This window comes from Mercenaria mercenaria, unplaced genomic scaffold (genome assembly GCF_021730395.1).
Source record: "Mercenaria mercenaria strain notata unplaced genomic scaffold, MADL_Memer_1 contig_2019, whole genome shotgun sequence".
NCBI classification, from domain to species: domain Eukaryota; kingdom Metazoa; phylum Mollusca; class Bivalvia; order Venerida; family Veneridae; genus Mercenaria; species Mercenaria mercenaria.
The window spans coordinates 1-72,089 of record NW_026460048.1 but is presented as its reverse complement, the minus strand read 5'-3'; the positions used below and the strand labels follow the sequence as shown (position 1 = coordinate 72,089).

At 34.3% G+C, this 72,089-nt stretch overlaps 1 protein-coding gene across 4 annotated transcripts; it reads left to right on the top strand.

Moving 5' to 3' along the window:
- The first annotated feature begins 27,302 nt into the window (after window positions 1–27,302).
- Window positions 27,303–70,961, top strand: LOC123538593 (uncharacterized). 4 transcript variants are annotated; one of them, XM_053533088.1, is made up of 18 exons: window positions 27,303–27,581; window positions 34,572–35,195; window positions 35,433–35,521; window positions 35,899–36,024; window positions 36,862–36,984; window positions 37,172–37,249; window positions 45,342–45,466; window positions 46,763–46,852; window positions 47,241–47,330; window positions 49,295–49,360; window positions 49,547–49,657; window positions 53,026–53,091; window positions 56,352–56,523; window positions 57,302–57,484; window positions 58,514–58,584; window positions 65,273–65,351; window positions 67,622–67,708; window positions 68,124–70,961. In XM_053533088.1, exons 2-18 carry the CDS (start codon window positions 34,603–34,605, stop codon window positions 68,435–68,437), a joined length of 2,463 nt encoding a protein of 820 aa, XP_053389063.1. In that variant the 5' UTR covers window positions 27,303–27,581; window positions 34,572–34,602; the 3' UTR covers window positions 68,438–70,961. The 4 variants fall into 4 exon arrangements, with proteins under 4 accessions (XP_053389063.1, XP_053389064.1, XP_045178740.1 ...); XM_053533089.1 differs by having other exon boundaries at window positions 57,299–57,484; window positions 67,622–67,696; XM_045322805.2 differs by having other exon boundaries at window positions 27,304–27,581; window positions 34,575–35,195; window positions 57,299–57,484.
- The last annotated feature ends 1,128 nt before the right edge of the window (window positions 70,962–72,089 follow it).

Genomic DNA, 72,089 nt, shown 5'->3' with positions numbered 1-72,089 from the left:
TATTTCCAAGTTATGAACATCATGCCTTACTGCTGTAAAAGCCCATGTGAAAAGATATTGTAACAAAGTATACGGAAACTCTGGTAAAAACTTATTTTGGTCGGTAAAAAAATTCTGGCGAAATCCTGGATAAATTTAGAATTAATAATTACAAGGTGTCTTCAGTCAGTACATACAAGTTTTCTAGTTTCTATAATACCGCTTTACCACATAATTTGATAAATGAAACAATAACTGCCCTAATCCACAAGACTTTTGCCAGGGAAAACGCTAATTTTCTCGCTTGCAATTTTGATAAGGAATTTTTTACTAGTTGCATTGTAAATAAAATATACTACGAGAGCCTGTGACGAAGTTTGTAAAGCCTTTTCCTTTTTATTGAACAATGTTTACGTCAGGTTTGGGAATGCAGTTTTCAGGCAAGTAACTAGTATTCCCATGGAAACAACATGTGCATAAATTGATTTTCATTTCCGTACGCCGAATCTAGGCTTTATTCTACGTTTTCCGGATAAATGACGTTACGCCATCACCTCCAGTTTTTCAAACGTGCAGAACTATTTTCAGGCATCTTGGTCTATTATACAGAGTATTGTTTTACTGCTCCAATGTGCTTGTTGACAGACTGAAACCACTTCATTGCAGCTCATAAGGTATTTCTATCTTTCTATTTCTTTATAGTTGCAGCTGTGGGAAGCAGTTTCAATCATTCAAAAAGCATGGTATACTGTAAAATCATTAATATTTGTGTGGATAGATTTTTGTGGTTAAGTCAGTGCACAGAATCAAATATCAAGGAACATTAGGCGTAAAAAAATGTTTCTTTCCGGTATCCCGACCTACCCTAAATTTTTGGCCTGACCCTAAATGTTTTGTCTTTTTTTCGAGAACATTTTCTTCAACTTTTTTGACAAAAAGTTGCAAAACAGCACTTTTTATGCTTTAAACATGGTCAGTGATGTTATAAATCAACTTACTGATGCTCTAGAGGCATAATCCCCCTATTTGTATTCATTTTTTGACACAAAAATAATTTCTGAAAAGTCTCCCTAAAAATAATTCAAATCCAAAGAAAAAGTTTGTCCGACCTACCTACCCTAATATTTTTAGCATGTTACCGGAAACAAAGAATTTTTTTAGGCCTTAGTAAAGACTCCATTTCATTTTCTTGATAAAAAGCTTTTCTGGAAAAAACCATAAAATTTATTACATGTATGCAAATTTAAACAATTATTAGCTCACCTGTCACAGGGTGACAACATTAGTTGATGTCCGTCATGTGTCAACAATTTGTAATGATCACTGGGTGGTCCTCTTTCAAAATTACCCAAAGAATTTAATTCCATAGAACTCTTGTTGCCATGGCAACCGGAATGATAATCGAAAAGAAAAACTTTGAAAATGATTTCTTGTCAGAAATTGTTAGCCGGCAGGGCTTTTCATCCTTATATGACAGAGGTCTATATTCGGCCACTTCCCGATCCAAAAATATTGCATTTTTTCCCCAACTGTGGCAGAGAAACATCCCAAAATGCAAGGTAACATTTCCCAAAAATCAGATCAATAAATGGTTTAATTTTGTTTACATTTTAGTTTTACTGGAGGAAGCGGTTCTCTCAGGTATTGATTTTTTGTCTTACTATAGCGCACAGCACTGCGTTAAACGCATTTAAATACCAGTCTAATCCGTTATGTTCCGTGTCCCTGAATTTATATTTTGATATATCCGTGCTTCAGGGGAAATAAATTTAATTCGTCTTTCGGTGTTTACTTCCGGTTGATTATTTTCCTGACAAAATGTCATATAACGGGAAATATTACTGCAAATCTATCAAACACGTGGCAGTATCAAAAGAAATTGGAGGTAATCTTTCGACCGTGGGGTAAAAAGGCGTAACTTTGAGGGTACGGGTAATAATACCGAAGAAACGGCCTGTGATTAGATTTGTAAAACTTGAAGTCTGAAAATGCTGTAGTCTAGTCTTTTACAGAAAAAATTAAATCTGTGTTGAAAATATTTATTACTGTTCAAATTTATACACTAACACCATCTTTCCATGAATAGCATTTCTTCCCAAACTGGGCAGTTATCGCACATAAATTTCCAAATTTTAAAGGCCTTGTCCTCTATCCAATTTGCTGGTGAAAAGCCCTGGCTGGATTTCAAAAAGATTTTATGGAAATATTCTCTAGGTGACCCTCTACCAAAATTGACTTAGCCATTCAAGTTAGTTCAGATTATCCCCCTTGGGTCAAATATGGCCCTGCCATTTGGTCATATGGTTTACATAGACTTGTTTAGGAAAAACTTTGGCCAACTCTGTATTGAAACAGCTGAAAATATTTCAAATTGTTCAGAATAATGTCCAATTTGTAATAGAAATTTTATATTTATTTGTTTTAGTTTGCCTGCTTTCTGAAAGCTTTGAGTATGAAAACATGTCTTTTTTGTTGGGGTCTCTTTTTATCAATTTACAATGTTTGATTTGTGTTTTACAGGTTTACTTCTTGAGAGCAGCCAGCTAGAAAATGGATGGTCAACAAAATATAAAGACAAATATAAAACAGGGAATGCCACGCACCAAAAACGCAGCCTCCCCAAAACGAAAACCACAGCACGCAGACGCGTGCACCACACACACACACACACACACGCACACACACACACACGCACACACAGCCAACATATTAGGACAAAACGAACAAACAGAGGAACACACAACCACACAAAGCCTACACAAGAGGACAAAACGAACAAACAAAGTAACACAGTGGGGCACCGCCTTGGAACGGTCAGTGGCAAAAACACCACTGGGGAGTTTAAACCGGTTTATGGTGCGCACCCAACCTCACTCGTACCCCCACCATGTTCCAAAGACATGGGACAGTGTAAATAAAAGTAATCTTCTCCAGGTGAATCTCTTACACACGTAAAGGAAACAAAAAGGCATGGCATGTAAAACACAAAAATGCTCGTGTATAAATATATAAAAAGCAAACCTTAAGAACCAAAAAACGTATGTACTCAATGCCTTTTCAGAAGACAGAGCAACAAGAGAAACACCCTTAAGGGCCCGACGAAACAGGCCAGAAGACAAATATCAAAACAGTTCAGTCCTGGTAGGATTTCTAAACTGCTTTTCATAGAGTCCTCCCCCTCTTCCGTCAGACACAATCAAAGAGGGAAGCGTAGTGTCCAACTGTAAACGGGTTGAACACTAAACATGCGGTATGTCTCAAAACAGTTGGGTCGTAACCTCTTTTAATAAAACGTTTTATAATTTTACCAAATACATTTGGAAAATTACCATGACCCAATATCTTACGAAGTTTATAAACCACATCCCCATAAAAAACGGGTTTAGAAATACCTTCTCGCAGAAGTGTCTTTAAATTACTATTGAATTTTAAAACTAAATCAGAATTACGATAGTAAAATTTAGCAAAATATTTATTCAATTTGTAATAACGGTAGCCTTGCTGAAGAAGTTTACTTGTAATATATTGATTACGTTCATTGAATTGCTTGACATGACTACACGCTCTGGCAAACCGGATTAATTGAGAAATATATACCCCATAAGATGTAGCCTGAGGTACATCCCCATCCAAATGGGGAAAATTTACAATACTAAAATTAAAATCATCCCTCTTGTCATAAATTTTGGTATGTATAATATTGTCATAAATAGAGAGATGTAAATCTAAAAATGAAGCATCAGTATCCGAATTGTTAGTTTTAATTAACTGAAGCTCCCTAGGATAAATAGTACCCACCAAATGACCAAAAAACGGATTATCCATATTAAGAATATCATCCAGATAGCGTGATGTATTATTAAATGCAGTTATAATATCTGCCTGCGTATCTGGAGAAAGGCTCAACATAAAGTCTCTTTCATAACAAAACAAAAACAAATCTGTGACAAGGGGTGCACAATTTGTTCCCATGGGAATACCAACAACTTGTCTAAAAACTGCATTCCCAAACCTGATGTAAATGTTGTTCAATAAAAAGGAAAGGGCTTTACAAACTTCGTCACAGGTCCACATTGTATAATGTTTAATAATATTGCTAGTAAAAAAAGCTTTATCAAACTTGCAAGCGAGAAATGTAGCATTCTCTCTGGCAAAAGTCTTTTGAATTAGGGCAGTTAATTTGTCATTTATTAAGTTATGTGGTAAAGTGGTATACAAAGTAGAAAAATCGTATGTACTGACTGTAGAAACCTTGTAATTATAAAACCAGTATACTTGAAAAACAAGAAAGAAACACCAGAAAATATGAAAAGACAGAAGAACAAGGGAACTTGAATAAAAAAAAAACTTTTAAAGATAGAAATGCAGGATTTACTTGGAAACTAAATTTATTTTGAGAACAGCAGTGACTTACGAAGCTCTGTTACTGTAAGAGATAGAGTACTATTATCACATTGGTTTTGTTATGCTCATAAAACATTCTAAAGTTTCATTAATCTTATTTTAGATAATTGTTTTCTTGTTTATTTTGTAAAGGTTGTCTACTAATTAACATAGTAATATTTAAGTAATATTTTCCATGAAATTTTAAAGAGAATGTTTTGTTATACCCCTATGTAGTAAGCTTGTCTGTCTTTCAGTCAGTTGGTTTTCATGGTTTCCGAATGATAACTCATGAAAAGCTTGGCCGATTTAAATATTTTATGATACACAGGTGTAACATCAGAAAATACAGGTCAAATTCGACTTTGGGGTCAGTAGGTCAAAGGTCAAGTTCACAGTGACCCTGAACAGGTAAATGGTTTCTGGATGATAACTTGCGAACGCTTTGGCCTAGGATCATAGCTTTTGTAACACAGGTGTAACATGATAAAATACAAGTTGTTTGAATTTGAGGTCAGTAGATCAAAGGTCAAGGTCACAGTGACCCTGAACAGTTGAACCGTTTCCGAATGATAACTTGAGACCATGAGCCTAGGATGATAAAGTTTGGTACACAGGTGTCACATCATGAAATACAGGTCAAGTTTTACTTTGAGGTCAGTAGGTCAAGGTCACAATGAGGCAAAACAGTGAAATGTTTTTCAGATTATAACTTGGGAAAGCTTGAGCCTAGGATCATGAAAATTGTTAGGGAGGTTGATTATGACCAGCAGGTGACCCCTTATGATGTTGAGGTCAGTAGGTCACAGGTCAAGGTCACACTGACCTGGTTCTTTAAAATAATGCACGGAGGGGCACCTGGGGTCTTCCTCCACCATTAAAGCTGGAAAGTCGCCATATGACCTATCCTGTGTCGGTGTGACGTTAAATCCAACAAAATAAATAACGGTTCTTTAAAACGGTTTTTGGACAGTAACTTCAGAATGCTTGGGATGTGGATCATAAAATTCAGTACAAGGTTGGTCTTGACCAGCAGATGACCCGTATTGATTTTAAGTTCCAAAGGTCAGGATGACCCGGAACATTTAAACCTTTTCCATACAACAACTTGAGAACACTTGGGCGGAGGATCATGAAACTATGGCGATTGATCTGGACCAGCAGATGATCTGTATTGAATTTGAGGTCATAAGGTCATAGCTCAAGAAAGTGCAACTTTGACATTGGCTTAGTTCTGTGATAAGGCCATATTGCGGGGTATAATTCGTCACTCCTGTGACAACTCTAGTGTTAAGCTCACCTGAGCACAAAGTGCTCAAGGTGAGCTTTTGTGATCGCCCTGTGTCCGATGTCCGTTCGTTCGTCAGTCGTCAACAATTTGACAGTTAACACTCTAGAAGTCACAATTTTGACCTAATCTTAATGAAACTTGGTCAGAATGTTACACTCAGTAAAATCTTAGATGCCTTTGATATTGGGTTATCTGGGGTCAAAAACTAGGTCACCAGGTCAAATCAAAGAAAAAGCTTGTTAACACTCTAGACGTCACAACTTTGGCCCAATCTTAATGAAACTTGGTCAGAATGTTACCCTTAATAAAATCTTGGATAAGTTTAATATTGGATTATCTGGCGTCAAAAACTAGGTCACCAGGTCAAATCAAAGGGAAAGCTTGGTAACACTCTAGACGTCACAATTTTGGTTCAATCTTAATGAAAATTGGTCAGAATGTTATCCTCAATAAAATCTTTGACGAGTTTGATATTAGGTCATCTGGGATCGAAAACTAGGTCACCCGGTCAGGACAAAGGAAAAGCTTGTTAACACTCTGGAGTTCACAATGTTGGCCCAATCTTAATGAAACTTGGTCATAATGTTACCCTCAGTAAAGTCTTAGAAAAGTTCAATATTGGGTTATTTGGATTGAAAAACTAGGTCACCAGGTCAAATCAAAGGAAAAGCTTGTTAACACTGTAGAGGTCACATTTAAGACTATATCTTCATAAAACTTGGTCACATTGGTAATCTTGATGATCTCAAGGTCCAGTTTGAATCTTGATTATGTAGGATGAAAAACTAGGTCACAAAACTTAAACATGTGAACAATTTATTCAATAATTCAATAAATAAAGTGTGATGCAAGTCTTTGTAATGTGTATATAAAAGTAAAATTAGGATTTGTTTTACCAAGCATGGTACTAAGAGCGAGTAATTTCAGAATTACAATTAACACAAATAGAAAAAAGTCAAGCCTGCACAAGAAGGCTAATATGTCTCCCTAGTCTGAGCTCTTAACCAAATAGATTGTTACATGTGTGTCTGTCTGTTACAGTCTTGTTAACAGTGAGTTGCAATCTAGTAAGTTTTCAGTTTGTATGATTTTTAGCTCGACTATACGAAGTATAAGGAGAGCTATCGTACTCGCCCCGGCGTCAGCGTCTTTCCGCGTCCCCACCTTGGTTAAAGTTTTGGTGCACTTTCTCTTTTTTCAATTTTATCTGTAATTACTTGATGGATTTGATTCAAACTTGAAATACATATTCCTCATCATCCTCCACATCATCTAACATAAGGGCCATAACTCTGGCACCAATATTTCATGAATTATCCCCCTTTTCACTTAGATTTTCAGGTTTTTGGTGCACTTTCACTCTATCTCTGTTATTACTGAATGGATTTGATTCAAACTTGAAATATTTGTTCAGCATCATCACCCATATCATATGACACAAGATGCATAACTCTGGCACAATTTTTCATGAATTATTCCCCTTTTTACTTAGAATTTCAGGTTAGAGTTTTATGCACTTTCACTCTATCTCTGTTATTACTGAATTGATCTGATTCAATTTTAAATAATTGTTCAACATCATTACCCTTATCATATGACACAAAGTGCATAACTCTGGGACCAATTTTTCATGAATTATTTCCCCTTTTTACTTAGAAGTTTAGGTCAAAGTTTTGATGCACTTTCACTATGTCTCTGTTATTACTGAATGGATTTGATTCAAACTTAAAATAGTTGTTCAACATCATCACCCACATTATATGACACAAGGTGCATAACTCTGGCATCAATTTTTCATTAATTATTCCCCCTTTTTACTTAGAATTTTAGGTTAAAGTTTTGATGCACTTTCACTCTGTCTCTGTTATTACTGAATGGATTTGATTCAAACTTAAAATAGTTGTTCAACATCATCACCCACACTATATGACACAAGCTGCATAACTCTGGCACCAATATTTAATGAATTATGCCCCTTTTTGCTTAGGATATACTTATATAGTGTTTTGATACATTTTATCTTTACCTCTCTTATTACTTTAAGTTGATATTTTTGACATAGACACAGGCTATTGTGCAATATCTTCATCCACAACTGGAGTCATTAAACACTCCAGTGACAGCTCTAGTTGTGCCCAGTTTCACTATTCAACATCGAAATAGTCGAGCGCGCTGTCTCCTGTGACAGCTCTTGTTAGCTCACCCGAGCACAGTGTGAGCTGATGTGATCACCCTAAGTCTGTCATTGTGCTTCTCAACAATTTGCCTCTTGACACCCTAGTAGACAGTTTTTTTTAAATGTTAAAGGGACGAGTTGAAGTCTGATCGATTCCCGATTGAGGCAGTGCCTTATTTCATATTAGAAAATTCTGTCCGCTAAAAATAATTGTGAAAAACATCTTTAAGTACAAATTTATGTTTAAGTTTGATTATTTTTACTCCAGTTATGCCCTTTTCTAACAAAATATCACAACTACTTATGTGCTTAACGTTTCATACATGTGTTTAGCCTATTCAAATGAAACCGGGTGTGCCTCTGTATCATGAAATAGACATGCGCATATTGTAGTGAGTTTCATGTCCTTAAGTTAAGCCCTATTCTGTATTTTACAGTATTACAACTATATTTGTACAACTATATATTTACCTTGTGTATTCAATTTCCCATACAGTCACCATTCAATTAAAATTAAATTTGGTAAACTTTATTAACATAAGGTGGACATGCGCATATTGTCTGAATGTTATGTCCGAGTATATTTCCTGGAATTATGCCATTTTTATAACTTTGTATTATTACAATTACATTTGTATGTTTTGTACTCAACTCCTCCTATAGTTTCCATCCAGTTTAATAAATCTTGGTTTATACCAACAGCATGACATTGACATACCTATTATAACTTTCATGTCCGTTTATTATTTCTTTAGTTATGTCACTTTTCGGCCTTTTATTCTTCGTGTTTGCAATTCTTTTACAGTGACCAATCAATTCAGATGAAAGTTTGAATACATAGTCATTATAAGTTGATTTGTGCATATTGTTGGAATTTTTGTAGCTGAAAACAGTGTTTGAAGTGAGCCCCGTTTCTTAAAATTTAGATAATCATTCTATGAAATATTTTAGGGGTATCTATGTCTTGTTAACATCATTCTCGTTGCCTGAGTTACGGCCCTTTTAGACTTTAAAATATCACACCTACGTTTGTACCGTATGTACTCAAATCCTACGACAAGTTCTATCCAGTTAAACTAATCTTGGTGTAAATCATTAGCATAAAGGGGACATGGTAATGTTGTCAAAATTTTCTTGTTCATGTGCTTATCATTAAGGTATTCACATAATAGAAAACTTTGGTATCTAGCATCACAGGGCAGAAGAGGATATGTAACAAGTAGAAGTAGATATCTCTCATCAAAAATAAGTAATACAAGGGAGAAAAATGGAATAAGTAACAATTTAATTTTCATATGAAAATGACCAATGCACTAAACAGAAATTAAGCAAGTAAAAATGTATGCACATGACTAGGCTAGAATATATAAGGAAATCATGAGACGTGGAATATCCATGAAAACCATGTGTTTATAACCGCAAATCATTTTCTAAATAAATACTAGTAAGTGCGATAAGGGACGAAATATGGTCTTTTATACACATAAAAATCCTCCTAATGTAACGCTTACTTTTCTGGGGCAAATATTTAAATGTTACCTAACTTGATTTCGCATACGTTTAGACAAATATATTGTACGCCTCTTTCTTGTAATTTCGAGTCTACTCATTTATTCGAGCCTTTGGAAAAAGGGCACTTGCAGGAATAAAAAGAAAAGTAGCATTATTCATATCAAAATAGAAAAATAATCGACAGAAAATTTTGTCACAAATTTGCTTATTTAAAATCATTGGGGTAATATATAACCTTCATATAGCAAACAGTAACCATGTTTTTGTTGTCTGCAAACACAATAGCACCATTGTACCGCTCTGTATGTATTAAAAAAGTATCCATTTATAATATACAAAATCAGAACATATTTAATCAGATCGAACCGCCACATAGACCTATACAAAAGCTGAAGTGCAAACGTAGGACCCTGAACTCGAAAAAAAAACCCAGCTAAAACAATTTTCGAAGTAAGTGTTTTACAGTTTGTTTTTCTATTTTGAAATGAATTGAACTAAAATGGAATAGAGAGAAAAAGTTGAAAGACTGACTACATTTGGATTTAGAAATCTATAATCTAAACAATCCCGATTTCAGTACAGAGTAAAATTGATCTATTTAAAACAAACAGAAAAGCATGATCAGTGAACAGAAATACACTAGCATATTCAAGTTGAAATATACAAATATCATAGAACTACAAACGTAGAACATGATCCGCTGTTCATATTCAAATAGCTACATATATGTAACCTGATCTAATCATGACACAGAAAAAAACTATTGACAAAATTAAAGTAATGCAGTTTTATGAATGGAATTCCATAGTAACATAATTTACTACTATCATCTCACTGGTTTATACAAACACTACACACATATCATTGGATGAAAACTGAAAAAATATACTAATGTATGGAAGGTAACGAGAATGCACTTATATGTACAAAAGACAGTAAGTGAACTTTATGGGATATTTTACCAATGACATTCTTTATATACTTAATCAAAAGGTAAGATTTACGTTTTATTTACTTTTGCATGCTTTATTGATTTTGTGCTATATTATAACAGCTGTCCATTGCAAAAATTTGAACAATACCATCTTCTACACTGCTAGTCACCAGCATTATATCTATGATTAACACTGCATATATACTGTTATTTGATTGCTTGACATTTAGAAACACAAGTTATATGTGTGTCTAGCGTCCAGTAAGAATTATTTTCTAGGGCTTCATGCTGTAGCTTTATATTTCAAACATCACCATTTGTATTTGTTTGGGCAGAGAAATGCCCGGACCGCGCCCATCAGGATGAGCTTTCCGACCCAGCCTGGCTGCTGTAAAATGCACAAGTTCATATAAATTAGTTCCGGAAGTATCTTTCTCGAGTTTATACCGTGACCTAGAAAGAAAAAAATGTGTGAAACAATCTTTTTCATCTATTAGCTTGATCTATTCCTCAAAAGCCCGGCTAGCTTAGTTGAAAGCGTATCTACATTTTTAAGAATTTTAATGTGTGAGGGTCACGGGTTCAATTATCAAGTTGATTCATAACTTGTGACATATTTGACCTAGAACTATGAAACTGAAAATGAATTTAGATCAACGTAATGTGGTAGTATATACACTATTTCTTCTAGATCTATCCAGTTATTGCCCTTTAATTGTTTAAAAATCAACATATTTGTACACAAGAAACTAGCAAATTGGTGGAATTTCAGGAAACTCCTTTCTTTTATTTTCCATGGACATTTATTATCAACATGTGAAGTTGTGTACCCACACCCGGTCATACCACCGCCTTGGTCTGTCCCAACCCCAACCCTGCCCCTTCCCCAACCATTTTAAACCTTAAACCTTGTATGAATATTTATCAACATGTAAACATGCACCCTCCCCTACCTTGCTGCTACATCCAGTCCCCCCCCCCACCCCCAATCATGCACCTCGCCCCCCCCCCCATTGTTTCTTTCTTTTTTTTTTCTTTCAATATTTATTATCCCCCACAATTGTTTTTCATTCCTTACGTTTGAATTGTTCAAACTTTATTAGCATGTGAAGTTGTACCCCCTCTCCGCCACACCCTCACGTCACCACCCACATTCCGGATTTCTTACTTGATTATGCTCTCTAAAGGACATCTGCTCTTTCTCTTTTAAGTTCAAATCAATGAAATTATTTGTTTCTTAATCATATCCTTCGAGTTTTGCCGGATATATTTCTTTGTCATTTCTCATCACAAACTCATTCGGCAGGGGATACCGGTGTAACGGTCAGATTTTTCCCCAGTCAGTTTTTTCCCCGGGGAAAAAAAACTACCGGTTGATTTCTTCCCCGGGGAAAAAACAACTGGTTGATTCTTTCCCCAGGGAAAAAATCAACCGGTTGGTTTCCCCCCCCCCCCCTGGTTGGTTTTTATCCCCCCTCCTAGTTTTTGTGCATAAACAAGGGAGAAAAAAACAACCAGTTACTTTTTTTCTCCCCCTGATTGCCCCCCCCCCACCCACACACACCCCTAATAACTAAGTCTTTGTGCATAAACAAGGGAGAAAAAAACAACCGGTTGATTTTTTCTCCCCTTTGGTTGTTTTTTTTTTGTGTGTATTTTTCCCCCCAGGTATGTGTATATCTGCATGTCTGAATAATACATGGTGAAGGGGGAAGAAATTGACCAGTTGATTCTTTCTCCCCCCCCCCCATGGTATTTGTATATCTGCATGTCTGAATAATATACGGTGAAGGGGGAAGAAACTGACTAGTTGGTTGTTTTACATCTGCATGTCTGAATAATATACGGTGAAGGGGGAAGAAACTGACAAGTTGGTTGTTTTACATCTGCATGTCTGAATAATACACGGTGAAGGGGGAAGAAATTGACCAGTTGGTTTCCCCCCCCCCCCCCCCCCCTGGTATTTGTATATCTGCATGTCTGAATATTATACGGTGAAGGGGGGAAGAAACTGACTAGTTGGTTCTTTCCTCCCTAGTATGTGTATATCTGCCTGTTTGAATAATACATGGTGAATGGGGAAGAAATTGATCAGTTGTTTCTTTCTCCCCATGGTATTACTATATCTGCCTGTCTGAATAATATATAGTGAAGGAGTAAGAAACTGACTAGTTGGTTCTTTCCCCCCTGGTATTTGTATATCTGCATGTCTGAATAATACAAGGTGAAGAGGGAAGAAATTGACCAGTTGGTTCTTTCCCCCCTGGTATTTGTATATCTGCATGTTTGAATAATGTATGGTGAAGGGGGAAGAAACTGACTAGTTGGTTTTTTCCACCCTGATATTTGTATATCTGCCTGTCTGAATAATATACTGTGAAGGGGGAAGAAACTGACTAGTTGGTTCTTTCCCCCCTGGTATGTGTATATCTGCATGTCTGAATAATACACGGTGAAGGAGGAAGAAATTGACCAGTTGGTTTCCCCCCCCCCCCTGGTATTTGTATATCTGCATGTCTGAAAAATACATGGTGAAGGGGGAAGAAATTGACCAGTTTGATTCTTCCCCCCCCCCCCCATGGTATTTGTATATCTGCCTGTCTGAATAATATACGGTGAAGAAGGAAGAAACTGACTAGTTGGTTCTTTCCCCCCTGGTATGTGTATATCTGCATGTCTGAATAATATACGGTGAAGGGGGAAGAAACTGATCAGTTGATTCTTTTCCCTCATGGTATTTGTATATCTGCCTGTCTAAATAATATACGGTGAAGAGGGAAGAAACTGACTAGTTGGTTCTTTCCCCCCTGGTATGTGTATATCTGCATGTCTGAATAATACACGGTGAAGGGGGAAGAAACTGACCAGTTGATTCTTTTCCCCCATGGTATTTGTATATCTGCCTGTCTAAATAATATACGGTGAAGAGGGAAGAAACTGACTAGTTGGTTCTTCCCCCCTGGTATGTGTATATCTGCATGTCTGAATAATACACGGTGAAGGGGGAAGAAACTGACCAGTTGGTTTTTCCCCCCTGGTATTTGTATATCTGCATGTCTGAATAATACACGGTGAAGGGGGAAGAAACTGACTAGTAGGTTGTTTCCCTCCTGGTATGTGTATATCTGCATGTCTGAATAATACACGGTGAAGGGGGAAGAAATTGACCAGTTGGTTGTTTTCCCCCTGGTATGTGTATATCTGCATGTTTGAATAATACATGGTGAAGGGGGAAGAAATTGACCAGTTGGTTTTTTCCCCCCTGGTATTTGTATATCTGCATGTCTGAATAATACACGGTGAAGGGGGAAGAAATTGACCAGTTGGTTTTCCCCCCTGGTATTTGTATATCTGCATGTCTGAATAATATACGGCGAAGGGGGAAGTAAATGACTAGTTGGTTCCTTCACCCCAGGTAAGTGTATATCTGCATGTCTGAATAATACACAATGAAAGGGGATGAAACTGACTAGTTGGTTCTTTCCCAACTTGTATGTATGTATATGCATGTCTGCATAATACAATATGATGGGGGGAAGAAACTGAATAATTGATTATTTCTTCGTATTAATAATGTATACATCTACTTGCTTTAATGATAAATTAGGAAGTGTTAAAGAACTAATCGGCCCTTTCAGATTACTATGGAAACTTTGGTTTAAGTAGGGTATGGAGTAGTTTGGAAACCTGTGGCATACTTTGACAATATTCATATAAACTTAAGACATTTAAAGGAAAATTAAATATACTTTCTGCCTATTTTGACAAATAAAAATGCAACTAACTTCATTTTCAAATATCAAAACACTTTGTTTGTGAACCTGTAACTATACTTTCCTTATTTTGGCTATTTTCGGAAGTAACTGATAATTTTTTAAGACAATTGTTAAAGTTTCTGTTAGTCAGAAAAGGTTGTATCAATATGCATTTTCCTTATACAGTTGTTGTGCAAAACTGAGGCGGCTGAAATCTTTGACGTTATCAAGCTCAAGAATATAACATGGTTATATAGTATTATTCTATAGTAGTGAAGTAAAATTGTTAATATTTGATTTGGTATGTATTAAAATCTTTACTAAGGTTAAAGTCAGTTACACAGTAATTTATCATTCATGAATAAGCATTTTTGATAACAAAGGAGCTTGAATTTTTACACATTTCTACAAACAAAAATCATATTAACAGCCTGCTATATAATTTCACTGTTCTTGGTAATTATCATTTGAAAAGAAAAACTTGTTTATGAAGGTTTATTTGTATTAAAATGTCAGAAAAATATTTGGTAGTTATTTGTTTTTCTTTCTGTACTAGGAACAGTCACTGTTATGCTTGAAATACATTCCTATTGATGAAAATATTTAGCTGTAATGTCAAGGGGTTATACATGTATCTATCTGAAGAATATGATTTAACTTTACTAAGTAAGAAGTGCCTGCTAAAGTCTGATTGAAAACATGATGGAACAGAATATGCCCCCATTAATGTCAGTCAGAGGTAACTGGGCAATGAATTGTCTACAGTCTGCTGTGACCTTGACTATTAAACATTTGACCCTGAAAAGGATAGTGTTCATCTAATAAGCAAAGACAATCACACATGAAGGCACATACACTTGTACATACTAGGGCTGGTGGGGGGGGGGGGGGGGGGGGAAGAACCAACCCCCTTCACCGTCTATTATTCACACAATCATGTAGATACATGCATACTAGGGTAAAGAACCAGCTAGTCAGTTTCTTCCCAGTTTACTGTACATTAATCACACATGTACATACAGTCATACATACTAAGGTTGAGAGAACCAACCTATCATTTTCTTCCCTCGGTAGTGTCTAGTATTCACACATAAACATACATACAAACTAAGGGGGAAAGAACCAACCAGTCAGTGTTTTCCCCCTTCATTGCCTATTATGCACACATGCAGGCACATACATACTAGAGGCCCGCCCGCTTAGCTTAGTAGGTAAGAGCGTTGGTCTACGGATCTCGGGGTCGCGAGTTCGATCCTCTGGCGGGGCGTATGTTCTCCGTGACTATTTGTTAAACGACACTGTGTCTGAAATCATTAGTCCTCCACCTCTGATTCAATATGTGGGGAAGTTGGCAGTTACTTGCAGTTAGGTTAACTGCCCGCCGTTACATGACTGAAATACTGTTGAAAAATGGCGTTAAACCCAAAACAAACAAACATACATACTAGGGGGAAAGAACCAACAAGTCAGTTTCTTCCCCTTTTACCATCTAATATTCACACATACTTGCTAGGGGGGAAAGAACCAACCAGTCAGTTTCTTCCTCTATCACTGACTATTATTCACACATGTAGACACATACGTACTAGGGGGGAAAGAACCAACCAGTCAGTTTTTCCCCCTAATTTTTTTTTGCAGTTGTTTTTTTCTCCCTCGTTTATGCACAAAAACTTAGTTATTAGGGGAAAAAAATCAACCAGGGGTGAGAAAAACCAACTGGTTTTTTTTCTCCCTTGTTTATGTACAAAAACTGGGGGGAAAAAACAACCAGGGGGGAGAAAAAACCAACCGGTTGTTTTTTTCTCCCTCGTTTATGCACAAAAACTTAGTTATTAGGGGAAAAAAATCAACCAGGGGTGAGAAAAAAACAACTGGTTGTTTTGTTTACTTCCTTGTTTATGTACAAAAACTGGGGGGGGGAAACCAGGGGGGGGGGGAGAAAAAACCAACCGGTTGTTTTTTTCTCCCTTGTTTAAGTACAAAAAGTGGGGGGAAAACCAACCAGGGGGGAGAAAAAACCAACCGGTTGGTTTTTCTCCCTTGTTTATGCACAAAAACTAGGGGGGGGGGGGGGGGGGGGGGGGGGGGGGGGGAAACCAACCAGGGGGGAGAAAAAACCAACCGGTCAGTTTTTCCCCCTAATTTTTTTTTGCAGTTGTTTTTTTCTCCCTCGTTTATGCACAAAAACTTAGTTATTAGGGGGAAAAAATCAACCAGGGGTGAGAAAAAACCAACTGGTTGTTTTTTTTTCTCCCTTGTTTATGTACAAAAACTGGGGGAAAAAACAACCACGGGGGAGAAAAAACCAACCGGTTGTTTTTTTCTCCCTTGTTTAAGTACAAAAACTGGGGGGAAAAACAACCAGGGGGGAGAAAAAACCAACCGGTTGTTTTTTTCTCCCTTGTTTATGTACAAAAACTGGGGGGAAAAGCAACCAGGGGGGAGAAAAAACCAACCGGTTGTTTTTTTCTCCCTTGTTTATGCACAAAATCTAGGGGGAAAAAACCAACCAGGGGGGAGAAAAAACCAAACGGTCAGTTTTTCCCCCTAATTTTTTTTTGCAGTTGTTTTTTTCTCCCTCGTTTATGCATAAAAACTTAGTTATTAGGGGGAAAAAATAAACCAGGGGTGAGAAAAAACCACTGGTTGTTTTTTTTTTCTCCCTCGTTTATGTACAAAAACTGGGGGGAGGGGGGAACCAACCAGGGGGGAGAAAAAACCAACCGGTTGGTTTTTTCTCCCTTGTTTATGCACAAAATCTAGGGGGGGGGGGGGTGGGGAAACCAACCAGGGGGGAGAAAAAACCAACCGGTCAGTTTTTCCCCCTAACTTTTTTTTTTGCAGTTGTTTTTTTCTCCCTCGTTTATGCACAAAAACTTAGTTATTAGGGGAAAAAAATAAACCAGGGGTGAGAAAAAACCAACTGGTTGTTTTTTTTCTCCCTTGTTTATGTACAAAAACTGGGGGGGAAACCAACCAAGGGGGAGAAAAAACCAACCGGTTGGTTTTTTCTCCCTTGTTTATGCACAAAAACTTGGGGGGGGGGAACAACCAGGGGGGAGAAAAAACCAACCGGTTGATTTTTCTCCCTTGTTTATGTACAAAAACTGGGGGGAAAACCAACCAGGGGGTAGAAAAAACCAACCGGTTGGTTTTTTCTCCCTTGTTTATGCACAAAATCTACGGGGGGAGGGGGGGGGGAACAACCAGGGGGGAGAAAAACCAACCGGTTGATTTGTTCACCGGGGGAAAAATCAACTGGTTGGATTTTTCCCCGGGGAAAAAACTGACTGGAGGTAAAGCTGGGCTGTTACACCGGTACCAATTCATCGGATATGCTTGTTCAACCTTAATTTTATTTCTTTATGTGACACTGTCTGTTCCTTTGTTTCTTATGTAAAAAACGGAATGACGTGCATGCAGTGCGCCGTAAACGTGTAAGAAACAGAAGAAAATCGACACCTCTGACACGATTTTTCCTCGTCTGTGTTTGACTGTTTGACACTGGATTTTGTTTATTGTGTTTGCTTTGGTAAACATTCTGTCTTTTCTCAGTAATTTTCTCTTTGTGTTGTATATTATCCAAGGACCATAAATATATCCATGGCCATTTAGTTTATCTATCTAAATAAAGTTATAAATATGACCGATTTAAATTCAGACACCTCGAACGATCCTTCCTTTTCATAAAAATACACGCCCTTGAACGTACACTGATGGCAAGCCCATTTATGTTAAAATTCCTAGAAACATGATGTAATTAAACGTTTTTCACAGAAGTACTTGAAAATGATTTCCTCTTTTCATAACAAAGGGCGTCATTGAATGCATCTATTAAAAGTACATTTATGTTTTGACACATGGAAACATGACGAGACTAGCTTCCTAGAAGTAGTTAAAAGTTGCCCTTGAATATATCGCCTAACTTTTGTTGAAGCATAAGTAAACTGTTTACCTGTTTTGTGGTCTACCCTTGTATAGTTCGGTTTCGATGTCAGCGATGTTTTAGTACTTTTAATAATGTCATTGACCGTTGTTATTATTATGTAGCGTTATCAAATAACGATAGTGCACGCCTTGTAAACAACAGATCTACATCTTATAAGGTATGCGGTAGATCGCTCTGTCGCAACTTCCGAGCTAGTTCATGTGGCGATAAAAGAACATCAATAAAAATGTGTATCATCATAATTTTGTATTTTTACAAGCATCATATCGAATATCAAAAATCGAGGAATGGTAGGCGAAAAATCCCAAGTGCCTGAGGGTCGCACGGGCGGAAGGCCAATGGTCTAACCATTGAGTCAAAGAGTCCACTTTAAGGTAGGCAGTTGGTCTAGTGGTGACAAGCTTGACTCTCAATCCAGAGGTCCGGGATTCGAATCCCTGTCCAGGCACTGGAAATTTCTGAGATGCTCTCCCACCTATCTTAGAGGCCTGTACTGGTTCTTCCCAGGAAAGACGGCTTCGCGCCATTAGACATGGTATAATTTAGAAAACAATCGTTAATATGTCTCAGTAAAGTTTAAGGAAAATGGATAACGTATTGATAACATAAAAGCGTTATATATAAACACCTAAAAATCAAAGCAATGGCTCAGCCTCTGGCTCTTAGTGCCTCCTCTGTTGCGCTGGCTCCTCCTCTTGGTCATAAATGCACATATACGGATGAAACCTGTCAATAAATTATGTATTTTAGCAGTTATAAGACATTGTTTTCAAAAAGATAGACATGGCATTTTTAAAATTTTTAATTTGTGTAAATTAGGGCCAAGTATACAGACACATGTCCACTATCGGTTTGAACCAGTCCTATTTCCCAACTTGCAAAAGTTCTCACATCAAGAAATGGTTTTGATCTGCAAGTCGCCCAGCATACGGATAAAGTGCATGTCTAATGGTATGTTTCTAGCTTTAGCCAATGAATAAAGAATCCAAATATTCCTCCTGACATTACTTAAGACAAGCCTACCACCTGGGTAAATACAATCATCGACCTTCCGCAAGCCAACTGGAATGCATTCGCACATAACGGTTATTATGGCCCCACGTTTATGTGGGGACATATAGCGTTGCTGCTGTCCATGCGTCCATACCGTCTCCGTCCGTCCGTAGTCTCGAAGTTTTGTGTGTCCAACTTCTCCAACACTATTAGCATGATTTGTTTCAAACCTTCACAGATGAACAAGCTTGATGTGCAGATTACCATTAAGGAAGGGATATTTTCTGTGACCGTTTTTACTGCAGTTATGACCCTTTGTTAGTGTTGCTATATAGAATACAGAGAAAAATCTTGTGTGTCCAACTTCTCAAACGTCCCTTCCTTAATTTCACAGAAAAGGTCATAGTACAGTAATGTGGTGTGATTAACTCCTCGTACACATTTTGAATGAATGGATTCAAAATTGCTCATATGCGCAACCTTATCTGAATACAATTTGCTTCAACATTTAGTTGAACATCTTTCATGTGAACATGGTCTATACAAATACCTTTGGCACAGTATGTTGGGGCATGCATGTCCAATTGGAACAATTCCAATATAGTTTATATAATGTATTGAAATTCTATAATAAATCAAAGAAAGAAGTAACATTAAGAAACAGAAATGTAAGCTACAAAGCATGGGGTATACAACGCACCTAGCTCGGTCAGAGGGTTATCTGTTTTGACAGCAATATTTGTTACTAATTTGTAATAAAAAAACCTTTCAGGTATGTTTTACGGGAGAATGTTGTTTCATTCGAAACACTAATTACATTTAAAAACATGTTTTCCTCTTTTTCATTGAGAATACCTTAATGAGTGGTCGCAGCGCTGGTATGCTGATTACATATATGTATTTCATGATGAATTGGTGTGTTAAGTATGAATCACGAGCAACAATGTTTCGACTTAATATTTACCTCTGGAAGAATGCTGCACCTATAATATCACAACGTTCTTATATTTCACGTCTTATAGATGCCGTTATTTTTTCAATGTTTACATCTTTCTCTTGCATACTTTCATACAGTTTCTGCCATTTTTCTAAGTTCTGATAATATGGTGCATGGTATTTGTCAAATGTTTCCATCCACAGGGCTTTTATTTTGTCCTCAACCCTTTGGTAATTTCTACGCAGTCTTAGAAGAATATATGCAAATATAAAATGAAAACATTACATAGATTATGTAAAATGTTTGCAGTTCCATTAATTTATTGAGACCATCGAATGGCAGGATACGATGCAAGTCTATGACAAGCAATACACTAAACAAATCTCTTAACGAAACTCTTGATGTTTGGGTTATACTTTGTTATAAGAGTTTCAATATGATAAAATCATACAGTTATACAATTTATTTCATTTCACGACTTCATTCACGACCTTACTCCGTTTTTAAAAAGTGATACAAATACACATAACCTTTGTATTTAAAAATATTCAACACTGTTTGTTCAAAACCAAAAGTTTATAAATTAACTTTCTTTATCATGACATTTTTATTTAATTTAAGCCATCTGTTTGGTAACTTTACAAGACATAATAAATCAATCAAAATGTTCAAGCAAATAACAACCAAAATGTGTCAAATATTTACACGCATTAGTTTAAAAACATATTTTGATATCTCAATATAAACTGTCATTGTCAAAACAAATTTGACGTCCAATGACCTGATCCGGGATGCTTACTTTTAATTAAACAAATGATCAGAAAAAAAGATGACTGAACGATCCATATTTGGTATATATGCATATTTCTTTCTTTTTTCTAAATTATATGAATCAGATAATGTCCTCATTCTTTAATGTAAGACAGAAGTCTACGTCGTATTTGATCAATCGTCGTACGAAGCCTATTGAAAGTCAATTTTTTATTCTATTTAAATATAAAAATGTTTTTCTTTATTTTCAAATGTGCAAACATTGTCTTTGAATACGTTTTAGTTCTAAACTAAATCCTCAAGATGACAATAAGTATTCTAATTAATAAGAATGAAATCAAATCCAAACGATTGTATAAGCATAAACACTAAAAAGCTGACATTCTTTGTTCAAGACTAAAGATGTTCTCATGTTTTAATCTACATTTCTAGAAGAACTATTACAAATCCAAAATCAAAACGAGCGTGCTAGTCACGTTCAAATAAAGATTTTATTTTTGGAAAATTGGCTATTTAGTGATAGTAAACGTATGATATCTCGAAATTATTACAGAGTATATAATAGCTTATGCGCTAAATGAAACTTCCAGCTGCCCTTAAATATTTTGTGCAGTAACTTTCACATTACACACATGAGGAAGCCATCCAGCTGGCTTACGGAAGGTCGGTGGTTCTACCCAGGTGCCCGCTCGTGATGAAATTGTGCACGGAGGGGCACCTGGGGTCTTCCTCCACCATTAAAGCTGGAAAGTCGCCATATGACCTAAAATTGTGTCGGTGCCACGTTAAACCCAACAAAATAAATAAATAAATAAATTCACATTACAAATTGTCTCAATTTTCTCACAAGTTTAAGCAAATATGTTTCCGATAACTGCAATATCTTTGACATTATAAATTGTCTGAATTGTCTCACAAGTTTAGGCAAATACGTGTCGACAACATATTGCCATTTCAACAAAATCGAGTGATATTGTCTGCTTATTTCGAGGCGTAGGGGGCTTTTTAAATATCGATTAGTGTATATATAGCTTCAGATTTATTTTTATTCTAAAAGTTTCGTTCTCACATGTCCGCCATGGAAAAGTGTCAACTTAAAGAAACATTCTGGCTTTGATATCGTAGTTCGCCAACCTTTTAGCTTAAAGAAGATATTCGACATTATATTCTATTTCTACAGAGCCAACTTCAAATCAGCTTGTTGCTTTTATTGGCAAACAGACCTACAGTGGCTTATACTCATGTCAATGGTAAACTTATGGTTTACGTTTGCAATGTTTGCTTACTTACCGGTAGTGCACTTCATCGTTGAGCTATAGTTTAGAAAATTCCCTAAAATAATGGCAGAATCGTGAGCTAACACTTCTGGGTAAAGTAACAATTGTTAAAACATTCGCACTGCCAAAACATGTATACGCTTTTATTGTTGTACTTAAATCACCCATAACAACAATTGAAGTGTAAATACACATATATACAGGCTCATATGGGACGTGAAGCCAGAGTAAATGAAAGGGAGTATACTAGTAGATGATTATGAAAAAGGGGTCTAGAATTAACAGACATCCAGTGTTTCATAGATTCTGTTAAGGCATGCTGGGTCAAAAGACTTATTTCAGATGAAAACAAAGGTACATGTGTATATGGAAATGTTTTTTATAAACAAATATCAGATAAAATAAGAAATGACCTTATTTTTTAATGTAATATGACGTCGAAATTCATTGAGAATAAAACAAAAGGTAACATTTTCCTTAAAGATATTCTAACTTAATGGTTCAAAGTAAAAATGGAATATAGTGACTGGATTCAGAAAAACAAACAAGCCATATTATCTGGAATGACTCTGAAATAAAAGTAGAAGGAAAAACTATTTTCTGGAAATGCTGGTATGAAAAAGGCATAATATATATATGCGCATTCGTTCAATTTTAGAACAAATACATATTACTGATTCACAGAAATGAAGACCCAGTATCGATTACAAGAACAAGACCGTATTGATTACTGTTAACTGAAAACAAGGATTCTAAATGTTACAAAAAATGCAACCAAATATGTTTGACTCAAGAATCATTATTGCAAAGGATAAAGAGCTGTAAAGACTAAAGCAGTGTTTATATAATACACAGATAAAGAATAAAAGATAGAAACTAGTAAATCTGAGAAAAAATGGAACAAAACTTTTATAAATGACATTTTAAATTGGAAAATAAACTTTTCCCGTTTTCAATAGTGCTTGGTTATGTATGGTATACCATTGCTTTGCGTGCTCGTATATTTCAAATATAAGTGCATGTTTAAAAAATATGCGTACACGTCAACATGTATATTTTAAACATGCACGCGTAAATTGTAAATGATATCTTATATGCACCGCGCAGATATATACATGCACTTGTCATAATGCATGCACGTATAAATTTACACGTGCACATCTATATTTGCATGTACCTACATATTACACATTCACGTATAAAAATTAGGTATAAATCTACACATGCACGTTCAGTCTATCAACACTTAAATATACGGATGTACCTACAAGTGTGCGTGAAAATATATAGATAGACGTATACTAGCAATTTAGTAAATTACTCGTGCGGCTACGTATTCACCATTGTTCGTGTGTAATTTTACGTGTACACGCCTAATTCCGGACGCTCGAAAATGTATATGCAATAATACGTGAAACTGTCTACAAATGTAGAAATTTACCATATACACATATAAAAATTTATGACTTTTAGCTAAACATCAAGTTTTGTAACTAAGTATTGTATCATTTACCATCAGTTTTCTAACTTTTAGTGAGCCTCAATTTTGTATCATTTAGGGGTGGTAGTATCATTTAGCATCAACTTTATATTATTTAACGTCAATTGAATCATTTAACGAAGTTGTATCATTGAGCGTTCCCATATACGTCCTATGCTAAAGCGACAGAACAACTGTTTTGTGTTTGTCATAATTTCTTTAAGAATATTTGCCATGACAATTTTTGTCATGGACTTCCAATGGCAATATTTTGCCATGGCATTTTTTTTTTTTTTTAAATGAGATAAAGTTATGAAAAGAAATAATTCTAACTGCGCACATGTCCAGAAATAGAGAAAACATGTTTTTGTTGTTGTTGTTGTTTTCAGAAAATTAAAAAAAGATGAAACGGCAACATGATGAAATTTCTTATTTTGCAATGGCAAAAGACAGATTTGCCATACCAAAAACGTTTTTGCCAAGGCAAATGCAATCTTTCCCTACAGATTTAAAACTAGAGCAGATATGAAATAATTTCATACTAACTTAACAAGTTTAGTAAATACAACAATTTAAAGCAGCTTTCATTTTTGTGAAGCGCGTATAAATACAGGCTGAATTTGCCAAATACCGGCGTGGCAAAAAGAAACCGGCGGTCATTTGTACAGTATCCGGTGCGCGGTATTACCGGTATACCGGTAACCGTGGTACCATCTTCCCGTTGTACGATACCATGGTACCATCAGGGAATACCGGTATTTTATCATCATTATCCCTACTTCTGTTTATTTTTAATTTACATTGTCTATGTAGTCTACCGTAACAGCAAATGACACCATGCATGATTTTCCGATTTATATCTCTGGAATTCCCATGCTACTATTATTAGCTTCCAAAAATAACCACCCAGTGGTACAATTGAACATGCATGATCGACCGCATGATCCCCAATCAAAACCTTCGAAAACCTCCGGATTATTCCGTGTAAATGGATGACGTCATGGTCCCACCTGTTTTAACTTTGAGTCTGGTAAATTCGGCGAGTCCCAACTTCTTGTATAAATGATGATACTTTAAAATATCCCGGTATGTATTTGCATGTATTCAAAAAGAAATAAACAGTATGGAAAAAGTTGAGTCGAAATTTATTATTTTTTGTTTGAAAACGATTTGATGAAGCCTTCATACTATTTGTAAACTTTACTGGTTTATCAAACGGGTGCACGATCGAACTTCAAACAAGCGCGGCCTATATACATGTGACCCAGTGCTTTCCTAGAGACAATATGGCGTCTTTGACGAATACACGCTGGTAAAAATTACAAAGGGTCATTAATCTAATTAGTCATAAGTCAAGTTATTATTCCAGTGTATTTTTTCTTTAATTCTACTCAAGTAACCAGTCTTCGTTGTTGCTAATGATAAATTAGGTCTTTCTGCGAGTTTTTCAATATATTTATGACCACTACCATAGCTGTAACAGTGTAAGTCTTACGATAAAAATGGTGGTATACCGTGGAAATTAGAAAAAAAAAACGTGGTATACCGTGGTATTTTTTTAAGGCGGTACCCAGCCCTAAGTTAATGTATTCCATATTCAACAACAATCGATACACTGTTGAGAAATTTCCAATGCAGATTCTTAAGGGGTTTTATACCAACCAACAAATATCTTTTTGCATGTACATTAGTACCATAAACCTTCTGTGACTTCTGTAACATGAATATAAAAACTGTTGAACACTTATTTTGGGAATGGCCACATCTACAAAATGTATTGTCCCAGCTTATCAGTATTTTAAAGTCTAAAGGCTTAAACTACTGTTTAAGTTACAAAGATATTTTTAGCATATTTGACAATAAATGAAATAATGAAGTGTCAACTTGAAATCAATCCAATATTTGAACACTTCAAAAAATTTTCTCAATACAAAGATGTAATAGAATAACAGTAGAGAAGGAAATTCCAATAGTGAAAAACAAGTTAGAAAAACACAATCGGAAATGGTCTCGTCTGTTTACAGTTCCAAGCATATCGTAATTGGCCATAAGAAATCTTTTAATAAGTATTAATTTAGTTGGAAGCGATCATTTTCCCCCTTTTTTTCTTAAAAGAATACCATGTTCCAACCTTACGATAAGTTAAGAGATATCTTCTTCAGTCTGTTACTGTCTTCTCCTTTTTTGTGCTTCAGACGAAAAGTATTGTATTGTATTTGTTGGGTTTAACGTCGCATTGACAGAAGTATAGGTCATATGGCGACTTTCCAGCCTTGATGGTGGATGAAGAACCCGGGTGCCCCTCCGTGCATAATTTCATCACGAGCAGGTACCTGTGTAGGACCACAGACCTTCCGTACGCCAGCTAGATGGCTTCCTCACATGAAGAATTAAACACTCCGAGTGAGGCTCGAACCCACATCGTAGAGGGGGCAAGTGATTTGAATTCAGCAACCTTAACCACTCAGCCACCGAGGTCCCTCAGACGAAAAAGTAAGCAATGTCTCTGAAAGATGCGCGCTACATTTAGCTTTTGTCTACTTACCATACTTACAAGAATGCAATATATATTAGATGAAAATGTAGATAATGTAAATGCCACTGTTATGACACTATACATGTAAAATGTAATTGTGTACCTGTATGTACGTACAATGGATATAGTATATAAACGGGACCTTAAAAAGATATATCATTAATTCTAAGACTTTAGCTAATTAGAATCATGTGCAATTCGTCTATCTCAAATAGAATAATTATGTCTGTATTAAGATTCTGTAGTGCTGTAAACCTTTCAAGCAGTATTGGCAATTTATTTTATGGGATACACAGGTGGAAACATAGCGGATGAAAAAATAAAATCCTTTTAATATTGTGAAATCGATGTTTCTTATATCTTCCTGATGTGCTTAGCTGAAACAGATGGGCTATTTCTTAGTTAAATGACATAGGTGCGCAAGTTCCATTTAATTGCTTAGCTTGCCTACGTACACCAGGTTATGAAAATACCTGAAAACGGTGCTATATAGTGTCAAATTTCATTTTTCTTTTTAAATGTAATTGATATTTTACCCGGGATAGGGTAAGATATTTAGAGTACTTTGGACAGACGATTGTTCGGAGAATTTGTCACACGTTTTCGTGATTTCACATTTAGTAATAAAGGTCAGGCACTGCTTTTGTTTTTTCTATTGACTTCCATCAGAGGAAATGACCCTTTCACATACCCTAAAATTGAAAAATGACCATTAAAATGATTCTTTCAGAAAGACAGCATTTCAGAAACATGAAAGCAGCAATTTTATAGACTTATTCAATCCATTTTCTTACAACCCTACCCCCTTTGTTGAATAGCTTTTAGAGGCAACATGCCCACTGACATCAACTATTCTGAATAGAGAATTAAAAAGCCATGCATTCAGATAGACACTGTAAATTATTCCAAATTTCACAGGAAACATTGCATTGTTTGACTTTGACACACATTTAAGATTATAAACATGACCTTTTTATCCAATCAGCTTACGTCTCATTGACTCTTATGGATTTGCCTACACTTTTTTCAACCAGTGTAATGCCGCAGTTCAACTTTAGCAATTATCAAAGCAAGTTTTAATTCGACAAAACAGGCTCTATTTGCATCCTTAAATCGGTCAAGTAATTTAGCATAGATAAAGCATGGATCTATGTCTTAAAAAATATCTGAGTGTCCCTTTAAGTGTTGTATGCTTTAATGTAGTGTTTTGCATACGGTAACGCTAAAGTTAAATTAATGCATTGCAAATGCTTGTTTGATTTATGTCATTCGCCAGTTGCTACACTATTTAAGCTATGTAGAGAGTTAATCAGTTAGACAAACTACGTAAGATTTCACACAGAACTCTGCCTCGACAAGAAGTTAACTTCGTAATGCCGTGTCAGTGAGATAGCTCTAATATATATTTCTACAGAGTACATAAATAATTTTATAACTCAAACAAAACTTGCTTCATATATACAATGTGTAGGATCAGTTTTCCTTTAAGCCGAAAATAAAACTCTTTATTTCGTGGAATGTCATGCTTTAATGAACTTGTGAGAATATAAATTAAACCCGAGTTATTACATACCATACGAAGGAAGGAGGTTGAAGATTACGTAGCAGGTTTGTTTTAAATATATTTTATTGTTTGAATTTGTATTAATAATTCAATTATCAAATTTTATTAAATTAACAACCAACTATAAGTTCACAGAGTTGTCACACTTTTGGCATAAACTGTATTACATTTGGTTGAATATAGGATAACTTTATGTTACACTTTCTATCGATTTACGGTCATTTCCCTTAGCAAAGGAACACTACAGAACATACGAAAATCAGTTTTTAGCTTCTTTTTCAATGCTAACATCTGCTTAAAAATTGATAAGGTTGCAAAAAAAACATACTTACTATTACAATCTACGAATTGGTATTATATATTCACTGATTTACTAAACACCAAAACAGACGGAAAAACGATAAAACTATACAGTCGCCTGTAACATTAAAATCGACGATTTAAAGATATAATAATGAAGACAATGTTGGACGGGTTAAGTATGTGACCTGAAATAGATATTACATAAGGCCTCAGCATAACATAATATTGAACTTGTTTTTAAGAGTATGATACAAATAACGGAGAAGATTAATTTGCCTCAAATATGGATCTTAACAAAAAAAGGAATTTGTGAGCGCATTCTGTGATAGTAATTTATAATTTATAATTTCTTCAAAATAAGCATATATCACTATATTATTAATAAAACAAAAATAATTTTAAAATGGATAAATACTGATGTTAACAGCAAACATTTTAAATAGATACAACAATGACCAGAATCACGAAAATATCTGTTTTAAAGGGAATTCCTATAGTTTTTTATGCGCATCTTTCTGCGCAGCCGACACTTTCCATTGAAAACTTAGGTGAAGTCAACATTTATTGAACCATGGGATAGACAATCTTAATTATGAGGAATCGTGAATGAAAAAACATGTTTGATGAGTTTTATCAGTAATCAAATGTTGATATGGGTTTATTTTGTATTGACAAGTATCATGCCATTTTTGTGGTTGTGTTTCACATAGCATTTTAGTACAAAGACAGTGTTGTTCATATAATGTGAGACAATTGACTTAGTACTGATAAGACAATTATATCACTATTCAGATTATTTTTAGTATTCAATTATAGAAAGAATAAAGTATTTTTATTTTTTTAAACTTCTAGCAGATAAACATGTAATCAATTTGGTCAGGTTCGCTTATCTCAGTTGTTGTATATAATTCATGTAATGACTTATAAATAAATAAAATATGTTTTAACTAGTAAATAGATTCTTCATGAAATATTCGCCTTTAGTCATAGATAGATATAATGCACTACAAGATAAGAAAGAAGTAAAATATAGAGAAAATCATGAACAAGAAACATGTTTTGCAAAAATAATAAATATGAAAAAAAGAGATGCAGCATTTATGGATTTGAATCTACAGTCCAGTAGAAAACGATGCTCTGAGACAGCCTCACTGCCAATTACCTTTTCACAATTAATCTAACTTTTTCTTTTGTCCAAGTTCAATTTCATTAAGGTTCTGCCCGATCGTTCGGCTATAATAATTAGCTCCGAATGTGCCATCCATTGTGTTTTCAAACGTGTTTGGAAACCAAACATTTTACGATTAGAAGTAATGCCCTATACCCAAAATATTTACTGCATATTATACACTAATTTCTCTGCTTGAGGAAACCATGTCACAGATATTTAAAAGAACGTTTGAATGTCATGAATGATTTCGTATAACTAAGGGGATATACTACCCTTCAGATATACAGGCATAAAATTTAAATGAGGCCACATTTAGTGACACGCTTAAAATGGAAAGGGTGTACATATTGTGATAAATGTAGCGTCTGGTCCAATATCCCTGCATATACAACGAGTATTCGTACCATGTTGTTACTGCTTCTTGTGCTGTTGAATTACGGACTCCATTCAATTTATATGTATAGTAGAGTTTAGCTAAAGCTGGTGCTAGAAAACTTGGGGGAGGGGTGCGGTGTTACTTTCTATGCTTCCTAAGGATTTTTTGTAGTCTTTATTAGCTTCTTCAGACACATATTCTATATCTTAAACAAACACAGAAAAAGCACTACACAAAGTTATCTATTTTTTATCAGAAATATGTTTCTGCATCTGCTTTTGTTGTACATTAAACAGAATTAATTTATACCACTGACTAAGACACTATTTTAACAAGTTTGCATAACCGTAAAAGGGGTGAGGAAAATAGCGTAAAAATTCAAAATATTCTATGTACATTTAGGCAAGATATAAATTTAAAGTGAACAGTCAAAGTTCTTGATTTTCAAATATAGTCGCTTTTAATCATTCCTCAACAAGAAAATGAAATAAGGAGTGGGGGTTGGCGTTCCTGGCAGATTTTATTTTTTTAAATTTACATTTCATTTCTGTTGTTTAGCTAGATATCGCGACGTTGTTAAATCATTGATGGCGTTAACGTCACGCAAGCGTTTTTTTTTTTATTATGTCCTTTATAGATATAAACAGAACAATGAAAGTATAGAAATTTTTTTTTTGCTAAAAAAGATTCACATGATTTACAGTGTTGCGTATTTAGCAACCTTTACACTCAATAAAATACATTTCTTTTTCGCAATTTTTCCCCGCCCCTAAAACGGATATCTCTTTATTCAAACATTTTCCAAATGAAATAATGTACAAAACGCAACTTGTAAACAAGGACACTGCGTTTAAAAAATGTATTATCATTACTTTTAACTCGAACATGACAGAAAAACTGCGAGTTCCCTTGAGAAATATATGCGCCGGCGGGTGGGGCGGGAAGTGGGGGTGTATTCGGCTCGGCAAAGGAAATGTGGACTTGGAACGATTTTATTTTCCTCCAAATGAAAGACAAGATATGTAAGTACAGACAGACCTAATATCAGGTGGTAATATTATAACATATCAGCATATTGAATAGTAACAGCCAGTGTATTCGTAAGTTTTGAATTACGCTGGAGAGTGGCCAGCATATTTTGATAATTGCATTGTATAAATTAGTATGTTTCGACCCACGTTGAAGAGAAGCCACGCTATATATTTGTAAATTTCAAACTACGCTGGATTTTAATTATATTAGCATCCTATGAATTTATAAGTCTAGATTTACGCTTGAGAGTGGCCAGCATGTATTTTGATAAGCAAGTTTTGAATTACGCTGGAAAATGGCCAGCATATATTTTGATAAGTTATACTATTAATTTTGTAAGTTCTGAATTGCGCAGGAGTGAGGCCAGCATATTTGAATAAATGTACTTTATTAAACTCGTAAGTTTTGAAATATGCTGGAGAGTGGCCAATATAAGATTGGGATACCAGCAATTCTATGCACACCAAGACGTTCTGGTTTAGGAAACAATAAGTTGGCTTACAGTTTTCTGACTCCAATACTTATATAGGAGGGACACTGAAGGAGCTTGGAATAATATATTATTCCAAACTCCCTTCATAGGGCCCCAAAAAGAATAACCCGATTGACGCAGGGGAAACCTCAGTTGTTCGCTGCATGCAAGGAAAGCAACAGAGGTGAATTAGTGAAGAGAAAGATGCCCTTTGGTAATATTTGATAAGCATTGCATTAGTAGAAATAACATTTAAATAATAATGATGATGATAATAATAATAATAACAAAAATAATTATTATAACTAAAATAAGAAAAAATATTGAATGAAAATATTCGACTCGTAGCATGACTGGTATTTGTATTTGGTATGCTTAATATGGTGTGGATCTATTGACCGTATAGTTTATAGGTATGGCGGTATATTTTGAAACGTAAATATTTAAGATATAAATGAACATGGATAATTTTCGGAGATTTGTATATAATCTTCAACATACAGGATTACGCGAGGCACGACCTTGAAATTACATTTAAGCACACAGAGACAACATCCAATATCATATACAGAGTTTGTATTGTTAGGCTGGACAGACTTATCTCGCTTAAACAGAGCGCTTAACTCCTTTAGTGTTTTTCCTAAACATAAGGAAACTTTTTTGAATCCAATACTTATATAGGAGGAGCACTGAAGGAGCTTGGAATAATATACACTTAACAAAATTCGTAATTGATCAGTTTATATTGTATTACTATTTTGTTAATAATGGATGTATTTACAAAAACTTTCACATACCGACATTTGAATAGGTACTGCAGCTAATTATTGATTTATTTTTGGACGACTCATGGCCAGCGTAACGCATTAGGCGTTTTGACCAATATTGCATATTTTGCACGTGCAGGGCATGCACACCAATATGCACTTGTTAGTGAACATTTTTGGCATTACTGACGAAAGTCCTACTAGGAAAACACATATCATTGTGAAATTGACACAAGAGCAACGCGCCCGGGCTTTCGGAAATTTACAACAAAACTCATAAATCGGTCACTTCAATGAATTGTCCTTGGGTTAAATTTTGCCAAAAGAGCGCGGATGGTAGATAGCAAACGATTGAAGGTTGTTGTAAACGGAAATAAGGTTAAAAATGGAAATAGCCATCAAAGTAACAGCTACTAACAAATTACATTTGTATATCAAAATACCTTTGAAATTGCAAAAATAATTACACACGTGTCGTAAATGTGTCCCGGCTAGCAACATTCCGACAGCTTGATCGCGTTGCTTTTGTGTCAATTTCACCAAGATATGTGTTTTTCTAGTAGGACTTTTGTCAGTAATGCCAAACGTGTAAACGAACACATGCATGTTGGTACACATGCCCTGCACGTGCAAAATATGTAATGTAAGTCAAAACGCCTAATGCGGTTACTTTGGCTGTGAGTCTCCAAAAATAAATCATTAATTAGCTGCAGTACCTATTCAAATGTCGGTATGTGAAATCTCGTGTGAATACATACATTATTAACAAAATAGTAATACAATATAAACTGACCAATTAAGAATTTTGTTGAGTGTACTTTGTCTTTGTGTTGTGAATAAATTAAGGAAACTGATTCGGTAGATTTATTTTCTCTCGCAGGGACGTACCTTACCTGAAGTGGATGCGTAGACAAGATAATAAAGTTTGGTCTGAAGGAATGTTCCCCCGGAAATTGTTTTGGTATTCATACGCTCTGTGCTACATTCTTGGCTCATCTGAGCTCCTCTTCAGTGACATATTATTGTCAATCGCAAATATGTTTTGATACAATTGTTAAAAAAGCACTTTTGGCGAGCATTTTAAAATGTGCTCATTCACCGCTCTAATGATATATTTCATTCACAGTTTACCGTACGTAGAACGACTTAGAGGCACTAAGAAATAACAATGCAAAATAGGCAGAACCTATCTAGTTTTAGCTCAATGACCATTTCCACAACTATATTTGGAAACATTTTTGAAAACTTAAGATTTCCCGCATTCTTTAAAATACCAGTTCATGCATAAAATCGATCCAATTAATCCTCTTGAATTTTAGCTATTCAAATTTTACCATGGGGATAGCATCACCCGACCTGAATATCTCTGTTGTTAAGAAAGCAAATATCTAAGAATACGGCAAAAATAATTAACCGAAAAACTATGTATTTACGCCTGTATGACTGGAATCGTATGGTTCAAATTAAACTCGGTCACTCAGATTTGGGCTGTTATACTTATTCATTATGCATTTCTAATAACCGCTACAATATTTCATTCGCATTTAACAATTTTCGATAACTGTGACTGATATAGAGGAAAAAGGTCTATTCCATTTTCGTTACATGTTAGTTCGTCTGATGTTTTAATAAAATCTACAAGCTATTGTCACTTGATCGTCGACGTCGGTTAATTTTTTTGAAAATGATATATGTAATAGAATGGGGTAAAAATAAAGTCAACCTTCAACATTGTAAAATAAGGTTTCCTTGTCATTTCCAACTACATGTGCTTTCATGAACGTTCAGACTAAAGTTATGCGGACATAGCACGTCTGCTTTAGTGCCGTACATGCATAAATGTCATGATAAATCTGCCTGTTTTTCAGCTAATTTTATATATTAATTGCGATCTTAATCTTTAAAACAGTAACAATAATTATATTAATGTAAACAAACTTCAAAGGTTTTCATATTTCTCAAATTAAAGCTTAGATATACATATATACAAATGCATTGCATGCAGAAATACAAATACAGTTAAAAAATTGTACTTATAAATACAACTACTTTATCATTTATACGTATGTCATTCAATATAGTGTATCAAAACCTCAAAACATAAAAAGAAGTTTAACAGTTGAAGCAAAAGAACTTCTTTAAGTGTTTATATAAATATGCATATCCACGTGTACGCGGCAACTTTAGTATTTCTATAGTATAAAATTGAATAGTTGCCCCTATACGTGCACAGCGTCTTTGAAGCCTGTGTACGTGTTCAGCGCCATTTCATACATTTCGACATTTTCTTTTTGTCAGCTTTTTTTTTTTTTTTTTTTTTTTTTGTCAATTTGTAGGCTTGGTATCTGGTGATTGTACTGTCAAGTGATTCATATTTTAAGAACAAAATTGTACCGTCATTCCAAAAAACTGCAGAATTCAATATTCTCGAGTGTTCTAGGTAAATATAAGTGATGAAACAAAGTACCAGTGGAAATCGAAAGATAAAGGGCATATGATTGGATATATTAGAGCATCTAAAACAAAGGTTTATCAAGAAATACCTTGATTTTGCTGAGGAAGCGGAGAAATTTTTGGTAATTTTTCCGTGTAAGCTACCTTTTTCTAAGTCACGTATTCCCCAAACTGTTAAATCGTGTGATATCCATGTTGAGTATTTCCTAAATCAATGTAAATGATGCATTCTAAAAAATAATCTCGATAGTACATCAAAAAGATTTGTTTTAAATGCACGCATGAGAATATTCCAAAAGACTAACACCACGTTAGTAAAATGGTTGAATAAATATATATGTTATTGTATAAAACAAACATAATCAATGCAGTTTTACGTCATATTTGATGCAGCTGACAGGACATCAGTGTATTAGCTGTTGTTTTGTTCATTGGCCCGCCATTCTAATATCTCTTTAGCAGTGGTATAGTCAGATTAATACACGAGATCATGGCAGAGAAGGTCGCATCAGACGAACGCGAACAAACCCCTATACTGGAGAAGTGTACTAGTGGAGGAGAAGAAGACGAAACTGCGGCAGACAAAACGATTAAAGCTGAGAAATGTGCAAGTCCAAGCCTGAATATGCCTTACTTGGCTGAGAATGTTCTCGAGTTATTCGATGATGAAAACTTCCAAGACAATTTGAAACCAACAATGATTCAAATGATGTCCGAATTTATAAACCAATCGGTCGCCAATGAAATGAAGGGATATAAAATAGAAGCACTGTTAGAATCTAACAAGATTCTCGTTGAAATGCTCGAAAATAAACAATCATTGATAGAACATCTAACGGTCGCAAATGGGCAATATGAAAGTGATATTAAAACATTAATGTCATTGGAAAAGCGGCTTATTAAAACGTTCATGATAAAAGGTGACCCCGATGCTTCAACGATATACAAGGACTTCGGTACCAGACGACGAAGCGGTATACCTGATCCACAGCCTACGTTTGGACAATCTACAGAAACTGCGATAGAGACAGAGCAGGAAACAGTAATGGACGTGGCGAATTTTCATGGTGATACACCTTCGACGTAAGTGATTATCGTCGATTCAGTTCTAGTAATGATTCGATATTGTTTCCATATTTCAAATAATTATGTTATTAAAATGAATGCATTTCAATGTGCCTCGCCTCCAGGAGATGGAGAATAAATTTATAAAAGACAAATTGCCTTAAAAATGTATCTTCTAGGCAACTAACTGATTTATTTCAGAAATTTAAATGAAGAACACAAGTCTATTTGGAAAGTGTGTATAACTTTTTTCAGAGATGTAGTAGGATATCCAAAAATATACAAAGAAGATAAGTTCATCGAGTCTACCTGGCGCAATTTAGCAGATCAAGAAATAGATGAAGGTAGGAATTGTCTTTTTACTTACCATATAGATTAACTTAACAGCTCAATGAGATTTAATAGAAAATACCCGTTTGTTTTAAAATGCAATGGGTTTAGTCGCTTATTTTGGGATGATGGTCAATACAGGTAAAACCCACATCATCAACTATATAATTTCAGATTATAAGACCATACTACTCTTTTACAAAATGCTGAAAATAATGAGACTTTAGCGGTATTGATCACTTGTTTCTGTACAAATACAAAGACAGGCCAGAAGTGTGACTGACGCTGTTTTCAAGTATCGTACGTCTGCATTAAGTGATATCTAGATGTACATTAATATACTGAACCTAGTAACTAAGAAATACCGAAAATAATATTTATATTTTTCAAGGAAGAAAAGAAGGTGTTGGAAAAAGGCATGGGACACACGCAGTTCTTTGTATTGATACGTCTGGTAGTATGAATGAAGGAAATGCCTGGTCTCAAGTGAAGCAATTTTACAATGAATTTCTTGATGGTAAAGTATTAAAGTGAAACTATAAATTAAATATTTTTATTAAATTCTTGGCAGTATCAATGAGAACACACAAAATCTAGAAAGTATCTAGGTACATGTACAGTTGTTTGACACAAGACTTACGCTTTTAAGAATTCATCTATACTTAATATCGCACTTTAATTCCTTTTCAATATTTTCAAAGGTAGTTCTGCACGTTTGATAAACTGGAAGTAACGACGTAATGTCATTTATTCGGTTAACTTTGAATAAAGCAGGGATTAGGCATACAGAAATGAATATCATCTTTTGAATAAATGGCAACCTGTGTGTACATTTAAAGTGATGTGAACGTTACTATCTTTCTGAAGATAGAGATAATATTATGATGATAAAATATTAGCACGTGCAATAATTCCAAATGATATCTTACAATCAATTTGGACTGCGAGTTAAATTTATCATGGACAAATATATCAAAACAAGCGTATAGGCCTATAGAGTTTATGTTCAAATTATACACGATATGTTTGACATTTTAGCAAGATCTATATAGTAGAACACTTTCATTTTACAAACATTTGATTACATTCGTGATTTTCCAAAAAAAACTCCTATTATGAAAACTTGCTTGATGTTCAACTATTTCACACTAGTGTACAAATAGCAAACACCTGATCATATCATTCTTATTTGCCGAACATCCTTCGTATATGATGAAGTTTTGAACAGTCAATGTTTAATCAAATTCTACCTTGTAAAAAAAATGTTCCGAATACTAGTATGCAGAATTACTTTAAGGAAAATAGTTTTGTATTCAATTATGACATTCAATATATTTTTTTATATTATTTGAAGGCATGGATGAACTAAAGGAGCAAGACGCGCATCATGACAATATTGCTGTCGTTACATTTGGTAAAGAAACAAAAGTTCAAAAGAGACTGACAAAGAATTTGGAGAGCCTCAGAGGAATCTTAGGTTTTGTCACTTTGTTTTGTCACTTTGTTATATAAAGGCGTTTACTATGATTGATAATATATACGTGATATTAGTATTATGAACGTCAGAATCAGTAGCTGAAATACTAAATAATAGACTTATGCATGCTTTAGAAATATAAGCTGATAATCTAGATATCTTAACAACTAATCTTGAAATATTTTAGATGATATCACACCGGAAGGTCCGAGTCCTATATTCGGAGGGTTAGTGATGGCTGCTGCTGCAGTACAGACATCGAAATGTAAGTAAACAGTTCTTAACCATTGTGTTCATAAATCGAGACACATGTTTTAGAGGAAATATTATTCCAGTGAAAAGGTTAGCAAATAATCTTTCAGCTTGAAGTCGGGTTCTGTATTGATTAATCTATTAATTTAACCCTGTGATTAAGTATCACTTAATAGTTGAAACTTATTGAAAATATTAAACAATATCATCAATAGTTACTAAACATGATACATGGAAAAGTGTATATTATATATTCAAAGTAAGTAGGTATATTTTGACTCTTTTGGGTACATTACGGTTTGGGTACGTTTTGACCAGGACCAGCATATCCAAAGGACCGCTATTCTTGCAAAAAAAAGCAAACAAACAACATGGCATGAAGATTAAATGTATCATTTTGACTACGGTACAAGTTTTTATTCACAATTCTGTTGTTCTTGGAAATGGTCAACATGTTGAAAACCCATTATCTGGGCGAGCAAATCAACGACACTTCGAAAAGCATGTATTCAAGCTTTTTTGAAACAATTATTTTTATTTGTAGTAATTACAGACATGATTTTTACCCTATTTTTGTGTATCACTTAAAAGTTTGGTAATCATGAATATTAATATTACGTACGAGTTATTTTGTGTACGAACCGTTTTCAACGCTGACTTATTTGAATTCCGTGAAATATAATATAAAAACATACCGATTAGTAATTCCAAAAATCGTCGAGGTTACAAATATACCCCCAAGGGCTTCTACAGACGTTATACACAAAACAAACGTGTATTGTCGCTATTCTTGCAATAAAAACATAACACGTCAACTAAATGGATTGTTTTCATATGTGATGACTTTACGGTTCCGGTACATATTTTAATTACCATTCTGTTGTTCTTAGAAACGGTAAACATGTTTTAGATATCCATAAGGCCAAAAATAGGTATGTTTTCAGTCTCCTGTCTAAAAACAGGGTAGGTAGGTAGGAAGAAAAATCTATAATATTTTGAAATAAAAGCAGATTTATATCTCTTTTCTTATCAGATTTTCACATATGAATGTTTCTGAAATGTTTAAATAAAAAGACTTCACAAGAACCTTAAACTTAAAATTAAAGTTTCCGGAGATGTGTGTAGCGGTTTAAATTTAATTAATCCATTATCCAAATGCAATTATTATTTGAAGCTAGTTTTCTCCCCAAACACTGATACTGCCTCTTAAGAATTAACCATTGAAAATACCTGTCAGACACTATCATTTTAATATTAAAAAATGCAAACTATAATATGAAACAGATTATGTTTGACACTATCCATCCACACAATAGGTTAATCAAAATCTGCTGAAATATGTCATCAACTAATTTGTGATCTGGAACCGTTGTAAGTAAGTTTGTGGCCGTTTTATAATGCAAACAAACTTTAAACCGAAGCCCTAAATCTGATAAAGCCGGCAACATAGGCGCTGCCATCTTTGATATAACTGCCATCCAGTCAGAATTACGTCAGGTTTTTCTGTAAAACTCAAAGGGTCACTGACTCTTCTGCTTAGATTTTCGAGGTAAAACCAGATTTTCAAGAGTCAAGATCAGCTTTTCATGGGTCAAGGTATATTGTTATAAATGCAACTTCCTCAGACTTTATCTAAAACAAGTGCATAGGACATTACAGATTTTTTTAAGCAATTCATTCTTTAGTTGTCTGTTTTTGCCCATTGCCTAAAAGTTGGTGCGGTTTGGTGCCTTTGCATGTTTTTATTCTCGAAAAATGCTTCAAAATACGAGCTGCTTTTAGTTGTCATATTTTTCTTAAATGCAGACATCTTATTGGCTTTTCATTTAGATTGCACTAAAAATCTTGTAAAACAAATGATAAAAATGCCTGATAATCACGGTCGCGAAAACGGATGACAAACATGGAAAACGAAAGTAAACATTTAAAATTCTTGGTAAAATACCTGTTTTAAATTTCATTAAATCACCATACATATTCAATACTTATAATTTCTGCTTATTTAAAGCATTTTATATATAAATATTAACAAACGAGTTAATGATTTTTTTTTCTCATTTATTTTTAATGCAATAAAACACATATAAAATTTTGCTTTGGCCCAAACAAAGCCTCGGCAATGATAATAAAGTTGCTATAGATCGCAACGGTCGACCGGCTGATATAATCGTATCAAGCACACAACATAATGATTTTAATTATCCAATATGTTGTTCTATTCAGTAATTTTTATGGCTTTGTGTGAGTGCAGTGGACAGCGTATGTCGTAAATGAAGAATTTTTCCTTTCGATTTGCAAAATTTCAAATTTTTATTTTAAATGTCTGCTCTGGCCAATAAAAATGGCATCAGATTACTCAGAAAAATAAGTTTCACTAAAATAAAGAAGCAGGAAAGAAATCAAAGTGCAGAAAAGAATGCAATTTGTGTCGGAGATCACTGAAAATTCCTTTCGTTTTCACCAGAAAGAAGGTTTCCTTTTTCGTGTGTAATAATTTTATTTTTTTTATTTTATTTGAAAGATTGATTGATTACATTGTTGGCATTGTTTTTTTTTTTTTTTTTTTTTTTTTTGGCCACATTTAATACCTATAATATGAGGTATAGACCTTTTATCCCAGGGAAATTCCGGATACTGCTTTTTAAAGTTAATTTATGCTAATTTTAAACCTTTTTGATTGTGTTACTTTTATTGGTACTGTATATATAGAGGATATTTGTTTGTTTTGAGTGAATATGGAATATATCTCACTGAGAAGTGAGAAAATTTCAGATATTTTTACGAGCGCGTAGCGCGAGTGAAAATGTGAAAATTTTCTCACTTCGAGGTGAGATATATTCCATATTCATGAAAAACAAACAAATTTTCTTTTTATTTTATGCTCAATTACGATGAGAAATGCATTTTGCAACTGTTTTAATCTCAGCGCGGGAAACAGAGACGTGTAAACAGACATGACGTCAGACGTGCTGTGACGTTATAAAGACGCATGCAACATAAAGTTCCATTTTGTTTTATATTTTGCTGCATAACAGTATGAAATTCTCTTTAAGTAAAATAATTTGAATCGAGAAATATATTATAAAGAACAAAGTGCGACTATAATTTTCATCCTGTTTTAAGCAAATAATTTAAAATTCATACACAATGTATGAGGGGGCGGAGCTCATATCTCTCACAGTGTGAAAATATAGATTTCATATTTTCACAGTGTGAGCGATGAGATATGAAAATATTTAACTGATAGAATACCGTATTTCATTAGTTAGAATAAAATAAAGCTAAGTTATTTGGGAATTTTACAGTATTTATTTAATATATATCCATAGGGATTGCTTCTCATATTTTACTTTATTATCACTATTCTAATTGCGACAACGTTTCGGCCAGGGGCCTTTATCAAGTCACATGCGCAATTCTTAGATTACATATTTTGCAATTACTCTGGCTAACAAATACATAAGATAAGTAACGTTTAATGGAATCACGGAAGTGACGTTTACGTAAACAATACAATCGACGTATACCCGCCAAAACTGGTGTACATACTTTCTACTTAAAAAACCTGCATCACTTATAGAAAGTTGTAGGTTTCCAGAAGAAAACTCTTATTTAGAAATTTAAAAAAAGAATAATGAAGGGAGGTAATTGATCAATGATGTATCTGAATTACTTATTTGCAAAAAAACTGTATCTATTTATGCAAGTGTGGGATTTACTTAAATGTAATTATCATAATAAGAAAATAAAAAAAAAAACAGGAAAAAAATAAGATAAAGGAGACTTGTGCATTTGTATTGATTGACTGGTATAAAATCTACTACTCTAACCATAATAGTTTCGCTCTATAAGAGAGTTGAGATGGTTTAACATTAAAATGCGTATTAGGGCATATTCTTTGATATAACAGAAATGAATAATGTCATCGATATTTAACAAGAAAAGAATGTTAGTACTGTATGTTATTAAAAACTAGAATATTTAACCTCATAGCTATTACCATATCATCAGCATTTAATTAACACAGTATATTTGAAATCTGAGTGGGAAAATGCACATATTATCCATAGGGACTTTATTTTGTTTAAACATACTACATTGCTCTTTTTGGTAATCAACACCAACCTTATTACACAGTACGTACGTCTGGAACACAAACATCCATAACAGTGTCATATTTTTAGTTTTATACTTTTTTTTTTAAGTTAAGTATTTATGTCTTTAATGTGTGATATGCATAATTATAGTCAAATCTTTTACAAACTTTACAAATGTCACCTAACAATAAGGCAAAAAACTGGCCTTTGAACCAAGGTGACTTGCATTTTAAAGTATCCTTGCTCTCAATGTAGGTTCTTTAAAATTAGCTATATTAGAACAATGGTCTTTCTTGAGAGGTGGCTGATTGCACAACATTGACCGTTTGTCCTTCCAAAATACCAATTGATCAGTATATGACTGTACATTTAGTGTTAAGTCAATATTCATTGCTGCGTATTCAGAAGCTGTTCTCCTACGGGGAGGTGAAGAAAACAACAACAACAACAATACCCTCTTAGTAAATACACCAACGTAATTGTCAACATATAACACTTAGGTTCCTTTTAAACTGAGTTTCAATAAAATGATGTTTGTTGTGTTTCATTTATTGTACATCTTAGTCCTTCCTCATCATTTAACTTGAAAGTATTGTATAGAGCCAACATTCCTGATTAGACATTTATCAGAATAATAGTCTTGATAACATCTTAGCTAAGTTTGAAACTCAATCATTTCGGATGAACAATTATGTAAGTAAAAGCACAACCTTTTGCATACAATACATTTCATTTCATATACCAACACCTAGAAGTCAATTTCGTATATAGGGTCAATAATTAGGTCATTAAATACAACAATAAAAATCCTGCTCACTCTATAAAGACAATATTTTTTCTCCAACATCTATGAAACTCCAACAGGATGTCTGTTTGCCTATGGACTACAACAAAGGCACAAGTATCGTTACATCATCACCTGTTCTATCAGTACTACATACATAGCTTTTTTTTTTGGCGCGGAGTTTCCTTTTGCTGCATCTTGCAGCAATTTTTGTACTTGTAAGATAAAGTGATTAAATTTCAGGGGTGTAAAATTCCACTCGCCCGCTCGTATTGGCGAGTTAAAGTCTGGATAGGACGAGCGGACCCCGCTATATTTTCAAGCGATCGAGCGAGTGGTTTTTACGTTGTAACTTTACCAAATTCAGAAATTACATCGCGAAAAATTACCTGGATTGACTGGAATTTACCCGCGTTGGTAAGATATTAAAAAGTCAGGCCGGTAATTTTCGATTCCACGAGCACGTGCGATCTATCATAATATCAACAAAATGTAATTTACTTTGCGGTTACTTTTGTGTATCGACACGTACACAAAAAAAAGCGCGAGTAGTGCATACATTTTTTAATATAATCGCTTCAGATTTTCAACACCGCTTGAGAAGTAATACAGTTTAAACTCTATAACGATTTCAATAAGATATTGACAGAAATGCTGGCAAAATTCTATAAAAACAATCGAATTTTCATATACGTGACTTCGTGAACGTAAATAGAAATGTGGTTTTAAAATAAAGCAGTATGATGTCGTTGTGGTTTTTAATAAGTTTAAAATGGATCTTTGTACATGTATTTTTTAACACTACACTTTGTAAGATATTTTTCTCAAACAATGAGGGCAAATATGTCACAGAGGTAGGATACCCACTATTATCGTTTGACACATTTACCTGTCAGTTGTTACGGGATATTGCATATTCGCTTTTCAAAAAAATAAAAAAGATGCTTTTTTATTGATTTCATCTCAGCAATTTAAGAACCGAGGTGGTACGATCAGACAGTGATGTGTCAAAACGCAGATCAAAACGCGGCAAACGTGAAAGGTTTAAAATGACAACGGAAATATTTAAAAGAAAAAAACGGAAAGGCAGAAATCAGCCCTAATAAAAAGTTTAGGGTTCGGGGTAAAAAAGAGGGTTGGTCGGGAGACCTGAAACGGAACTATTTTTTTCCTTTTTCTTTTTGGCCAGAAATCAACAACACTTCCAGTAGCATGTAATAAAGGTTTTTAACAGATTATTTTTACCTGTCATTATTACAAACATAAAATTACCCATATTTTTGCATATCACTTAAAAGATTTGGTAAACAGGAACATAATTCAAAAGTAATAACTTTACATTCGAATTATTTTAGTACGAACACATTAAGAGTACGGATAAATACGAACGTAGTGACAAGCTTTTAAATGTTTTATCCAAATTCTTCGCAAAATTAGATAAAAGCATTCCAACTGATACTTACAACTAGATGCCGCCGGGCAATATGTCGAGCTCGCCAGCTGTCAAAAGGACTGGGAGCTGTACATGACACTCCTTGTCTCATTGAAGCAAATATTTATGCCAAATAAATAAGAGATAGCAAAAACTTATGATATAAGTTATTTAAAGTAACAACAAAAGACGTAAATCGAAAAAAAACAAAAAAAAAAAACAATTCTATGTCCACACAAAAATCTGCACCAGTAGAGATAGGTCAAAATACACCTGAAAATTGGATGTAACATGCATGTTGTACTACAGAAAAGTGATCTTTATTTTTCCCTATGACCAGTAATAAAAAAGTTACAAATATAAGCTATTTATAGTAATAACAAAGGGAAGTAATTCTAGGATCTCGCGCATGACACTCCGTCGCATGATGATGAACAACTGTGCCAAGTTACATCAAAATCCCTCTATGCATCAAAAAGAAATGCTCCAGAAAAAGTCATTTTTGACTTCTCACTTTTGACCTCTAAGTGTGACCTTGACCTTAGATCTAGGGACCTGGTTCTTGCGCATGACACTCCGTCTCATGGTGTTGAACTTTTTTGCCAAGTAACATCAAAATCCCTCCATGCATGAAGAAGAAGAAATGCTCCGGACAAAGTTGTCATTCTTGAATCCTTTGACCTCTAAGTGTGACCTTGACCTTAAACCCAGGGACCTGGGGTTTGCGCATGACACTCCGTCTCATGATGGTGAACAATTATGCCAAGTGACATCAAAATCCCTCCATGCATGAAGAAGAAATACTCCGGACAAAGTCATTTTTGAATTTGACATTTGACCTGTAAGTGTGACCTTGACCTTTGAGATAGGAACCTGGGGTTTGCGCATGACACTCTGTCTCACTGAGGTTAACATTCATACCAAATATAAACAAGATTGCTCCATGCATGTCAAAGTTAGGGTCCGGACAAACAAATCCGGACGGACGCCACACGCACGCACACACACATGCACGCACGCACATACACCGAACAGACATTTGGACAACTATGTATTCGCTTCCGCAATCGGGCTCGACAAAATTCATTAAAATGATTCCTAAAAACAAACAAGTGTACAAGTTACTGGCAATTCTTATACATTCACGGTTATCAACAAAAAAGAATCGACTCCGACTTCTGAAAGTCGTGTAAACAAGGGGTAGAGTGAGTACGTACATTTTTGGGGGTAGTGTGTTTGGGTTTGGTAACTGATACAGAAAAACATACTATGGATTAGATTGCATCGTTTTATGCTCCAAGAAGAGGTTTTTATGAAAGAAACAAAACGCAGATACCAGATGTCAATCTGCGGAGAAATACATGGGAAAAAAGTGACACACTAGTCAAAAATCATGTACAGCAAGTATTGTGATAAAATATTAGTGTATAATTGACAGAACATAGTATTATCTTTAACAAAGGAATGCTTTATGGTTGCATCTAAATTTACCACTTTTAGTTTGCTTTTAGGTAGATATATGTACCTTTTTCACATAATCACTGATACGTTTATTTCGACCTTGCACAAATCATTTGTACACTGTCGCTTTTCTTCACCTACTATTTGTCAATATATGGAGGGGTCTGCCGACTAAGCAATTGAAAATAACAGTCAATTTCGGCTTAACAAATCGTTTGTGCGTTTGGATGTTCCCGATGTGAAATGTGTAAATTTATTTCTAACGCAATACCAATACACAGGTGCACGCTTAGAAGCTTATTTCTTAATTGAATAAACGTATGATTTTCAGTTTCCTTCGCTTTTGTAAACAACATGCACGTGCGCCCTAAAATAATTTTGGTGACAGATGGAATGCCGACAGAGCTAAGCTTGCTTAATGGTCCAGACAAGGCCGATCCTAAGAAACTAGAACAGGTACATAGGCACGTTTTGTAGTCTTTATTATCTTTCGTCTATCTGTTTTCATCCTTGACTGGATGAGAAAAAAACAACAGATTAAAGATATGTGATTATTGTGGTTATGTATAAAACTAAAGTCCGCAGAGAGGTTGAACATTTAGCCGTCAAATAGGTCGCGTGACCACCTACAAGAATAAAGTTTTGAACAGCAAAATTAGATGTTTTAAGTGCTAAACCTGTAAAATGGCGTGTAAATGTGTATTTGATACCATGTCTGTTAACTGAAGGTAACACTTAGTCCTTACACGTGTCTGCATAAGTTAGTCCTTTCATGTGTCTGCATGAGTTCTCGACCTCTTTATGCTGGAGATGGTTTGCGTTTCATGTATACAGCCATTTGTGAGGAAAATGCATTTCTGTTATAAAGTCCGAATAAAATATGTTGTTTGATGGTATTTTCTAGGTCGGTGCTTTTTTCAGCACCATTGTTTACGCGACATCCCTTAGAAATGTAAAACTCTTTCGTTTGAGGAAGCCATCTAGCTGGAAGGTCGGTGGTCCAACCCAGGTACACTACCGTGGCTAAAATAAAACCCTGAGGTGCACTTGGGACGACTATCCTCCACCATTTAAAGCTAGAAAGCCGCAATAATGTCAAAATTGTGTCGTTGTTACCTAAAACCGAACCTAATAAACTATGTATAATTGTACAGTTTCCCTCAGGGGAAATATTTGTCTGATTGTTCGAAAACAGCAATATGGATATCTCATAGACAACTTTTATAACATCATGGCCTTTACGGTCTTCAATAAATCGGAATTATTTTACCACATGTTTTTTTTTTTCAAGAACTACCTTTGTTCTACCAGATAACAGATAAAAACATGTGAATAATGATACTTTAGTTGAGTCCTTTTCGTGCGAATGATATGTCCTCCTGTTTACATCGGTGAAATGGCGCGAGAAAACCTTTCATGGAAGTTTTTTCATTACGCATCACATGTAGCAAATATTGTCAAAGCATGTATCAAAATATTCTAAATGCACTAAAAAGGCTCATTTTCAAAAAAAAATTACTTTTTGAGTTTGTTTACATTGCTAAACAAACCAGAACAGACTAAACTTCAATTTATTTCAAGGTATACGATTACCATATTCCCAGTGAAGTTCCCTGTACTGCTTTGAATCCGTGGTCTCTGACCTGATGATAACAGAAATGCATGTTATTTGAATGCAATATTTTCATAGCTTTAAAAATATTCATATCTTCTTGACATACTTTAATATTTCAATTCTCGTTTGCATTTCAGACAAGAAATGCAATTTTCGACGAAGTTGCAAAGCTGACAAGAGAGCAAATCGATCTACATTGTATTTATGTGGGGGGAAATGCTGATCGTGTATGCATTTATTCCTTCTTTTGTATTGCGTATCGGATTAATATCAACTTTCTCATTTCATATACCGAAGTAAAAGTCACTTTCTGCAGCAAATTATTCGTGGTCTATCTTATGTGTCTAAATGGTATTAGCACTGAACCATATGATTCGCTTTAGCTTTCAAACCGTTAGTTCTTGTATATAATTATAGTTTTAAAGTAAAGAGATTGTCATAGCATTAAAATGCTAGGTATCTGCAAAGTTACAAAATTGTGCTATTGAGTCATTTCATAAATAGCTACATTTATATAGTTCGTCAGTGTTAAAGTAATGTTAAAGCAGTGCATTTTTATATTGTCTTTAATTGTAAACTGGAATATACATTTTCATTTATAAAACTCTCTTGCAGACATTTCTGAGAAGCCTACAAAGCGAGAGTATAAAAGAACTGATGTCGTACAGAGACGGAGAAAAAATGGCATTGTATACAGTTGTAAAAGTAAGTCTTGCTTGTTATGTAAGAGAATGTTTATGAGCTGACATGACTCAAATTTAATCAGATATCAGCTATATTACTTTACTCTGTGGATAAGAGAAGTAAATATATAAAGGTTAAAAACAAAGATGAATATTCAACAGCCAAACATTCAGCTCGTAGCCTTTCCAAACTGCACCTGGATAAAATGAATAAATAAAGAAATAAATGTGAGATGTTACACTATATGTTTATATATTAGAAACTTTGAAAATCTCCTTCGCTCAAGCCATAATAGCTAGAGCTTTGATATTTGGCATATGATATAAGAATATAACTCTCTATCATAATTGTTCAAAATTATAGACCTAAGGTCTAAATTGGCTACGCCCCTGTGTGTGAGATGTACTTACTATAGGCTTATATAAAAGAAACTTCAATCCATAATAGCTCTATATGGCTTGTGATATCAGGGGTTGACTATCCACCGTAATTGCTCAAAAGATTGCCCTAGGTTCACAATTGGTCGTGCCCACGGGAGTGATATGACTGTATATAGTATCGGATAATATAAAAGAAAATTTGAATATCTATTTTCTCTGAATCCAGAATAGCTAAAGCCTTGATGTTTGGCATACGTCATCACTATTGCAGTTCTTCAATTTATTATTGAAAAATTGCTAATGTACATATACATCGTAGGCTTATATATAAGAGACTTTGAAAATCTTCTCTGAAGCAATAATACCCAGAGTCTTGATATTAGGCATTTGATATCAGGGTTTGACTCTCTACTATAATTGTTCAAGTATTGCCCAAGGTTCAAAAATGGCCATGCCCTGAGTGTGACATATACATAGAGGATATTTTTTTTGTTTTAGTGTAAGAGAGAAATATTTTTCACCGAGTGAATAGATCTACTATAATGCAATATTTTCGCGACTGGCACAAATTATGGTATTCATGAGTGAATTATATTTCGGTCTTGAAACAAACAAATTTTCTATTTGTTTTATGCATTTTTAATTATTTTACTCGAATATCCAGCTTGGTCTTGCAACGTCACGTACATCGCATCACAACGTCATAATGTCGTGACGTCAGGATATCTTTGTCTGTCAAATTCCCGCCTATTGTGAAAGGCCTTCTGTCTGACGTCTCGTGTATGCCCGCCGCCCCCTCCCTGGGACAAAACATTGATAGGTGCATTAATAGCATTTTTACAAGAAAACTGCTAATACATCAGGACTTTTATGCTTCTTTGTAATTTGATATTAAATACATCGATGTATTTTGAGATCCATTTTACCAGATACATCAATTGCAGGACATGTTTTAATATACAAGTTTCGTAATTATAACGTGGAAGTCGGCTGTCTAGTTTACATTACTTTGTTGACTTGCGTTCGAAATTTAGTGACTGTGATCGCTGATAACGAAGCTTAATGTGCATTAAATGAATAGGTGTTGTAAAATTCAGGAGGTTTGGTCGACAAAGTCCATTACAACAATAGTCGTGTTTATAAGCACATAAAACTGACTCATGAGTGAAACCCACACAAAATTAGAATTATTCATTTCAATTGTATCAGTATTGACGACCTCCTTCAATATTTTTTTGTATAACAGCAAAATCGAAGTGAACAAATTGATATATGACTGAAAGTGCAAGCTCTTAATTTAACATTTTTCAAGAAATTATACGTCTGCAATAACACAAAACAGAGTGAAGTGTGCAATTTATTTTGTAATATTTCGGAGATATAAAATTAAATGCACGGACCTGCACACGGTATTTTGTAAATATGCTATATATGAGAAGACAATTGCTTCTATATTTCAATCGTAAATACAACTTTTCGGTATAGAGAGAGAAAGAATCGATTAAATAGTGTGATGGTAATCTAGAAACAAACAAAACACATTCTTTTCGTTAAAATATGATTTCAGGGATATTTAGTCATGACAAATTTGACATTCTTTTGCAGTGCATGCGCGAGGGTGATCAGAGCTTTGTGCGTTGTGCTGGAGAAGATGACGCCATGAGATCACAGGTAAATATTTATACATTTACACATAGAATTTAAAGAATATTGCACTGCTATTACAATTGTAATTGTAGCTATGTATGTATCAGTTAAAGAAATATCGACGGTCGCGCTGCTTTATAATAAAATGTTTATAGTCTAAGAATATATTCATTATAATCTTCATACTGACAGTATGCTATCTTTCATTAGTCGATGCACGGTGCTGACCAACTTCCAGCTATGATGAAAATGCTAACGGAACTAATGCCTGGTCAAGGTGCATCCAGTACCGGCGACTTATCGAAATTCCTTGGACTGAAGGTATCTATTATAATGATATGCTATTTATCCTGTATTTTTGGTATCATTGTGATATAATACCACAATATCCATAATATCATCTGACATTGAAAACAACAAGAGAAACATGATCAAATACTTAAAGCAGGCCTCCTAGCAGGCCTGAACAAAAATAAAGGTTTTTATAAAGGCTCCAATCTATGGAAATAAACGTCTTTTAGTGTAAAATATTAAAAAATAAAGAGTAAATAAAGGCTATTTTTGTCGGAATTCTCGTTGAAAACACATAATATATATAGGTATTTACTAAAAACATCTACATGTATGTGGTCTGGTGAACACAACAGCATTCTGAAAAACTCAAGATGAAAGATACACAAGCAGTATCCTAATAACAACACTTAAAACGGGGAAATAAATACAGTAATATAACCATTACTTGCTTTAAACCGGCACGGCAAGCAGTGTAAACAAAAATATAGGTTTTGAGTGAAAATTACAGGCTATTTGGCCGTTTTAAAGGTTTTTTAGAAGATTTAAAGGTTTTAAAGGTTTGCTCTGAAATTAAAGGTTTTTAAAGGTTTTAAAGGTTTCACTAGGAGGCCTGTTAAAGTCTGCAAAATCAATGAACGGGAACATCTGGTTGTTTCCTTCTAACACAGAGATTTTCTCAGGTGGTTATGTGCAACAGTGTCCTGTGTTTTGATAGAATATTAAACATGTCGTCAATAAAGATAATAAGTAAGGGTATATTTTCTAGAAGCACAGAGCACCCCAAATACAGCAAGAAAGGCATGAATCTTAATTAAGCCGGCAACAATGTAAACTCTAACGGAACTAGAAGATGCTTTTGCAAAAAAGCGCATGTCTCCCCCAATGCAAAGTGGTATAGGCAAGAAGTCAATAGGAGTCAGGAGCGAAAGTCAAAGAGACACTGATGGTTGGCTGCAATAGGGATCATCTACTTGGCATGTCCAGTCATCCTGCTAAGTTTCAACACTCTTGGCCTAGTGGTTCTCTAGTCACTGTTCAGGCTCCTGTGACCTTGACCTTTGATCAAGTGACCCCAAAATAAATAGGGGTCATCTACTCTGCATGTTCAATTATCCTATGAAGTTTCAACATTCTGGATCAAGAGGTTCTCAAGTTATTGATCGGAAATGGTTATCAATGTTCAGGCTCCTGTGACCTTGACCCCAAAATCGATAGGGGTCATCTACTCTGCATGAGCAATCATCCTATGAAGTTTCAACATTCTGGGTTGAGTTGTTCTCAAGTTACTGACAGGAAATTGTTTTCCATATCAGGCCCCTGTGACCTTGACCTTTAATAGAGTGACCCCAAAATTAATTGGGGTCATTTACTCTGTATGTCCAATTATCCTATAAAGTTTTAACATTCTGGGTCAAGAGGTTCTCAAGTTATTGATCAGAAACGGTTTTCCATGTTCAGGTCCCTGTGACCTTGACCTTTAACAGAGTGACCCAAAATCAATAGGGGTCATCTACTCTGCATGACCAATCATCCTATTAAGTTTCAACATTCTGGGACAAGTTGTTCTCAAGTTACTGACCAGAAATGTTTTTCAATGTTCAGGCCCCTGTGACCTTGACCTTTAACAGAATAACCCCAAAATCGATAGGGGTCATCTACTTTGCATGTACAATCATCCTATGAAGTTTCAACATTCTGGATCAAGTGGTACTCAAGTTATTGATTGGAAATGGTTTTCAATGTTCAGGCCCCTGTGACCTTGACCTTTAACAGAGTGACCCCAAAAACAATAGGGGTCATCTACTCTACATGACCAATTATCCTATGAAGTTTCAACATTCTGGGTCAAGTGGATCTCTAGTTATTGATCGGAAATGGTTTTCAATGTTCAGGCCCCTGTGACCTTGACCTTTGACGGAGTGACCCCAAATCAATAGGGGTCATCTACTCTTCATGACCAATCATCCTATTAAGTTTCAACATTCTGGGTTAAGTAGTTCTCTAGTTATTGATCGGAAATCATTTTCAATATTCAGGCCCCTGTGACCTTGACCTTTGACGGAGTGACCCCAAAATTAATAGAGGTCATCTACTCTTCATGACCAATCATCCTATTAAGTTTCAACATTCTGGGTCAAGTGGTTCTCTAGTTATTGATCGGAAATGGTTTTCAATGTTCAGGCCCCTGTGACCTTGACCTTTGACGGAGTGACCCCAAAATCAATAGGAGTCATCTACCCTTCATGATCAATCATCCTATTAAGTTTCAACATTCTGGGTCAAGTGGTTCTCTAGTTATTGATCGGAAATGGTTTTCAATATTCAGGCCCCTGTGACCTTGACCTTTGACAGAGTGACCCAAAAAACAATAGAGGTCGTCTACTCTAGCAGCCCTACAACCCTATGAAGTTTGAAGGTTCTAGGTCAAATGGTTCTCCAGTTATTGCTCGGAAATGAAGTGTGACGATCGGACGGACAGACGGACGGACATTCTAACGAAACGGTATTTATGTGACACCCCCATTGTTCTCTCTATTGTTCTAACAGTCACATAAAAAGAAAAAGGTCACATAAACCGAACGGAATTAATGACATCAAAGAGGAAGTACCGTTATGCAGTCACTTAACCATCATTTCGCGGGCACGGACGGACGGACGGACGGACGTTCTAACGAAACGGTCTTTATGTGACTCCCCCATTGTTCTCTCTATTGTTCTAACAGTCACATAAAAAGAAAAATAGTCACATAAACAGAACGGAATGAATGACATCAAAGAGAAAGTACCGTTATGCAGTCACTTAACCATCATTTCGCGGGCACGGAAGGACGGACGGACGGACGGACAGGGCAAAAACAATATGTCTCCCCCAGAGGGGGGTGGGGAGACATAAATATAACCTTCTAAGCCAATGCAAGCTACAGTTAGACGGAGAAGGCGGTATATGCACGAAGATGCGCAATAGAAACCTGAAGTTGTGTCAGATCTATAAACGACCGAAGTTGAGGATACACATTATCTGAACTTTTTTAATATGTAGTTGAATTTCTAATTCAAATACTTCCAAAGATCTTTTCGAGTTTAGACTATTGGTCTAGAATAATCTCTTGTGCCTGAGATGACAATCTACATTATCTCTTACTCACTGCATCAGAATATGATTTTAAGACTATGTCCTGCAATGCTACCAATTAAGTACCTTTCTGAAAATCGGTCAGATGGTTGTGCGTATTAGATGCACATTATGGAAGCAACTTTCGTGTCCTGTCTTATTAAACATTGACAATAACCGAAATTAAATTTAAAGGAAATAATTAGTGAAACTAAATCCTTATATCATATTCAATATGTAAACAGTCAGTGTTGTTATTTTTATTAATTTAACCTCATTTTAGAGACAACTCTCAAGAGAGAAAGCTAAACCTCCCATTCCAGGTTTGGATAGGCGTGCAGGATACAAGGTAAATACTTATAGATGATTATTTTGTTGTTAGTAAAAACATTTTTGTAAAATGTGTATCTTAATAGTACATATACTTTATCACTTATACAGTGTTTGTATTTATTTTGCAATATCATTACGAAGACGGTTATACAGTTACACTTGCCTCAATAGACCACCTAAGGGAAGGGAAAAATGGTATCTTACCAACAATGGTCTCTTAACTTAACGTAATTTGTTTTTAACGACACAATTAATCTATTAATAGTGTCTTAATAAATGTGGTCTTTTGTGGAATATATATATATATATATATATATTATACGAACTAAATCACCACCACAATATACCAGACCAATTACGGCAAAGCGCCTAGCAGTACATGTATATATATATTAGAGAATTTATACGAACAAAACCACCACCAAAATATACCAAACCAATTACGGAAAAGGGCCTAGCAATACATTAACAAACATGCACCTGTCACAGCAAGTCCACTTACCCATATCCAATAAGATTAGTTTCGATGCTGCTTTATATGCAGGCTCGAATTGTTCTACGCATTCATACTGGTTCAATATTTGCACTCGAATATCTGTTTTCATATTTCATGAATCAATAGTGACATTTTACTCTTTTTAACTGATTGGGGCCAGAGAACTATTTTTTCTGTCTCTGAAAATCAACTGGATCTCGAGGATACATTTAATATAATTATATAGATAGTTTGCATTAAAGCAGCATGCCTCCAGGTTTGGCTAAAAACAATCTTTCTTTCAAATAGAAGTTTTGGTTATATTATGAACATTAGACTATGAATTTTTGTTTCTAAAATATTTTAAAAGTTCCAAATCAAGAATTAAAGATGACCGCGTCGGGAATCGAACCCCGGACCGCCGCGGCAATAAAGACATTTTCCCATCGTCGTAACCAATAGCGCTATAGCTGAAGTAATGAATAATGACTTCAAAATATTGATATTTATAATGGAGACAGTTTACCTGGAGTAAAAGCATGACAAACGTTTTTCGATTTTCATCGTAAAAAGTAGTAAAAACAGTAAATTCTCATGTGTTTCCGTAATATAAAGTTTGTCAGTAATTAAGTTTTAAAGCCTTCTTAAAAAATATAGCATTTATTTCAAGATGACTAAACAAAATATAAAAAATTGTCGTCGAACGATCTGGAGGCATGCCGCTTTACGAGATATAATTAAATTCAGAACAGTTGACTTTCCCCCGCTAGGATACAAGTTCACATTATAAATTATTATTTAGTAGAGAGAATCACCACCACAATATACCAGACCAATTACTACAAAGTGCCTAGCAGTACAAATATACAGGCACATGCCATGGCAAGTCCACTAACCCAAAAAGATTAGTATCGAGGCTGATTTATATGCAGGCCCGAATTGTACTACACATTGTTACTGGTTCAATATTTGCATATATATTCAAATCTCTGTTTTCATGTCTCACATAACAGTAGTGACATTGTAGTCTTTTTAACTGGTTGGGACAAGAGCAGCTATATTTTATCTCTCTGAAAGTTAAGCAAATAAATATAAATTCATATAAATTGCATTAAAAAAGCACTCGTGTTAAGCATCATCTTCTTTAATCAGAAAATATTTACGTGTGAGGCCCCATTTTATCATTTTCATGAATATCTTTCATATTTGAAGACATTAACTTTAAACTATTGATAAACTATATGTGTTTTTGCATTAAGTAAACACGCATCCGCAAAGGCTTGAACAAATCCTTGTTTAAATCTTATTTTTGATAAACTATACGTAACTTTTTATGCTGCTTAGCCTGCGCTATGTCGGATAAAATTTGGATAAGAATAAATATCAGTAACCTCGCATTTTCCCTGAAATTTGGTTCTGTTGCCACCATTTGATCTGTGTTACGCATCATTTCAGGACACATTTTCCCAGTGTAAAGGGACCCTATTAAATTTGTATATAAAATTTGGACCCATCAATCAGTTATAATTACAGATACCCACTTATCGGTTCCTGACACATAAGGCTATTTTCATACCCCCTCCACCATCCCCAACCCCGATCATTGCGGAAGTTGTAAAAATGGTTTAGTGCCAAAGACCAACTTTTCCAATTCGTGGCCCGACAATCGACTTCGGACTCAATTGTTTACTTTCAAAATTAAATTAGACCCTATAATTAACCAAGTTTAAAACAGCATTTGGGTCCGAAGGCGATTGTCGGGCCACGAAGTGGAAAAGTGGATCTTTTGACACCCAACTTTGTTTTACCACTTCCACAATGGTCTAGTAGGGTTACCCCTGTGAAACTAGCCTAATGTGATAGGAACCAATAAATATGTAATAAGGTTATTCCATCCTCGGTTTTTTATGTCGTGTTATTGGTACTGTTTAGTTTCTGAACATGAGTATTTCAGCCTGGATGGTTCCAATACTCCCGCTTTTATATCTTTGGGTATTGTATAATCACCCCTTGGATATGGCGCCTGCTTTTTAATTTTGTCTTTTGGCAGTTCCTGTGATATGCAGGCTCCATAACATCAGATCCCCTTTCTAAATTTTAGTTTGTTTAGTTCTGCTCATTGTTTTCTCGTTTAGGGCAAACCCTTTATTTTAACTGGGGACCATACGCCGCTTTTCATGGAATTACACACTAGTGTACCATTGAAGGTTCCATGTGCACCGTCGTATGAACACGTCTGCGGATGTCTCTAAATTGTTTTTTTGTACTTTTTAACATGTGTAAATGTTGAGTTCTGCTCAACCCAGGGCTAGAGGGCGTGGACGGTAGCATGCATTTCCACTACCGTCCATGAACAGGCTTAATCAAACCGAGTCTGCAACATTTTCGTTTTTGTTGTGTTGCGCGACCTGTGGAGTTTCCACTTTTTCTTTGGATATTTGTTCAATCACTTGGTAAAATATCTACCTCGGTTTGGATTTCTTCAATAAAATATATAATTCAACCTGTGTTTATAATTATGTGCTGTTACATTCGTTAGTGTTAGTAAATTTCGTCCGACGTGTGTTGTCGTTAACAATTTTACTATTAACACTCTTAAGGTGACAAATTTACCCAGTTTTAATGAGGCTTGGTCAAACTCAAAGCTTTATCAGGCACATGTATATTAAATACCTGAAAGCATTCATTCATCTTTCCTTATCCTATGCTATATTACTTTTGAAATTAGTTAAATCATTTTTTCAATATCGTCTGAAAAAGAACACTCTTTAGCGAGTAATAAACGGACGTGTCACTTACAGACTTCAACGATTATTATGGCTGGAGACCGACTTGTCAATGTGTACAAAGAAATACATGATCAAAAACATCCTCCTATTGGTACAAGGGTAGAGCGGGGTGATGACTGGACATGGGGAAACCAGGATAATGGTAGGACTGGTACAATTATTGGCCATGCGACAGATCCTGAAGGTAGGAAATATATGATTATTCTACCGGAGCTTGATATCCATGACGGGGATAAATAGCGCAAAAGATATAAATGCTAAATATGTGTACGTTTTGTAAAGAAACTAAATGGCCATCTGAGTCCATATATTGAATATATTATTTTTTGCACGGCCACAGGCAATTCTGTCCGCCTTGGTTAAATTGAGAAGGGGATATATTGCGCAGGGTAAATATTGTGCTGCAGGAAGAGATTGGAACTACAAACTTACACACTTTTACGGCATCAACACCAAACTTTTTATTTCAAAACTTACAAAAATCAATGCGACTTGCATTTTTACACATAATTATATGTTTGGTATTAGCTGCGTCCTATTCACCAACAGACAAGTTCTGAAACAATTTTATCAAATATAATTCTTGGAACCGCTCTGAAATAAGGAAGTCATAAAATGAAAAAAAAGAGAAAATATTCTTGTCAGAAACAACCTGCCAGATTTCAAAATAAGTTAACAGAAAAGTTCCTTGGGTGACCTTCTACCAAGATTGTTAGAAGTATTCCTATTCGTCGTAAATAAATGGCCGCTAAGTTGGTTGGTCAATTTTTCCAATATGTATACAGTGGGAACTGTTATAATCTTCTTGTCAGAAACTGCTTGCCCGATTTAATGATAATTGTTTGACCATCTACCAAGTTTTTTCAACACTATTTAGGTTACATAACGTGACATGTTGAATGTCCACTTATAAATAATATGTGCGGCAAAAAGTAAATAGTTATACACTCCTTGTTCAGAAGACGACGGTCAATGTTGGGTGCATGTAGAATGGGATGATGATAGCAGTCCAGAAAAGGGCAAACAAAATGTTTATCGATACAAAATGGATGCAGACATGGAAGAGGATGTGAGGGAATCGGCGGAACGAGACAGAAAACCTCCACCGGGAAAGGTTCTTGCTGTTGGCTGTAGAGTTAAACCTGGTACGGTTGTAATCCCTTATTCTTAAACGTATAGAAGAAATTCAGCCAAATTGGTTACACTTGCATCTCTTTATGGTATGGAAATGATGATGACAATACTAATAAAATCTATAAAAATGTTTCTTGAAAACATATAAAGAACCAAGCAAAATAAGAGCAGACTCAGTTTGATGCCACGCTCCCTTTAACATGAAACTCACGTTCTGTACCTACACGCTTGTAAGCGAAAGTGAATGAACCTGAATAATAATCCAACTTCTTACGTTTGAAGACAAATTAACAGATACGTATGACTAGCATATATTCACTGTACGTTTACATGTAAGCTTATTTAAAACAAAGGCAAAATGATGTTTATTGTGTTTATAATATAAACGTCGATATACCATCATCGATTTGAGATTTCAGTTATAGATACATGAAAGTTAAAACTTTCATAAGCAAAACCGTAGACAAACGTACCAAACAGTCGAGGGTTAATAATTGATAATCAAGTTGAGCGAAAACAATATGTATGGAAATGAACTTTTGTCACATCAACCTGTGAACTCGGAGTTTATTCTATAATCGAAAGCCTACAATAAGGTCATGGATTAAGCATTAAAATATCAGATACACTGTTTAATTGAACGCTGCTCTTTTTATCTTTACAATTGTAATCATACTTTCAAATCACAAAAACAAGGACAGGATACAATAATGACGTTCCCAGAACGCGGCCCCCACAGCAGCTGTGGGAATTTGTTTTGGAAGGCCGCGTTCTGGGAACGTCATTATTGCTAGAGGACAAAACAAACATTTAATGAATACACAGGGCATCGCCTTAGAACGATCAGTGGCAGTAGTTTATCTGGTATTGCGCGTAAACTCTCTTTTTTTATCCCAACCAAGGTTACCGAACAGTAATAAAATTATCACAGCAAGGTGAATACCTTACAAGGCGAAATTGTATTATATTATTATTAGAATGTAATTAAACTTTATTTCTCGTTTACGTAAACATTTTTAACTGTATCGTACATACTTTAGGAGACCAGTTCAAAGGAGATAGTGCCAATAAAGAAGGAACTGTCATAAGATTCATTAAACATCGTGCAGAGGTAAATATATTAGTATTCGTTTAAATCACAAATACGAAACTTTTACGCAACTACAGACAATGTAGAGATGGTACCTACCCAAATAAATCAAAGGGGGACAACTCTGAATTGATCAATAAACTGAAGCCAACATTAAACATTGATCAAAAGTGAAAGAAAAATCAGATAGGTCCTTTTTCAAACAACTTATCAGGCAGACAAAATATGACCTACATGTGTTTAAATCCCTTTGTATTCAATATACAATATGCACGCTTTTCTCATGACTTACATTGACAGTTATTTTGTAAGTTGTAGTGAGGCCCTGATAGAAAGTTTAGTAATGCATCAAGATTATATAGAATAATGCATACATTCCTTTGAAGAAAATTAACGACATTAAGAAACGTTATTAAGTTTTTGATCTTTTAGCCAAAGTTGTTTTTTTATTGTTCTCAATGGTGAGACATTGGTTTACACAACATTTATATATCAAAATGTAAAATGTATATATCCAACAATGAGAAATAACCAAAAAAGTTAAATCGGTAACACAAAAATTCATTGTCGTCAAATATAATTACAATGTTTTAAGGTAGTGGTTGTAATTACTATATGTTAAGGTGACTGACAGGTAATGACTCTATGTAATGTATTTTAAGCAATTCTCAATTTAAACATTCTCTGGAGGGAACTAGCACGATCATTAAATTTTGCTTTCCTTGAAAAACGAATAAATGCTGAAAAAGCATATGGAGATTACTCTATTTGATAATTTTCGTTACAGGTCAACTACCCTAAACAAACTAAAAGGTGTTTTATTTATTGTTGAAAACAAATTAATCGGATAATTTCAGATATCAACACTAATTTAAAACTTATACTGTTTACACAATTTGAAAAAAAGGTTTTTGTTGGGGCCTCTCATTTACAAATATATCAACAATTATCACCTGAATTGAGAGCATTCATGAGTGGAAAATATTGAGAGTAAAATGTTGTAGGGGTTTGTTTACAATATAAAATCTTTAATAACTTCTTTAAGGTACATTTTTGGTATGGTTTTGGTAAGCTTATAATAAAGAGCATGTCATTCTCTTTCACTCAGAATTTTTCAAGCGTTTTAGACTCTTGGCCAGTCTTGGAATTTGACTTTATTAAAAGACAAAAGGAAGTTCAGTATAGGCTCTTTCAAAATGTTGAACGTAGAGTAAACTTACCTTATACTCTATTGAATTTATTTAGCTGTGGGAGCTTTTGATATAGACTATAATTGGGGAAGTCCTAAAATCTTTGAAAAACGGTCAATACAAGAGTTGTCCATTTTGCTTCAGATATTGTGAGAAAGTCATTTTTTAGATATCAAATATTTCTATTTTTGACATGGAGAAGAGGAAAACCATAAATATATTTAGAAAATTGGTGCACTTGGCTATCATTTCACTCTTAAAAAAAAACCTATAAAGATGAATTTGAATTTTTTAGGTACCATCTCTAGACAATGTATACAAGAAGAAACCAACAGTAATTATTCATAATAAATTGTAAATATTTTAATAATTGCTATACAAATGATCGCGCACAACGAAAATTTTTACTCAAGTTGACATTTGTCCACTACGTCAATAATGCATTTTGCAGTGCAATTGATAGACTTGCTTCTGTTTATCAGAATAAGCTACTGTATAGCTGCTGTGCAGTACATAGATTGCATGTGATATCTTTCACCTTTATAACAAACCATTTCTCACCTTTGTTACAAGTTTAAAAGCCTGATTAAATTAGGGTTAAACAAACAAAGCGATAAGATGCAGCAATGTTGGTAACAATTATGTCTCATTATTGCTCAATTTTTATATAAAATAAAAGAAAACACATTCAGGTACCTCTTTTAAAAAAAATAATTTATGAATAAATGAATCATGTGTATTTTGAACAATGGTATCTGAATATATTGCTGAATTTTATTATAAATGTCCGTATTCTTTTTATTATTATTATTAAAAATGTAACTGCACGTTTCTTTATTTCTAATAAAATTCAGCAGTATTCAATTTTCCTCGTTTTATTTGTTTACTAAGATAAAAAGATAATAATAATTGAATAGAAAATACTTGTCATTTCTGTTATTGAGTTTTAAATAATTATTTTATGTTTCATTAAATAAAGTGAAAGTTTCATGGCCAACATTCCATTACACTGACCAGTAGTTTCGGCAAAAGTAGTCTCCATTGAATATACACGGATCGCGGACCCGATAACGTTTATCGATAAACAGTTTTACCATAGATTTGTATAGGAAAATATATTTCAAACATTAAAAACGTATTTTTATCGTTATTTAACGAAATTTTATAACCTCGTGAAGTAATCTTCATTTTTTGCCCTTTATTTCAGTGTATTTTTTATCGATGTGGTACAAAAACTTATTGCTTCCATTTTTGTTTGAAGTTGATGACTATGGTTTCTATGTATTTCTATACAAAAATGAGGAAAATACCGTATATGTCAGGTTTTAAAAGGCTTTAAAATTATTTTTTTGTCAAAATGACATTATTTTATAACCTCGTGAAGTATTCTCCATTGTCTGAACATTGTCTAGGTATGTTTTATTTTAAAATTGAAGAATGACAAATTGCTTCCATTTTAATTTGAAAATGAAGTAATCGCAATCTTGAGTACGTTTTCACATACTAGTACATTTACTTGTCGGTACGGCGGTACAAGGCAAGGTATATCAATGTGTTGCATATCCGTTCGAGCGATTTATTTATTTATTTATTTATTTATTTATTCGTCTCTAGTGCCAATTATACATTCTGTTTGATATTATGATGAAAGGTAAAACTTTTTTGAATCGACGAACTATAAGTCTTAAAAAGTCCGCATTAAATTAAAAAAGCAATTAAAATTAATTCTATGTAATTGCTGTACACAAACTGTGTGCCGGTATGATTTTTGATGATGTTACAATATAACATACTTCGTTTATTTGAAACATTTCGCGAAAATTTTGTGTTGGATTCACATATATACGTGTGCCTAAAATGTTACATACAACCATAGCTTCTTTACGTTCTCTGATCACTGCATGAATGTAAAAGTATGAATTACAAATTAATGAATGATGGTGATTTTAATTGTGATGATAATGTGATTAATTTGCTCGTGCGTGCATTTCAGTGTTATAATTAACGTAGAAGATGAAAAAGGGCGCATTTTATGCAACTTATTATTGAACAATAAAAAAAGAAAAACCACACACACATGTATATATTTATTAAATACAATAATCACTTTCACCGGTATATGATCTTTTTCATTGTCATGATATATTACAAAGACAATTTTTAGTTTACACTATATCTGTGTTTTATTGTTGTAATTATATTATTATTATTCTACATTCATTAAAGGAAAATTAATTCCTACTCCGCAAATCTTCATGGTCTAATAGGGACCCCTGTTGTGCAAAAGTGCCCATCAATTAGCGACTATTACATAATCACTGATAAGCAGCAGATAAGACAGAGGTTGTATATTGGATTAGCGTGGGAGACACTTCTCTACCCATATGTTTGACAAGTGTTTTATGATCTTACTGCGAATATTGTGAAACATTGAAGTTTTATAAATGTGAAAAAGAAAATAATACAATAGTTTTAATCATGAGCAAACCGATATTTTAGATTAATTATAAAATGTAAGATAATATATGTTTAAGACTATTATAAAATTAATTTTTTTACAGTCTCTTGCAACTCTTGATTTTTATTACAGATGTTTTTTGGGGTAATTAGCATAGCCCGGGGTGTCTATCTCGTCTCCATCCTGTGTATTCGCAAAGGCCCATAAAACATCACGCGTAAAACACTTAAAGTCAATATGCAGCAAAGTGAAAATTGAAATTTGCAGGGCGATAAATAATAATTAAAAAAAAAAACACAACAAAACCTTGAGAACATTTTATAACATTTCGTTTCACAGAAAAGGGGCTTTAAAAAGGGGATTTATAAAAAGAGTTGTTTTGTGTGATGTTTTATGTATATCCTTTACGATTAAAAGGTGGCATTTTTGACTTTCATATTTTCGGTCCATTCATTAAACGAAACTTATAACTTAACCCAGCATTATGAGTATATTACATGACCGAAAATACACCTTACATACGCATAACGATTCGGTCATTCTGAACAAAGAACTAAAAATACATTATTTTTATAGGTTTTTGTTCTGAACAAGTATTTTCACTGTAAAATCCATGCAGTTTCATTAGAAACTCATTGTGCATTACGGCAGAATATTTTGTACATTTTGCTTGCTGTTAAACATATAATTATTAAATTCATGGTACAAGGTCGTTATCTAGCAAAGTCCACATTTTTTCGATTAAAATACAATTAATTACAGTGCCTTAAAGATGTGTTATATTCTGCTTTAATTTGCTTACTCCAATAACTCTATCTTACCAAGACTGAAGATGCGCTTTTCAAAAAGCCATATATACCGTTACCCGCTTCCTCCTTTTTATCTCTTATCTTACTAATTTCTTGTCGGTTGACGCGAAAATAGAAAAACCTTTAAACGACTTCTTCTTATGAACGGCTTGAAGGATCTTCATCAAACTTGGTCTGTAGCATCATTATAAGGTCCTCTTCCAAATGTGTTCAAATGGTAGCGCTTGGCTCCTTTTAGGGGCCGCTAAAGCTGAAGAAAGAAAATCCTTTAAACGACTTCTTCTCATGAATCGCTTGATAGATCTTCATCAAACTTGGTCTGTAGTATCATTATAAGGTCTTGTTCCAAGTTTGTTCAAATGTTGGCCCTTTTCAGGGGCTGCTAGAGCCAAAATTGGAAATACCTTTAAACTAGTTTTTCTTATTAACGGCTTGAAGGATTTCCATGAAAGTTAGTCTGTAGCATCATTATAAGGCTTTTTCCCAATTTTGTTCAAACGGGGCCCCTTTTAGGGGCCGCTCGAGCCAAAATTAGACATACCTTTAAACGACTTCTTCTCATGAAGCGCTTTAATTATTTTACTTTTCAACAAATATCATTAGAAGGTCCTCTCCCGAATTGTCTTAAATGGGGACACGGCCTCTTTTAGGGGCCGCTAGAGCTAAAATTATAAATACGTTTGAACGACCTCTTCTCATAAATCGGTGGAAGGATCTTCTTCAACATTGGTCTGTAGCATTATTGTAAGGTCCTCTCCCCATTTTGTTCATACGGGGGCACTTGGTCCCTTTTAAGGGCCGCTGGCACTAAAAATAGAAATACCTTTAAAAGAATTAGGAACAATTGGTCCTTTTAAGGGGCCACTAGAACTAAACATTAAAAAAAATGCCTTTAAATGACTTCTTATGAACCGCTGATGGATTGTCATTAAATTTGGTCTGTATCATCATTATCCTCTCCAAAATTTATACAAATGTGTCGGTATTTTTAAGGGTTCACCAGAACTCAAAATAGAAATGCCTTCATAAGACTTCTTTTCATGAACGGCTTCATAGGTCTTCATCAAATTTGATTTGTAGCATTATTATAAGGCCATTCACCAAACTTATTCAGTTGGGGGAAATTAGGCCCCTTTTAGCAGCTGCTAGAACTAAAACTAGAAATACTTAAAAACAACTTCTAATGAATAGCTAAAATGGATTTTCATTAAACTTGGTACGTAGGGTCAGTATAAGGTCATTTCTCAAATTTGTTCAAATGGGGACAGTTGGCCCCTTTTAGAGGTTGCTGGGCCTAAAAGCAAAAATATCTTTTAACGACTACTTATCATGAATCACTCAATGGATCTTCATCAAACCTCGTCTGGTCTGTAGCATTAATATGAGAAGTTTTGGGTATTGGCCCATTAAAGAGTCAGACGGTTAAGGTCCTCTTCAGGTGAGCGACTTATGTCCATTTGGACCTCTTGTTGATTTACTGACGCAGATTTTTTGTGACCTTTCGGTGTTTTGCAGATAGTTTATTGTACCATTGAACTAAATGTTAAATTTATAAACAGGTTTAATAGTTTGTCTTAGAGTGGATAAGTAATGGTCTAAAGATTTGAATCTATGCATTCAAAGTAAAGAGCATTTTATGAGTTTAATATGTTTAAAATATATTGAGACCTACATTGTGTCGCGATCTCTGATTTCTTAACCGACAGTGTTCCTAGTTCAAAAGCTATATGAAAATAAATTTATATGGTTGGTTAACGTGTCATTGAACTGTAAAGAGTCCAGCCAAGAGCAAAAAGTGCTCAACCAAAATATGGGCTCGAAGAAACAGCCCATTTGAAAGCGGCCGTGAAATTTGAGCAGTTCAGTGACAATATCTGTACTTAATTCAATTAGAATCAACAACGGTATTGAACAACGATATACACATTCATTACAGCATTGAACAAGTCTCGTAACACACATTAGTGGTAAATAATATGCGTTTAATGAATTTGTTACATTGTACGAAATAGCCTGACTTGAATCAATGATCCGTTTGTGATAACATATTTTTCATTGTATTAAAACGAATATTATATTCATGTGCGCATGACATAAACATTGGAAGACCGTATGTCGAAATTCTGTTTTGCGGGTTCACAAAAGTCTTGTTACAAGCACTTTTCTCTTCTGATGATAGACAATATTTATTTTACCAGCATTGTTATTTGATATTTATTTATGATGATATACAAAAACTGTTTTAAATAAAGGTAAAATGGGATGATGGTACTCGAGGAAGATATGGGTTTGGAAGTCGTGCAACTGAGATTGTACCAATTATGGATCCAGGTATTTTATTCTTTAATCGTTATTAAACTTAATTATTATCAAATTAGTGCCTGCTAAACAGCAATGTTGACATATTCCTATTTCTTTTTATCCTACTGCCGAAAGCGACGGGAATATGGTATCATACGTCCGTCTGCCTGTGCATTTGTGCGTACGTGCGTTCGTAACACTTTTTCTCCGGAGCATAATGTCAGAGGCTTTTAAGGGATGTGTAGTGTACTATCTTGCTTGATTTTTGAATTATCTCCTTTTCTGTTTTTTACGCCTAACCCTGTTGTCCGTAGCATAACAGAAATATTGTTAAAACTTCACACAATGACAAAGACCATTGAAGGAAAATGAATTTTACAAGAACCATAACTCTATATCTTGCTAACTTTTTACTTATCTCTCTTTTTGATTTTGCCAAAACACTTTAAGTGGAGCATAGCTCCAAAACTGCTGAAGGGTGTTTGTTTAGATTTCACAGAAATGCCATTGAGGAAATGCAGGGTATAAGAACCATAACTCTATATAGTTTAGGTTTAAAATTATCTCTCCTTTTTTATTTACTCATTACACGTTTGTCTGGAGAATAACTTGTACTATTAACAGGATATTATTAAAACTTTTTACACGACAGAGAGTATTATGACGACGTGTAGTAAAAACGAACTATAACGCTACATCGCTTACATTTTTACTTATCTTCCTTTATTTGATTGACTCATAAACTTTTGTTCGGAGCATAACTCCAGAAGTATTTTTAAACGAACGTAATGTTTCCCAAAAGTTGCAAATTTTGTCCGCCGGCCGTCCTTAGGCTGTGCCCGACTGTTGTTTTTTCCTGCCTATGTGTGTGTGTGTATGTGTATCTGTGAGTGTGCCCCACAGTGTTGTTTTTTCTTACTTTTCTGTTTGTTTATCTGTGTATGTTAGTTGTGTGTGTGTGTGTTTGTCTTTTGTACGTGCGTGTCTGCGACGTTTTAGGAATACTGCGTTTAAGGAACGTGGCTTTCCGTGTTGAATATTCTTCCTTGCTCCACCTTCCCTCCAACATCCGACCCTTTTATCTACGCCTTACCACCCCACTCTCATTTTTCTGTATTTTGCATATATTTATAATGTACTTGTTGCTTTTTTGAAGCAACCCGTCTACAATATTCTTTCGTTACAGCTTCTTTTTGTTGTGGGCCTACTTTGCAATGCATGGCTCTACGGTTGCGTTTGGGGTGCTGTGCTTCCGGGAAATCTACCCTTACCTTTTATCTTTTTTTCGCATTAAAGAATGTTCGTGTTAATATTGTGTGTTCGTTCCTAGTGTATTATTACAAGCAAGTGAGCTTTGTGTATCTTGTATACGGTTATCCGAGATGTTCCGTACATTTTTACATTTTTCTGGGATTGCTGCAGACATATCTTCGTTCATCTACTTTTAAAAAGACGTAATAAATTAATACATTATACTTATTTATATATGTATATGCCTTTCTTATCAATAAACAGCTAAACAGTCATTGTTGAAAATGGAATTACATAAAATAAAGGAGAAATGAATTGTTCTTTATATACCGCGAACTAAATCTTCTGCTAGTGAAAAGTGCAAAATAACGTCTTCGGATGTATTTTACATTGGTGAGCGAACTTATACAAGATTTTGTAAAAATTGTGTGACAAAGAGGGATTTGCAGTCTGTACATTTTGAATTGATAAAATGCTCCCAATCTAACAGCCATTGGACATTCATATCGTTCGTACATCTTTCACTCAGAGATTCGTATATTAAATCACAATTAATGTTCCAAAAATTGTAAGACAGTGTAAATTACGTACCTCGTAATACATTTTTGATAATATCTCTTCTGGAGGATAAAAAATGCTATAGAAAAATGTTGGTTAAACAGAAATGAATGATTGCATATGTGTTTTCTGACAGCTGAAAATGTTCTAGATAATTTTTCTTACTTCCTTTGTAAGAGGGATAGAGCTTACTTTCAGAAACATATATAAAAATCCTATAATTATACCAAAATAAAATGAAATGCAATAATATTGTTTCGACAGGACTTTTTACCGTAGTATACCAATTTGTCTAGTTTCCAAATCATTTATTGACATTTTATGTGCCTTAACTGTAAAGAATGGAAACATCTCATTTATTACTTAATCTTCTCTCTAGCTTGTTAAATCTACAAAACTTTCCCTTATTGAATCATTAGTCTTCAAATAAAATACACAAGAATAGCATATTTGACACTTTTTTAAAATTACTTCTGAAATATCTTTTCCAGAAAGAACAGCCTTTGTAGCTCCAACAAATCCCGAAGTGAATCCAAATGTACTGAAAGGAGGATATGATGTCTGGGGTAATTATTCAGGTACATATATAACTAAATACTAAAAGATATGTCTTTATAATATTACAACATGATTTGTCTTAACGAGTAAACAAACATGATTTTAATTCACCTTCTAGTCATTCAGCAAATTATACAAGACTTAGTGAGTAGTTGTCCATGTTTTACGTCTGATTTTTTACATTATGCTGTCTCAATGTACCGAACGTCCTCACAACCTTTATGTAAAAATTATCTTCTCATTGACATTGCCTAAAATTGTACCTCTTCTAATTATATATTCGACTCATTTAATATAATTTTAAGAGTAGTTTCCCTTAAATAAGTTCGAATTCGACATCGCTGTAGAAATTAAAACAAAATATCAGCGGATTCTTTATACCGATGATCTACGTAAAGAGTCATGAAGTAAATTAAAACAATACTGATTTTTCAGATGTACCAACGGTTAAGGTGACAGAGAAGCACATAAAACGTATAGCTCAGACGATTTCTTCTGGTTGGCAGGCTGTGGGTACCGAACTAGGTTTGACAAATGTCAAGATGAGTCACATAGAGAGAGATAAACGGGAGTCAGTCGTTAATCAGATAATACAAATGCTGAGCACTTGGAAGCAAATTACCAAGAATGATACACTGGATGTACTTGTAAAAGCCATTGTAGCGTCTGGAGTGAGTTATGATAAGGACTTGTTACGGAAAATCATAAGCGAAATACGTCAAGAAAAAAGTGCTGTGCACAGTAATTGATCCGTACAAAATCAAGAGAGTCGGAATTTTTCTAATTTGTATAAATTTTGACATTCATTCTGGCAAAAAAATTTGCAGAACAAACATATTCATTGTAGTGATTTTATTTCAAAGCTATTAGATCTTGGGTCGTCAAAAATATGTGTATTGATTATAAATCTTCAATTATAAAAAAAATATCTATATAAATTTATCGCAATTATTAGACATTGTTTTAAAAGAAACCCTTATAGCGAAAATTTAATTTTTTTAGAAAGTTTTTTTTTGTCTGCTTTGAATAACCTTAAAATGTAAACAGATTATAAATGTTTCAGACTTCGATTATCTGTTCAACCAAATCAGTATGTTCCTGACTTCCGGTTTTTAGTTTTTAAACAAAGATAAAGTTACACATCATGCTACAGGTCTTAACGGCCAGTGGTAGGAAATATCTAAATTTCAAAAAGTCTTAAATATTGTTAATTTTATGGCGACTTTTTAAAATTTTCTGTCCTAAAGCAAAAATATCTTTTGAACTTAAAATACAGAGAAACGTTGCTTTTATGCTAACAATGATGTCTTACATGTTTTATAACATTCCATCAACAAGTATTTTGAAACGTTCCGTTCTAAAACTTTTAACCTTTACACCTTTTAAAACCGGGTTATGACGATAAATTCAAAACTTATGATACTTCGAAAAAACTTTTGAAAAAAAAAAATGAAATCGTAATTTACCATCAATGATGTATCAAAATCATTTTTTGACGATTATGCAAAACTCTCATAGTTTGACATGTTTTAAGTGTTCAACAATATTGTTGAAATCGAAGTCAGTGGGAAACGTTGTTACATTAAAGCTAAGCTTACAATAAGATTTTACTTCGTCCTCCTATTGTTTATTAATTGAATTAAAAATTAGTTTCGCTGTTTCTGAAATCATTATATTGACATTTCATCTTTACATTTACAACTAAATTTTATTCTCATTTCATAAGTTTGGTTGATGAAATTTAATTGAAAGGCGTAAATTTCATGTCTAAATCACACTGTCTGCTACTGGCAGCGGCCTTTGAATGTTGCTTTTTCTGTTGGGTGTTTTTTCCTTTTTTATACAATTATTGATTCGTATTTTTTCTGATACAATTTATTGCTTTCATATAACATATCTTATTTTACTTGTAACGATGCATACACTTAGAGGAAAATGATTATGTTCAAAATGTTTGGCCAGGGTATTAATCAAGTAATACCACATAATAATTATATTAGACATATCATTACCAGCAGTTTTAGAAAAAAACATTTCTCAGAGAAACCTTCTGAATGGACGTGACCAATTTTACAGTAACTCTTGTTTGGCAACTTCATTCTTTGGTCAGATATTTAAGCTAGGGGAACAGATGGTTCTACGGTTCTAAATGTTTATTGTCTTTTGAAGTTTCCGAAACAGTGTATTGTATACTTTGTAAATAGAAATAATGATATATTTGTTTTTATGAAAGGGTGAAGGGAATTTTGCTTAATCAAGTTCAACGTTTGCTTTAAAAACAAAGTTTTGCGTTGTAAATCGTCTGATTTACACTGTTCAGGGTTCAGATGCAAAGGGCATTATCCAAGCATCTGAACGAAGGACTATGGTAAATAAGAGGAAAAACCACAATACTGTTTTGTCATTCCTACATGCTCGTTAAATATTTTGACCTTCATCCAACAGTCGTAGGTCGCATCACTTGAGCTTCATTTCCGTCTTTTTGTAATGATGATAATTCAGCATCTAACCATTTTTCGTTGTTCTGAAAGCAAATCATTATTATGTTATACACAATATATGTATTTGGATCGTTTATTATAAAATTTGATTGTTATGATTACTGAATATATACAATCGACTTAATGGCATATCAAACGTTTGAGAAATTCAATATTTTGGCTTTAATATTCCATTTTGTTACATTTTTTATCTTTATTTGCACATTTGTATTTATCCTAAATCTTGATAAATATTCATATAATAATCAATTACAAATAAGGGAAATAAATAGAAAACAGAATGAAAGTATAATTATACATAATTATCAAGTCTGTATGTATTGCCAGTTTCATTGGTCTAAATAGAGTCACATTATTAGTGATAATATGAGGTTATTAACAGTGTTGAGTACAATACGGAATTTAATTTCATATCTATATAATTCGACCAATTGAAAGTTTATCTTTTTGTCACGTAATAATACAATAGATAATAGATTTGTATTGCGTAATTTAAAATGTATTTATGGATTTTATAAATGTAACAAAATTCGAAACATGCAGTCCAAAAAACGCCATATTTTTTCGTACTGGCCAATACAACTTTTTCATATTCTTTAATGTAAAGAGTAGTTCGGGATTATTTCCCTTGAATAAAACTACGAGTAAAATTATAAAAGAATGCAGTAATTTTCTTATCTCTAAACGAAACAGATATGTATGATCACTCAATTTCTTAGTGAGAACATTTCCTATCCGATAATTTCTTTTTATTTATTTATTTTTTTTTATTTTGTTTTTTTTATTTTTATTTTTTTTGTGGTTGGGGAGGTGGGGGAGCGCTTCGAGTAAAATATGACAATGTAGTTATCTATAATTAAAATACATATTATCAGAGAAGAATATTAACTTCTAGTATTTGTTGAAAAGTATCTTAAGGTATGACCTGTAATAGTGGACCTCCTTTTGAAGAGTATTCAATTTCTACAATAAACCTACTTTTACTTAAATATTTCAGGGGGCATAGGTTCAAGCCCAACTGTGACCAATTTTTTCCCCTTATTTCTCTTTTTTCTAGTAAGTTTTTACTTTTATCAAGACTTATTATTGGTTTATTGCACAAAAGTGAAACATTTTTATTTTATAGGTGATTTCTTGCTATTTAAAGTGAATAGCACACTCCCGTGTTCTATAAATAGAACATACAGTAGTTATACCATAATGCAAAGCGCGCATTGCGGACAAGGGAGCGTTTTCTATATATAACGAATCATTAATATAACTATCTCAGTAAACTTCGAAGAGAATTAAAAAAGTAACATGCCACCTGTATAAAATTGTCGCACGTGTTAACAGAATGAATGAAAGAGATGAAAAAAACTAAATAAAGAAATATATTGGAAATGTAAGGAACATACCAAATATACAGACATATAATTTTAACAAGGCGATTCAAAACGGGCCGACTAAGCAAAAAAAAAAAAGAAAAAAGAAAAAAAAAAAGAGCACTGTTTAAAAGCATGCTGCATGCACATTACCCCATACCTTGCAATAATACTATTAAAATTTTGCATCAGAAGAACGGTCTACAGTCTTAATAAAAAATTACAATATTTTCGAATGCGACACACCGAAGGGCACTTGTGGTTAAAATTTTTAATGCTAAATCATTTTGATTCATGACGTTCAAAGAATGTATCAGTACAATTAAAATCATAACTACAATAACTACATGTATTTCATTTTTAAACAACTGATCCACACAACACAAGACACAAACTTGATGATGATCCCCGATGTCAGCTGTGGTCAGTGTCCGTCAAACATTTCCTTATTAAAATACATATATACATGGTTTGGTAGAAAATAATGGGGTTGCATTAGATTAGCAACATGTTTTATTATATAACAGCTAAATATT

Bases quoted from the DNA above. Each gene is read 5' to 3' on its own strand.
- LOC123538593 (XM_045322805.2), top strand. From the start codon at position 34,603: ATGGCAGAGAAGGTCGCATCAGACGAACGCGAACAAACCCCTATACTG. The intron at 35,196-35,432 runs GTAAGTGATTAT...AACTTTTTTCAG, and splicing joins CATGGTGATACACCTTCGAC to AGATGTAGTAGGATATCCAA. The intron at 58,585-65,272 runs GTAAATATATTA...TTTTAAATAAAG, and splicing joins TCATTAAACATCGTGCAGAG to GTAAAATGGGATGATGGTAC.